We start from the raw sequence: 71,571 nt of genomic DNA, 5'->3' as shown, positions 1-71,571 counted from the left end.
TAGATGTGTTGTTTTGTAATTACTAATTATTATATCTGAAAGTTGTCAGATAAAAATCACATATAACTAGTCTACCATTTGAGCAAAGTAGAGCTCACCTTGAAAATATACCTGCTTTGCAGGTTGGAGATTTTGGGTTGTCAAGAATCAAGCGCAATACTCTTGTATCTGGTGGGGTGCGTGGAACTCTGCCATGGATGGCACCGGAGTTATTGAACGGCAGCAGTAGCCGGGTTTCGGAAAAGGTTAGGATTATATATAGGATAGTGCACCTTACTTGCACTACACATACATGATAGGGGAATGACTTCGTCACAGAAGGAAATAAGACCATTATCTGCTTGTTTCTTTCCCTTTGCAGGTTGATGTTTTCTCATTTGGTATTGCATTATGGGAGATTCTAACTGGGGAAGAGCCATATGCTAGCATGCATTGTGGTGCAATAATTGGTATGCTTTTGAAAACTAGTCCTCAGTATGTCATTATCTTATTTACTGACTCACATTCAATTCTGTTAGAGAAGAAAAACTTTCATGTCTGAAAGTGTTTATTGGCTATTGTCCAACCTTGTTTTACTCATTACATTATATCTTTCTAGCATTGACAAATAATTTTGTCTGAACTCTGCTTGAAGGTGGAATTGTAAATAATACCCTCAGGCCTCCTATACCAGAACGTTGTGATCCTGAATGGAGAAAGTTAATGGAAGAATGTTGGTCATTTGACCCTGCAGCCAGGCCATCATTTACAGAGATAACAAACAGGCTGCGTGTTATGTCAGCGGCATTGCAGCCAAAACGGCGTACTGCAATTAGATGAAACCAAAAATCCCCCCCTGTAAATCACATATACATATATATTGAAAAAGTGTAGATTCATGGTTTAAGTAACTCCCATACAGCCCCACTGATGCAGAGATTTAACCTCTCTGAATTGGATGTACATATAAAAACTGACAAATTCACTCTGACCATTTTATGTCAACCTAGTTTGTGAATTTTTTTTATAACTTAGGGACTGCATTCAGAAACTAAACTCTTACAAGCATATTGTATAATTCTTCTTGTTTCCAATTCTAGCCAACCAAAATCTAAACTGGAATAGGATGGACCTTTAGTTCTATAAACGACTGTTTCCATGGGCTTTTTTTCAGATATACGACAGAAATATGGTTTGAATAAAGTTCTATCCTAGTAGCTTTGGATCTAAGTTTGATTATTTTAAGGTTCGAACAGAAGGAAAAGAAGAATTCATGGCTTGTCAGAAACTACTTTCTTCCAAAATGGCTTTCTTGTACCTTTCTCCTTTTGGTGTTCCATTAGGTTTTCATATCTTTAGCACATTGATCACAATTATTGATAAATTGCAAGATTAACGAAATTTTGATCAAATTTAAGTATATTTAAATTATTTGTTCCAAATGGATCTCCCCTTTTGGTACAAATAGTAACAAATGTATGATCTTTTAAAAGAAGAGATCATTAATTACAACACAGACGAGTGAAAAAAAAATGGTTTCAATAATGAGTCTTGAGTTAATATTATGATGGTTTTTTTGTATATGATTACTTTTATTATAACTCTTTTAATTTAAAATCAAATTGTTATAAAATTATTAGTCCGTTAATTATCGATATTTTAACTAACTTGAAATTTTGTAAAGGAATTTAAATCTTCTAAATTTTTTTTTATATCACTCAGTTTATCTCTTTCTCACATTATTACCCTACTTTCTTTCTTTTTCTTCTTTCATTAATTACTAAATGATATAATATCTAAAAAAGCTTTTTCAGACTATTCAAGAAAATTCAAGTAAGTCATTATATTTTTATGACAATTAATAAATCTCTTATATTTTTATTGTATTCAACTAAACTCTTATACTTTTATTCCTTTCAATCTTTTTTTATATTTTTTTTGAATTAAATAAGTTTTTTTTTACTTTTATTTTGAATCAAATAAATCTTTATGACTAATGATTGACTTATTTAAAATGTCATTTATCATTTTATGTCGTGTGACGCTGACATGTCATGCTAACATATTGTAATTAATAATGATGTGGAATGTTGATATATCATAATTGATGATAATATGACATATAAACGTGATATAATAATATAATCATGTGACATTTTTCATCCTCCATATCAACATGATTTTTGTGTCATGTGGATACAAATGATAAGTGATATTTTGACCAATAGTAATTAAGCACTCATTACTCATGAGAATTTATTTGATTCAAAATAAAAATATAAGAGCTTGATTAAACATAATAAAACAATAAAGACTTATTTAATTTTTTAAAAATAGTTTAGAGGCTTTTTTTGAGTATTATGTCTTCCTAAATTTAACTTTTGCATAAATTTTTTTTAATACACATAAAGAGGTTTGGGAGGAGAAGAGAGCTTGAACCTTAGATGTTAATCTTTTGGAGAAAGGGTAAAAACTACTAAATGATTCTTTCTAATACTTGCTCAGTGAAATCTTGTGAATAATTGAATGCCAACGAATGCCAGCAAATTGCGTTAGGTGAACGAAAGAGATAAAATGTATCGAGGGGCAAAATTTATTTGTGTCTATAATAGGAAACGGTTGAATGCCAACAAAACATTGACATAATAATTAAAATTTATTTAGTATTTATAGGAAAGGATCGGTTTGAATCATTTTAATTCTTCATTTGTATAATTTTGAATACACTCTTATAAATATCACACCTGTTTATATAATTTTGATAAGAGAAAAATGATTCGCATAAAACATGTCTTCCCTTCGCTCAGAGTACTTGCCTAATGATCGTGTCTGTATCACAGTCAAGAATCAGGTTCTGATGACTCTATCTCTTAATCCATCTCTTTCTTTTCTACTTTTGCTTTTGATGTTCCAAAAATATTGTCATGATTAATTTTGCCCTTGTTGCAAAAGCACTGAAATTACTTAATATATTTTCATGGTGGATTTTGATATGCAGGATGGAGAAAAAGCATGTTACAGTATGAAGCGTACTAGCCCACTGGGCAAGCTGATGAAGGCTCATTGCTCCATATTACTGCCTCTTTCTTGTTTGGTAGTCGTTGTCTTCATGAAGATGAAACGCCCGAACAAGTATCATTTCTTTTGTAATTTATATCTTGCTTGTGAAATCTTCATCCTTGGCCAAATAATTAGTTATTAAATAAGTGCTCACATTTTGATTATAATTTTTTTTTTCTATATAGGTGGGGATGGAAGATGTCGAGAAAATTGAATGCATGATCTATCAAATAGAAGGTTAAGGGATTTTGCATAAAGAAGTTTAGATATTACATTGTACCTACTATCTAATGTAATTATATTTCCAGTGTTATGGAAATTAATTGTTAAGTTTAAATCATTATTTGAATTTGGATTGTGTAGACTGTTAAAGTTTCACTATGATTAGTTCATAGTAGAATTTAAACAGTTAATATTTTATAATAAAAAACTAAATAGTTTGGAATTTCAATTCAATATTTGCAGTAATTGAGTCCACATCTTTTGGATTTATACTTTTTTCCTAGAAATTTGCAAATTTTGCTTTTCACTTCTTACAAATTTACTAAAACATTAGATAAAAAAAAAAATTCTTAAGTCATCCATGGTGAAACACTTACTTCCACTCTATGCTATAGCATTGAGAACTGTGTTTTAAGGCATGACCTTTTCATTACCATTTGAGATTCATTATCGTTCAAAAAATATACTACTATTATATGTTTAAAGTAAATACTTTATATAAAGGTAAAATGCACATATCTTCCTAAGTTTTGGCTATAATTCCATGTGGTTCACCAAGGAATTTGTAATTCATTATAAAAAAAAAAACTTTTTTAAAGTTCTAGTATCACCTTTGCAACAATGCCTTTTTAAAGAAGTAAGCACAACCTTTACAATGCATTTTCAAGGAGCGAGCACAACCTCTCTACCTTTTACACAAGTTAAGGTCTAACCTATCAACACTATCTTTTCAAAAGTTAAGGTATAACCACTCTCAACACTCTACCTTTATAGGGAAAATATGATCTTTAAAAAAATTAAAAAGAATGTGAAGTTTAAGCTCAAAAATGCCTCTAAGTAGGCTGAATAAATCAATGAATACAAAAAGAGAATAAAGGCTTATCAAAGGAGTAGTAGAACTTCAAGCTCAAAGAAGCAAGGATGATGAACACTTGATATGAAAAGTGAAGGTGAAGGAATTTTCTCTTGGAAACTTCCCTTTTGCTTAGAATATCTTCTCTAGGTGTTCTCTTTGCTTAAAAACATGCTCTAGCCTTCCTTTTATATGTGAGACCCTGTTCATAGCCGTTTAAGAGTTTGATTTTGAAATTATGGCTGTTAAGTGTATCTTTTTTTGACTTGTCTGATATGAGGTACAATACACGTGATCTGAGTCTCTATAGTTTAATTGCCAATCTCAACTGAAGTCTCAATACTTGTTCTTCCTTGGAAGTTTCTAGACTAAACCATGTCTTGATACTTCTATGGCCTAGTCTTAATATATATTAGCTTGTTCTCTAGAAAAGCATGTCTAGAGATGATGTCTCGATACTTAACAAGTTGGTCTTGATGTTTAAGTACTTGACCTCTAGAATCTTAGGCTCTAAAGATAAGGTCTCGATATTTTCTTGGTGTGTCTCAATACTTTAACACTTCCTCTCTAAAACCTGATATTTGAAGGTGAAGTCTTGATATGATGAAGTTCAAGTCTAGATACTTTTAGACTTCTTATATGAAAACTGAGATTAAAAGCCAAGTCTCGATAACATAAAGCTTGTGTCTCGATACACTGGCACTTGCTATCTGGAATTCTGCTTTTTTGAGGAGATGTCTTGATACATGATGTCTAGATCTCAATACTTTAATACCTGTTCTCTGGAATTTGGTCTTTTAATGAACAGAGTCTTGATACTTACTAGAGATGTCTTGATACACCTTTTTTCTTAGGCTATTTCATGAGGCACTCAAAACTCATAATCTCAATACCCTTATACGAGGTCTCAATACTTTAGGTTAGGTTAAGCCTATTTTCAACACATTTGAGCTTTTAACACTTGGCCTATTTTTCAAATAGATGCTTATGAGATTTGTAAAGTCTTAATGCACTTATAAACTCATGTTTTTATCATTAGCTTTTGTCATGTTAAAACAAGGATCAATTATAAAGCTAACATGTTTAGTTTACACTAAAATTTGGGTGTGGAGGGTTCACTTTATGGGAATCTACTTGACTATATGGTATGGCTGAGAAGATATGAAAATGAGATTGTTTTGTATAAATGTTACATGTTAATGAACCTCTCAAACATGAAATCTAACTTTGCAAGATTAACAAAATTCTAATTAGATTTTTGTATGTTTGAATTATTTGTCCCACATGGAATCTTCCGTTATCTTAAAAAGTAACATACCAATGGTCTTTTAAAATACAAATGATTCATTAACTTTTTTATTAATTGTTTTAATACATATAAAGAGGTACAAAAAGGGAGGGAAGCTTCGAAGCTTAGACCTTAATCTTTCGAATAACGGGAAAAAACCATGAGACCTTTCACTCTAATACTTATTTGGCGGTAGATGAATAAAAGGGACAAAGCTTATTATAAGTGCAAGGTTTATTTGTGTTTGTAAGAGGAAAATGTTGGGTGAGGGTTGGTCAAATACAAACAAAATTGCAGTGGAAGAAAATAAACAAATAAAATGCACCTCTCTCTTCTAGGATCTCATTCATGCCATATTGAACACTAAATCAAAATGTAAAATAAAGCCATATGATCAGATCATATTACTTAAACAACAAAGGTTGATGAATCTTTTGTTAAATCACCAAAATAGCCTTGAAAGACTCAACCACTTCAACCCAATTGTTGCATACCAAAGCTGTCCAAGAAATAATTGCGTAGCCTCTAATAGTGATCCTTACTAATAAATCAGAAAATCCTTCTCTAAGGATTGAAAGTACTATTCCATGTCTATGTGCTAGCAAAGATGAGTTTCATAAACTTCAATCCCATACAAAATAGCCTTAAGGCCAAACACACTCAACACTAAGGGAAAGAAAACAATTTTCTCTTCATAAGGGCGACTAGAGCAAGAGTGTTTTTCAAGTGTGCAGGCTTGTTAGAAGGCTATAGCAAGGTATTTATATCTTGGATTAATTTAATCCTAATTAGGTCGATTACACAACTTTTATGTAATTGCCAATTAATCCAATAACTTAATTAAACTATTTAATTAAGTCCTTAATAAGCTTATAACTTTTAATTTGATTAAGTCTAACTTAATCACTTTCTCCTATTTTATTTTCAATATTCATTTTATATGTGTAACCCATTAGGCTTCTAACATATTGGTAATGAACTTAAGATATAATTCTTAAGTTAAACTTAAAATTAGATAAAATTAAATTACTTTAAATTTATCATTAAACAAATTAACTATCTAAAGTTTATAGACTAAGAGTGAGACCTAGCAATCCATCATGACCACTCAAATATTAGAAGTGTCAAGATGGTTTGACTCAACCTTTTAGTGATCAGCCTTTTGGTGTAATTCATTCTTTCATCATATATTCCAAAGACAATAAAAGTATGGTATAGTGTTTACTCTCATTGATCTCCATATTCATTCATGCAATTTGATCATTAACTTTACAAAGACCTATGAAACTCTCTTTATAATCTCTAAGTCACCTTAGCCAAGGACTTCAATAAGTTAATATCAACCAAGCATAATTAGGATATATCCCTTAAATCATTTGAGGTGATAATTCTTATTTTGACCACCCATTTACCTTTACATACTTCATGCTATACCCAACAATATCCTATTTTGATATCCTTGGTAAGATCCATAGGGATGAAATCAAAGTCTAAGAAGTACTTACACAACTGACACATTAGAAATATTGCATAAACAATAAAGTAAGATACCAAATGCACTTCTTGTGACAGCTCATATTCAGTGAACTTCTTCCCAAACAAGTTCCACATTCTAATTCCAAGTATCTCTATACTTCAATCTATAAGATCAGTTGCTTAATTCTCAAGTAAGGAAGATAAAATGTACTAGACTCTAAGCATGATTAATGTCCAGTCTCAATGATACATCGACTAGAAACATTTAGAGATTATATTTTGATGCATACAAATCTCATAATTGTAACATTTTACAATTCCCTTACAAGGCATATTAATCTCATAGACTTCATCTAATAAACTTGTAATCATTGTCTTATTGATGAAAGAAAATCTTTAATCATTCAGTATGAATGATATGATTTTATGATTGGATCCAAGCCTTAACTAATCCAATTGGCTGAGGGTCATTCCAATAAAAACAATTGAATATCAATGAAGGATTGAGACATTTCACTTTAATACTTATTTAGTGGTAGGTGAATAAAAATGAAAAAGCTTATAGTAAGTGCAAGGTTTATTTGTGTCTATAATTGGAAACAATTGAATGCCAACGAAAAATTGACTCATGTTATGAGAAAGAACAATTGAATGCCATTTAAAGGCGACAGGTGAACAAAAGACATAAAAGGTTATCTCAATACAAGATTTATATGCATTTATAAAAGAAATAATTGAATGCCAGCGAAGATTACCATAATAGTTAAAATTTATATTACACTGACAGCAAATAATCAATTTGAATCATTATGGCTTTTCATTTGTATATTTTGAATAAAAAACCCTTGTAAAATACAAAATATCTTGCTTTGACTTGAGAAATCGAGAAATTTATGTATTAATAAAGAAAATGAGTGCTATAAATATCATACCTTTCTATACAATTTTTCAATCTTAGCTAGCATAGTGATAAGAGAAAAACAAATTTGCCAAAAAGATGTCTTCCTCTTCCACAAAGTATCAGCCTACTGCTCGTGTCCGTATCACGATCAAGAATCAGGTTCTAACTCTCTTTTAATCCCTCTTTTTCGTTTCTACTTTTATTTTTGTTCTAAAAAAATTGTCAAGCTAATGCAAAGTCTTCTGTAAATATCTTATTTTTGGTGTCACACATATTTGACAAATTAAATTTTTAGTTTATAACATTAAATCTTTTTTTTTTACACAAACTATGATTAATTGTAAGTAGATCTAAGTATTTACACCATTTCTATATCATTCAAGTACTCAATTTTTTTTTATTTAAAAAATATTTTTTATTTTTTTTGTTCATATTTTATAACAAAAGCATTGAAATTACTTGATATATATTTTCATGGTTGATTCTGATATGCAGGATGGAGAAGAAGCATATTACCAGATGAAGCGCACCACCCCACTGCGCAAGCTGATGAATGCTCATTGCTCCAAATTTTCATTTGAGCCAAATACCGTCGCTTTCTTATTTGACGGTCGTCGCCTGAATGAAGATGAAACGCCTGAACAGGTCTCATTTTTTTCATAACTTATAACTTGTTTATAGTGATTTATGTCTATTATTGATCCCTAGATGGATGATAATAAGTGCTTTTTCTTTTTGTGAGCTGTTGTGTATATCTTGTTGTGCGACTCTTCTTATGTGTACAAGGTGTTGTGGATATTGGTATAAGTTGATTCATGATTTATGTCTCTTGTTTGTCTTGTATAGGAGACTATTTCAAGCATTTGTGTATGCTTTTGTAAAACAATGAAGTCATGATTTTCCAAAAAAAAATTATAACTTGTTTGTGAAATCTTAATACTTTAATTATATAATTAGTTATTAAATAAGTACTCACACTTTAATTATAATTTGATTTTTTTTTCGTATAGGTCAAGATGGAGGATATGGAGGAAGTTGATTGCATGATCCATCAAGTCGGAGGTTATAGAGTGCATTCGGCTTAAAGAAGTTTAGATATTTAAAGGGCACATGTTTCCTATTGCCTAGTTTTAATCACATTTCCAGTGTTGTGGAAATTAATTACTAGGTTTAAATAAATATATTTGAATTTGGATTGTGTAGACTGTTAAAATCCTTGTTTTAATTACATTTTCAGTGCTATGAAAATTAATTACTAGGTTTAAATAAATATATTTAAATTTAGATTGTGTAGACTGCTAAAATCTCACTATGATTAGTTCATAGTAGATTTCAAATAGTTAATATTATATAATATAAAGCTTAATAGCTTGGAACTGCAATTCAATTTCTCGGTTGATTGAGCACTCATCATTTGAATTTATACTTATCTTGTTCTAGAAATAAGTTACCTTTATATAACATATTACTATTATATATTTAAAAGATAAATAATTTATATACTAGCTATATACACATTCCTATGCACACCCAATATTGTGTATATATATATAATATAGCTGTTATCCACAATTGCAATTTATCTATAAAAAGATCAAAAAAAGATATCAAATTCAAATTCTCACTCATTCTTACACTATTTTATTAAAAAAATACAATTACTGTAGTCCTAATTAAAGATAAAGTTAGCTCTGATACCAAAACATATAAGGGGATCGACATTGAAAAAATAATTTAACCATGGAACCATAGTCCGCAGTACTAAACGTGGTAAAATGAACAATCTATATTAAAGGCGCTAAACATAGCTCAACATATTCTAGCCAACTTTTGACCCTTAAACATCATCTTTGTAAACCGAAATACACGCCACCACTCTTTCAACTTAGTCAATAATTGAGTATAAAACTACTATTCACACTTAGTAAGCAACAATATAAATCATATGCTTTGCAGTTATCACTATGATGGATCTTTTGCATTAAAAAACTCATGGAGTTAATTACTGAGTACCGCATGTCATTATAGTGAATTGACATCGAAAGCGATAATCTGTTGGCCCTGTTACTATAACACGATGGCTTGTATTCTGCTGCCATAGTTGATCCATGTATCTAAAATTTAGCACTATGTCCATTATTTATGTTCACTTCTATTCCCTTTGATAAAACCTCTCTGCTCTTCAGAATGCTTCTCCACATGAGATTTAGTAGTTTTTGCACATGCGGCCATGAATCAATATGTTTTTAGTATTTTTTTTTTCTTCAAAAGACCTACACATAAGGAGTCTTTGTTTTTTAACACATTTCATTCCAATTTCGCAAGCAAAACTAAATTCATTTTTCTAGCTTCTCGAATCTGTAATCCTCCTAGTTTTTTAGTAAGACAAATTTTCTTCCAACTCAAAATATGGCTCTTCCAAATCCCACTCACACGACCCAAATAAAGCCTCTATCTCCTTGACCACATTGTCAAATAGGAAGGAAGTTTGCATCAAGTATGACACCATAGTACTTGTAACAAACTACACAAGTGAGATGCAACCCACCATGGACAAATGCTTATTATGCCATTTCACTAATCTAATTTTTATTTTGTTAATCAATTTAGAATATGTATCCAGAGTAATTCTCCCATGAATCATTAGAGTGCTAAGGTAGTTACTAAAGTCCTTTGTCAATGGGATTTTGGCAACATCACTTTGTAACTTTGCATGTAAAGGACCAATATTGGAAGACATTAACATTCTTGATTTTGTAAAACTGACTTTTTACCCATATGCCAAACAAAAAGTATTAAGATCCCGCATCATAGTCTTCACATGATTTGTTGTTACAACTCCAAATAGCATAAGATTGTCCACAAAACAAATATGAGATAAAATCGAGCCCCTTTTTGTCAAATAAAGTGGTCTCCAATTACCTTATCTCACCTCATGATCAATTAAATGTGAAAGCCTTTTAAGACGAAGTACAAAACGATACAATGAGAGAGAATCACTCAATCTTTTTCCTCTAGAAAGAGCAAAAGCATTTGTGTGTTGATGATTCCAGATGATGGAGAAAGTAAGCGATTAAACAATAAACATTATTAGGCTAACCCAAGAAGTAGGCAAATCAATTTCTTGTGCAATCTCTTGTAAAAAATTTCAATAATTTATATTCTAGATTTTATATATTGTCAATATTAGAAATCATATATGCAAATTTAGTATTTAAAAATATATTAAAAATAAATATTTACTTATAATGCGCATGACCATGCTACAAATACTAGCTAGCATAAGTGATTCAACGCAGAGAGATACTAATATACATTGGGCAAAATTATATTCTCTCAACCTTGATTTTTGACATGAAGCTAAAGTTTTCCTTATATGGCAAGTTGAATCATCGAACTTGGTCAATTTGGGTAGGTTCGGTTTCTGTTTTTATTTTCTAATATAATTGATATGGTCGGATTTAAAACCCAAAATTTTTTCCCTCTCTTTAATGCCCAGTAATTCTTGAGCCTAGTGACCGATTCCTTATTAAACAAGTAAATTCCATACATTGGGGCTAAACGAGCTAGTTTTTATTGGGGAGGATCAAAGTACAAAAAAGAATCGGAGCTAAAATTTTTTAACATTAATATGTTGAACTTAACTAACAATCAAAATATTTATAATAGACAATAACTTTATATAACAAATAAATCAAAAAGAACAATAAAAGAAATACATACAATAATCCCTTAGAAAAGTTGTGCTCAACCATGTTAAGGCTTATTAGCTCAAGGGAAACAGAATCATTTGGATAATTTATATATTTTCTTTTAAAGAATTTATTAATTATTTTCAATTTACATATTCTTTAATCAAACCTAAAAAAAAATTAATACAGTCAACATCTAATATTTTTATTTTATTTCTATTTAAACTTGAAACACTAAATATAAAACTATAATGTAAAAAATATAAATAGTTAAATATGATATACTTAATTAATAATTTCCTCTTATATAATCAAGATTATTCAAAGACTTAATACTCAAGATAATTTCCTCTTATATACTCAAAGATAATTTTCTTTCAACTAAATATAAAATGTAAAGCACTTAAAAAATATATACTTAACATAATTTTTTCTTATATAATCAGGATTAATAAAAAAAAGTGATAAAAAATTTTAAGCAACAATCAACAGTACAACACTACAACTTATATTTGATAATTACATAATAAGTTTTTAATTTTTAAAGACTAAAATGATGGAAAATAAAATTCACATAATAGAAAAAAAAAGGAACATGGCAAGTAGAAGATAGAACACACATAATAAAAAAAAAGAACATGGTTGATTGTTTGTAGAAATTTAGAGAAGAAAACTAGAAACTTATAACATATGAATGAATAGAATAGAAATGAAAAAAAATAAAAAAATAAAATTAATAATAATATAAATAGAAAGAAAAATATAAAAAAAAACATCATACCTTTCAATACAGTTTCTCAACCTTAGCTAACATAGTAATGAACAAAGAGATAGATTTAAACAAAAGATATTTTCCTCTTTTTTAAAGAACTTGGCTAATGGTCGTGTCCATATCAAGGTCCAGAATCTGGTTCTCAATCTTGAGTTTATAAATAAGCATCTTCTTCTACCTAACAAGCATGTATTTTGGGTTAAAATGTAAGCCCCTAACAAGTGGCATCAGAGTAAAACCAAATCTTCACTAATGTACGATGTTAATGTGAGATACCAAGTCGAGGTCAACTTCCATAAGAGATACCAAGTTCAACCAAGTTGTATTAAAAACTTTCACCATATTTTTCACATAGAAATAAAACCTATTCACTTTAGTACTTATTTATTAAAATTTTTTAAAGGCGACAGGTGAATAAAACTAAAAATTTATCTTATTAAAAAATTTATTTGTGACTATTAAAGGAAACAATTGAATGCCAATTATGAAATGACACAATAGTTAAATTTTATATAATATTGGTAGAATGTAATAAATTATAATTTTAATTACACGAATCTTGTAAAATACAATATATATTGATTTTATTTGAAAAATTCAACAACTTATTTACCAAATTTATGTATAATAATGAATGAGTACTATAAATATCATACCTATCTATATAATTTTTCAGTCTAAATTAACATAATGATAAACAACGAGATTGATTTGAACGAAAGATGTCTTCCTCTTCCTTAATGAACCTACCTAATAGTCATGCCCATATCAAGGTTAAGAATCAATTTTTGAATCTTGTAAATATAAATAATCATCTTCTTCCACCTAATAGGAATGTATTTTTGATTGAAAATGTGAGCCCCTAACAATGATATCAAAACAAACTCAAATCTTTATTAATGTGAGACCCTCATGAGAGATACCAAGTCAGGATCCAACCTCATAAGAGACACCAAGGTCGATCAAGTACTATTAAAAACTTTTACTATATTTTTCACTCAAAAATAAAACCTATTCAGTTTAATAATTATTTATTAATATCTTTAAAGGTTGTAGGTGAATAAAAGCAATAAAATTTATCTTAGGATACAATTTATTTGTGATTATTGAAGGAAATGATTGAATAATTTATTAATTTTAATACTTATTTCTTAAAATCTTTAAAGACAATAGGTGAATAAAAGTAATAAAATTTATCTTACTGTAAATATTATTTATCACTATTAGATAAAACAATTGAATGCCAATGAAGAATTAACACAATAGTTAAATTTTATACAGTATTCATAGAAGGTGAATAATTATAATTTTAATTACACGAATCTTGTAAAACGCAATAAATATTGCTTTTATTTGAGAAAGTTAATAACTTATTTACCAAAGCTATGTATAGACAAGAATGAGTAATATAAATATCATACCTTTTTTATACAATTTTTCAATCTTAGTTAGCGTAATGATAAACAACAAGATAGATTTGTAGAACCTGACTAATGGTTATATCTATATCAAGGTTAAGAATTAAGTTCTAAATCTTAGGTTTACAAATAAGCACATTCTTCCACCTAACAAGTATGTAATTTAGATTGAAAATGTGGACCATAACATGTAATATCAGAGAAAACCTAAATCTTCACTGATGTGAGGTCCTTGTGAGAGATACGAAGTCAAGGTCAACCCCATGAGAGATACTAGGGCCAACTAAGTACTATAAAGAATTTTCACCATATTTTTCACTCAAAAATAAAACCTATTCATTTTAATACTTATTTATTAAAATCTTTAAAGGTTGTAGGGGAATAAAAGCGATAAAATTTATCTTACTATAAAATTTTTTTGTAACTATTTGAGGAAACTTATTCATTTTAATAGTAATTTTTTAAAATCTTTAAAGGTGGTAGGTGAATTAAAGCAATAAAATTTATCTTAGTATAAAATTTATTTATCACAATTAGATGAAACAATTGAGCACCAATGAAAAATTAACACAATAGTTAAATTTTATATAATATTGATAGAAGGTGATTAGTTATAATTTTAACGACATGAATCTTGTAAAATACAATATATATTGCTTTAATTTAAGAAACTTAATAACTTATTTACCAAAGTTATGTATAAAAAAAGAATGAGAACTATAAATAGCATACCTTTCTATACTATTTTTCAATCTTAACTAAAATAATGATAAACACAAGATAGATTCGTACAAAAGATATCTTCCTCTTACTTAAAGAACCTAACTAATGGTCATGTCGATATCAAGGTTAAAAATCAGGTTCTGACTCTTAGGTTTATAAATAAGCACTTTCTTCTACCTACCGGACATATATTTTAAGTTGAAACGTGAGCCCATAACATGTGGTATTAGAGCAAACCTAAATCTTCACTAATATAAGGCCCTAATGAGAGATACCAAGTCGAGTTAAACCCCCATGGGAGACACTTGGGTCGACCAAGTAGTGTAAAGAACTTTTACCATATTTTTCACTTAGAAATAAAGCCTATTTACTTTAATACTTATTTATTAAAATCTTTGAAGCTGATAAGTAAATAAAAACAATAAAATTTATCTTAGTATAAAATTTATTTATGATTACAAGAGAAAACAATTGAATAATCTATTCATTTGAATAATTATATATTAAAATCTTTAAAGATGGTTGGTGAATAAAAACGATAAAGTTTAGATTAGTATAAAATTTATTTGTCACTATTAGAGGAAAAAATTGAATGCCAAACGAAGAATTGACACAATAATTAAACTTTATATAGTATTGATAAAAGGTGATCAATTATAATTTTAATTACACGATACTTGTAAAGTAAAATATATAGAGCTTTGATCTGAAAAACTTAATAACTAATTTACTAAAGTTATATGTAAAAAACAATAAATACTATAAATATCATACCATTCTATACAATTTTCAAATCTTAGCTAGCATAATGATGAACAAAGAGATAGACTTGCATAAAAAATTTCTTCCTCTTTCTTAAAGAACCTGCCTAAGGGTTGTGTCCATATCAAGATAAAAAATTAGGTTCTGAATCTTCGGTTTATAAATAAGCACATTTTGCCACCTAGCAAACATATATTTTAGGTTGAAAATGTAAGCCCTTGACTAGTATCATTATAGCAGACCTAAATTTTCACTGCTGTGAGGCCCTCATAAGGGATACCAGGTTGAAGTCAATAACCCATGAGAAACACCAAGGTCGATCAAATAGTGTAAAGAACTTTCACCATATTTTTCACTTAGAAATAAAATCTATTCACTTTAATACTTACTTATTAAAATCTTGAAAGGCAGTAGGTGAACAAAAGTGATAAAATTTATCTTAATATAAAATTTATTTATGACTATTAGAGGAAACAATTGAATAACTTATTCATTTTAATACTTATTTCTTAAAATCTTTAAATTCAATAGGTAAATAAAAGCGATAAAGTTTATATTAGTATAAAATTTATTTGTCATTATTAGAGAAAACAATTGAATGCCAACAAAGAATTGACACAATAGTTAAATTTTATATAGTATTGATAGAAGGAGATCAATTATAATTTTAATTACATGAATCTTGCAAAATATAATATCTATTGCTTTGATTAGAAAAACTGAAAACTTTATTTACCAAATTTATGTATAAAAAAGAATGAGTATTATAAATATCATACCTTTCGATACAATTTTTCAATTTTAGCTAGTATAATGTTAAACAAAAAAATAAATTTGTACAAAATATGTCTTTCTCTTCTTTAAAGAATCTATCTAATTGTCGTGTCTATATCAAGATGAAGAATCAAGTTCTTAAATCTTGAGTTTATAAATAATTACCTTCTTCAATCTAACAAGCATTTATTTTGAGTTAAAAATGTAAACCTTGATAAGTGGTATTAAAGTATACTCAAATTTTTAATAATGTATGACTTTAATGAGAGATATCAAGTCGAGGTCAACCCTTTATGAGTGATAACAGCGTCCACTAAGTTGTATAAATAACTTTCACCAAATTTTTCACTCAGAAATACAACATATTTACTTTAATAATTATTTATCAAAATCTTTAAAGGCAGTAGGTGAGTAAAAGCAATAAAGTTTATCCTAATATAAAATTTATTTGTGACTACTAGAGGAAATAATTAAATAACCTATTCACTCTAATACATATTTATTATAATCTTTAAATGTAGTAGGTGAATAAAAGCAATAAACTTTATCAAAATATAAAATTTTTTTGTGACTATTAGAGGAAACAATTAAATACCAATCAAGAATTGACAAATAGTTAAATGTTATATATTATTGACAAGATGTGATCAGTTATAATTTTAATTACACAAATCTTGTAAAATACAATATATATTGCTTTGATTTGAGAAACTCAACAACTTATTTACCAAATTTACATATAAAAACATAAGTACTATAAATATTATACCTTTCTTTACAATTTTTCACTTAGTTAGCATGATTAAAAACAACAAGATAGATTTGCACAAAAGATGTCTTCCTATTCTTTAAAGAACCTGCTTAACGGTTGTGTTCATTTTGAGGCCAAGAATCAAATTCTAAATCTTGAGTTTATAAATAAACATCTTCTTCCACTTAATAAGAATATATTTTGGATTGAAAATATGAACTCATAACAAGTGATATTAGAACAAATCTAAATTTATATTGATGTAAGGCTCCAATGAGAGATACAACATTAAGGTCGACCCGCCATGAGGGATACCAAGGTCAACCCAGACCAAGGTACAATCCGTCTCCTCTATGGATACAAAGAGCCAATACAACAAGGGCTTTGTATAAAAAACTAGCACCATTTTTTCACCGAGAAAGAAAACTTATTCACCTTAATACTTTGAAAAGTTTTGTGAGTAAAAGTGATAAAATAAATTTTAGTATAAATTTATTTGTGAGTATTATTTATTAAAATCTTCTAACCAAAATAAGATTGATTAACTGAATTTAAGAGGTGGAATAAGTCTTTTATGTTTGCTTGCACTGAGATAAAGCAGATTTTATTTTATTTAATTCTTTTAGTTTCCTAGTTCTGCCAATCAGCAGCTTATCTTAAAAGAAGGTAATGGTTAAATATTTGAGCTCCCAATTGTTGTTTCTTTCTGTTTCTCCTCTTATGTTTCCTTCACTTTGAAAATTCTCTTGAAAAGTTTGGTCTTTATTTTGTCATTTAAATAATGTTGTTCCCAATTCTTTATTAGGAAATACTCCCCCAATCCACTTGTAATTGTTACATTAGTGTAATAAGGATAAACTATTGTGTAACTTTCCGCTAGTTAACTTAATTTACTATTCTTATTATCTAATAATCTATTCAAGCACATCTTGCATGACAATCTTCTAGCTGTTCTAATATCTGGAATATTTGAATGACAGAAATTGCCATTTATGTAGTAAACTATTGAAGTTTTTATGATGTTATTTTATTCAACTTCAAACGTAAGTATCAATTCTGAACACTTGGTATAGAAAACTATGAATTATGCATAATACACTACACTCACATAAAAGTTTTAACAGTGTCACAAACCCATGATAGAGGAGACTACTCCTTACTCAAAAAGCAAGCTATGGAAATTACTTAGATCATTGTAACGGTTTTGAGCCTTTCGAACTAGATAGAGAAGCCTAATTCTAGGCCAAATTCCCAAAAAAAAACTAGGGAATTAAGAGTTCATGAAGCAAGAGAAGGAGAAAGCATGAGAGATAGAAATTCAACCCAAAAAAAATTTTGAAAAGGGGCTTGTTTCCTTTGGTGATGGCAACCCCATAGTTCAAGAGAAAGAAGAAAGCTAGGGGTAATTTTGGCATCACGTGAGTTGCACATGATAACACCAATCCTGACAGAATGCTGTAAGGGTAGGATATTTTTGCAATAGTATTTCCCAAATTTTGGGACCTGTTGAATTATGGTTAAATGGCAAAGATGTGGAGGTGATTTACTCAAAAAACAAACTAGAGAATTGTCCATGGCATTGATTGATCAACTAATTTTAGTCCTTGCACTTATCATTTCAAAATGCTACATCCAATCCAGTATCAACGCACCGAAAGAGAAGTGCCTCCCACCTCATCTGGGTGACCAAAATGGTTACTTGTTTAATTAATCTTTCCCCATTTTTCCCCTTAAGAAATCGATTTCAGGACAAGTGAGAATGCAAAAATGCCTTCACAACTTGAAAATAACAACAAACATTGATAAACATCGATAAAAAGGAATCATTAACATTTTTTTGGTTCGTTTAGAATAAATTTGGAATAAACAAGTGGCCTAAGGAATTAGCTGGATGAGCTTGATTTGATTGATATACATTATATAAAGTAACAATTGGGTATCTAATCAAATTCACCAAACATAGTTTCCATGTCAAAACACAGCAAAACTTTTCAAGGTGGAATCATGTGCGGAAATAGGGATATTTGGACCTCTTTGCTAGGAATTAGTGGAAATTCGTTGACTTAGCCAAAAAAAAAAAAACAAGCAATGCTGGCAAATCTTATTGATTTGTCACAGCATCCGCCGCCATTTCCCATCAATCCACCCACTTGTCTGTTCTTTTGAAATCATCAACTTGTACTCTCTAGCGAATGAGAAAACCCAAAAACGAAATTGCTTGAAACAAAGTAGGCAAATGTTAATCCCATCCTCGGTGTCCAACTATTTTGTGTCTACCCATTACAATAACATAGGCTACATAAAAACTCAATTTCTATCTGTGCTTATCATGCTTTTATCCTATCTTGTCTCCCAAAATTCAATGATGATACTTTTACATTTGAGTGTGTGGATGTATCCATGATATTAATTTGTCATTATACAAGAATGGGATTGACCTCCTTTTACCAAAATAATTGATCAATGAGCAAACCACTAATATTCAAACTTAAAATCTTTATTCAAACCCCATACAGTATCTTACCGTGCACTTAGAGCTTGTTCAAATTGATGAGCAAACCAATCACTTTACTTTCATTTGAAATCCGCAAGGTTTCGATGCATAGAATCAATTGGAACGCACATGTCAAGTTGATGTGGATCAGCAACAAGCCAGCCATGTGACTCGCAACTTGATCGATATCGAACGTAGCTATCAATAATAATAATAATAATTAAGCAATTAAGCACATATTTTTGGTGCACCTTTGCGTTAAGGAAGCATTCCTCCCCAATAACTCAGGACAGTCAGGACCAAAATTTTCCAGGGTCTAGAGTCTGATACTTGTCAATTTGGTGGTCGTCATTGGTTGTCACAGTTGCAAGTGCAAAGCAAAGGTCTAATGCTTATAAAAATAAAAGAAATAAAAAAAATAATGCACCAATGCCATTAGTCAACCCTCTAAAATTTGTCCAATCTATTTGTCAACCATTAAGCCGTAGCCAAAATGGTGACAGAAGTGTCACCACCATTCTCAAATTGTCCCCTTACCCTTCCCCTTTTTGTCCTATAATATGATTAAACTTTTTTATTAGATAATTAAACTAAAGTTATAATTACATAAAAGAACCATCTAGTTGTGAGCTTTTGGTAAGAAAGAAATTTTCATTATGATTTACCCAAGGTTTAGAGAGTAGGAAATTGTACGTCCCAGATTGAAATCCCCCGTGAATCCAAACTGAAAAGGAAATGAACCATGTATAATTGTGTCACAATATTACTAGCTACGATATTAGTATATGTGCAAAAGCAAGATTCTAATGTACCGATCACTCACGAATTATAGTAATGGATGTAATAATTATTTACAAATTCAAAAGTATTTTGTTGTTAAAAGAAGTCGACCCAGTCGGACTTAAAAGTTATTTCTATTTCTGCATATGTCGTAGGTGGGAAACCATTCATCCAATGCGCCACTTTATCAGGTTGAGGTTTGCAGTGACGTAGTGTTTGCGTTAAGCATCATATACATACTCAGCTGACTCGGAACCTGCATTAACCAATTAAAGGGTTTAGAGATTTCTTCTCATCGTGACCCAATATTTGTGTCACAATCAGTTTTTGGTAGAATTAGCTTTGCTATGTTGCTAACCCACCAAAGCAAATATTGGAGGATTTTAGATTTTAGAGGCAATTCAGATGTAGGATACCAGGACCGAGGACGTACTCTTTCCAGTTTAGAATAGACAAGTTGTATGCCACCGGAAATGGAATATTCAATCCAACAAAGTCTACGAAGGCTGAAGGGACATGACTCAGGATACATCGGGCTTACCTTGCCATGATCATTCCTCAGAATTTTATTATCAAAATAAATCTTTTAATCATTAGAATTTTTTGAATACATATCTAAGATAATAATTGTATGTCATGGCGGTCCATTAACTCTATAATTTTTCTAAATCTAATTAATATATAGAGGTGAATGCTGAGATATCGAACATAATATAGATTATCCGGATTAATATGTCAGAAAAAAAAAAAGAGAAATATTAAGTGTTGGGATGGTTACAAGAACCGGATGGTAAAGAAAATGAAAAAGCAAAAGAAATACTAGCAACATTTGTCACAAAGGTCGACACACTTGTTAACATTGCCTCTGGAAACTTCAATACGTGGCATTAATATTTAACAACAAATTAACCGTCACACCGTCAACCACTCACCTTTCAAACAATAAACACCGAGTCCTAACGTTTGCCAATGTCATAGAACTGCACTATGTTTGCTAAGAAGAAAAGAAAATAAATAGAAGGGAAAAGGCTAGGAAAGAAGAACATGGAAAACGAAGGAAAATTGTTTTTCCTTCGTCATATTCGTTATGAAAGATGAAATACTGTATGGAGAAATAAAAGATATTACTAATAAAATTATCAATAATATAAGTAAAAATAATGATTCTTTTGCAATCTTGGAATATTAGATTTAAAAGAAAATGAAAAATATAAATTTCTCCATTTTCTTTCCATTCTATTAAATGAAGAACTTTTCTTCCTTCATCTTTTCTTATTATCGTTATATATCAGTAAGTCTCAATCTTTACGTGTATATCTGGCACTGAAAATAGAACTTATAAAACTTAATTAATGCACGGTTATTGGTACTTATTTAAACACATGAACTCGATCTATACGTCCATTTCCTAAACGGTAAAATGGAAATTAGAAAGACAAAAAATAAAGAAGAGTCTGTACGAACTTCTATTTCTATATATATTCTATAAATTTATATACACCCAAGCCAAACTATTTTCACATGACTTGTCGGTTGAGCTCTTCCTCACTGACAAACGTGCCATGAAACCCGTATGGAACCCTTGTGGGCAGCCTTATAGCAGCCACTTGCTCCATGCTCAAAGCTTTCACTATCACCAGCTCAGAAATCTCCTTCTTCTCATCTCTCACAAACCCCATTATATATCCTTCATCTTCAGCCTCATTAGTAATATTGCCTCCATGTTTCTGCTTCTTTTCAGGCACAAAAAATGGCTCACCCCCAAAACGGCATGCACCGTACATGAACTTGGTAACTTCTCCTGTCTCCAAATCGACTTTAGTAATACCAGAACACTTTGGCCATGGCTCTGCTATTGCCAGGTACACGAACCGGGTCTTCCGACCCTGATATTGCCGGTTCACTTGCCCTGCTTCCAAGTTCATGCCTGATATAATAACCCTTTGCGTGGACTCTCCTGTTCTTAAGTTCAACCGGATTTCGGATAGTTCACTTCGGAACGGGTCTTTGGACTCGTTGAAAACGGAGTCGGGCGGGCTCATGCAGGATCCGATAACGACGATGATTTTATCACCATTATCAGAATGTTCTTCCCATGCATTCCATAAATGGAAACAGAAGCAATTCGGTACGTCAATCCATTGGATATTTGATCCATCAACGTCATTTTGTTGCAAAATTCCAAATCGAGATGTCTTCTTTTTGTCATATAGAACAGGTGACCCGCCCCGAATCATTTCGGATAACTTGAATACCACTTGATGATCCGGGATCACTACAAAATTCTCTGTTATAGCAAAGTCATGTATCATTGTTGCCTGATCTATGATCACGTGCAAGTCACGTGACTTTTTCCCGAATTTATCGAACTTGAAATATTTCAAGTAAGGTTTCTTTAAAACGTTGTAATTGAGAGTGTGTAACTCACCTGTAACAGGATCTACTTTGGGGTGTGCAATCAATGGACAATCAATTTGATAATCAAAATTGAACCGTCCCATAGTTTCAAGATCAGCATCAGCATTGATTTTAACATGATAAGGAAGATCATCTTCGGACATGGCTAACAATCGACCATTGAAGTAAACAAGCCCGGCATTTGCCACTCCCGTGCCATGTGAACCATCAACCAGTCCAACACCAGCTCGAGCCATGAACAAAGCTAACCGAGCCAAACCCAAGTGCCCATGCAGCTCACCAATTGGTTTAGGAAATATAGACCGACCCAACCTGGCTTCTTGCATGAGCCGGCTGGTACGAGTATATCTACAGCTATAACTAGCTTTATTCCCAAGCCCCAAGCCAACGGCATGGATCATTCCATCACCATCAAACAAATGGTGTCCACCTGAGGGTGCAAACATAGGATTGGCACCGTTTCGGACATAGACGCCACGTAGGCAAGCTGGAATCTTGCCCACCACTTCCAACCCGTGCTGAACTGAACACTCTTGAACCGGTGCAAAGTTGCCTGATATTTGAACCGCTGGGTCAACCGTCTTAGGCAAGTTATGGTTTTTTTCTAGTGGCTTGACCACTGAGGTCTCAATTTGGTCCAACGCTAACGCTGCTAACTTTTGCAATGGGTTCAAGTGAACCGGGTAGTTTGGTTCTTGTGGAACCAAGACACGTTCAGGCTTGAGAATAGGTTCAACCTCAGGATACAAAGGTGACCGTGATGGTGGTGGTGGTGGTGGAAACAACGGTGATGGATTTCGAGGAGTTATTTTCTTGGAAGGATTAATAAGAATTTTGCATGTAAATAATGGATATTGAGCTTGAAAGAGATTTTGAAGCTTTGGGGTTGGTGGAGTGGTGGCGAACAAGTGAAGGGAGGCTTGCATGGTTAGAAAGAGTGGGTGGGAAGAAGGAAGTGGCGAAGAAGGTTGTGGAAAGAAAAATATGTGCGAGGCTATATTTTGGTAGGTTATATTGGTGGGAAGACTTTATATAAAGAGAAAAAAGTGTAAGTGGGTGACTATTAAGCTAACTCCAGTCAGTAATGGAGGAGTAGACACGTAAGAGATGAGTTTGAACTTGGGAAAGGAGGAGTTCTTTTTACATACATGCATGTAGGCATACAATCCTCCATTTTCTATTTGCTCTTTATTGGTTTATATTTTATAATGAAGATAAGCTAAAATGGGAAAATACTCACCTACTCGAATATTCTTTTAATCCCTTCAAACATAAAACACGATATTAAGATAGAATCTTCATTATTCTAATTTACAAAGAATACCCATTCTTTCTACCAAGGAAGGTTATATATCTCTTCTCTACTCCAAATATGCTTTTCTATGCTCAAACATCAAATATTGGCTTTGGGATTACGCTTACCAAATTAAATTATTAAATGGCCCGATATTTATTTATATGAAAATCAAAACCATTTCACTCCACAATAAAATAATATTTTTACGCAAAAAGAATTGAATTTTTGAACATGGGATTACATAGACCAAGTGAGCCAGCCGCCATAATTGGTACACCTCCTCCTTTAAACATGGCTACTCACGTGGCAGTCCCCATTTTCCATATTTTGGCCTTGATCTCTTTGAAAGCCTTTTTTTATTAGTTTTTTTTCTTCAATTAATTTTAGATGTCGAAAGTCGTTTTACTCAATTTCTTATGACCTGTATTCGGTATTTGTAGGGCTGGTGCAGTTACACGTACCACTTAAAACACGTGTCTAATTTGAGCTTTGGGTACCCACGTGGATCAAAGACCAATGCCCGAGAAAGATTCAATTTCCCTCCTTGGCTTTCTTGCTCTGTCTGCTAGTTTTAGGGACACCACATCCCTATTTGGAATGAAATTTAGAACAATGTACTTGGCCTGTTGTTCTTTGTTCTTACCAGTAGTCTTTTTTAAAGGAAAAAAAAAACACTATGTATACATTTTGCTAGTCAAATTAATGAATAGATAAACATAAATACTTTATTTTGTTAAGATTTGTGGCCCCAAGTTACTAACCATTTCAAATGCATTAACCCACAAGTAATTTGTAAATTTCAATAAATTACACTCGTACATACCCTGTATGGTCTGAGGTCACAATTAATTGCAAAACTTATCGTAGATATTGAAATTAAAATTTCTAAATTTCACAAGTGAATTTTAAGGGTTATCATGTATTCATTAAATTATGCTTAATTAGTCTTATATTAGATGGGCACAAAATAATTTTATTAAGTTATTTATAGAGTTTATATTAACTCTATGGTTGGTATATAAAATTATAAGCTTAATTAAAATGCTCTTGTCCTTTTTATGATTGATGATATGACTGGTTCATGTCATTAAATTTACACTAAGATGGTGTTCGTAGCTACGTTACGGAAAAAATTACAAGAAATATAGATTATATTAGAGTAGACTTTAATTTGATACTTTCAAAAGAATTTGTAAGAAGAGTTATATTGTATTAATCGACTGAATGAACTCATGGTTTCTGGTGCTAAAAGAAAAAATAAATTGATATTAGTTGAAGATAGTTATTTGTTTTGGTTTCAATCACTAAAAGTTGTTTTTAAATATATGGTTATGAAACAGTACTGAACCAAAAAAGATAATAATCTTATTAAACATTCAGTAATTTTTTTTCATTAAAAAAATATTTTTCAAACAAAATGAATAACATTTGTGATGTGGAGGTTTTTATTTTTATTAGATCATAGATATCAACTTTTTAGATACAGGACTTGTACTTAATTAAATGTTATTACACAACCGTTTAATATATCTAGCTATAATAACAATTTGCTCTCTTTTTTGCCATAGACATTTGTTTCAATTTCTTTGGTTTCTATTATTGTGCTATATTGTATTACTAAACTTCATGAATGTATGGTTTTTATTGATAAAAGAAAAAATATTGGTATTAATTAAAAATAATTATTTACTCTGGTTTCAATTATTAAGAACCTGCACCTACATATATAGTTATAAAACAATACTTATCTAAACAAACACAATAATCTTATAAAAAATTGTTAGATGTATAATAAAATATTAATAAATGAGAGAGTATATATAATTTATGCTATTGACAGATTAAGATAAACAATATTAATAAATGAGAGAGTATATATAATTTATGCTATTGACAGATTAAGATAAACAGATGTAGAATATAAGGTAACAATATAATGTAAAGATGCTATCAATATAAAATAATTACTAATTTTTAATAGTATTTGTTTTCTATGTATAAAAAGAATAGTTAAAGGTTGTCAAATTCAATTGATTTTTTTATTCAATTATGATTGTGTGTTATATATATTGAGAAATCAATGTAAAATATTTTTAGTAATATATGTCTTTTATATATAAAATGAATGGTTAAAGGTTGTTAAATTTAATTGATTTGTTTATTCAATGATGATTGTACTTAATTAAATGTTAATGGAATATAACCTGTTACACAACCGTTAAATATATTTAACTATAATAACATTTTGCTCTTTCTTTTGCCATAGACATTTGTTTCAATTTCTTTGGTTTCAATTATTGTGTTATATTGTATTACTAAACTTTATGAATGTATGATTTTTATTGGTAAAAGAAAAAATATTGGGATTAATTAAAAATAATTATTTACTCTGGTTTCAATTATTAAGAACCTGCACCTACATATATAGTTATAAAACAGTACTTATCTAAAAAAACACAATAATCTTATAAAAAATTGTTAAATGTATAATAAAATATTAATAAATGAGAGAGTATATATAATCAATACTATTGACAGATTAAGATAAACAGATGTAGAATATAAGGTACCAATATAATGTAAAGATGCTATCAATATAAAATAATTACTAATTTTTAATAGTATTTGTTTTCTATGTATAAAAAGAATAGTTAAAGGTTGTCAAATTCAATTGATTTTTTTATTCAATTATGATTGTGTGCTATGTATATTGAGAAATCAATGTAAAATATTTTTAGTAATATCTGTCTTTTATATATAAAATGAATGGTTAAAAGTCGTTAAATTTAGTTGATTTGTTTATTCAATGATGATTGTATGCTATGAGTAGACCTTCTTGACTTTTTTATTTTTGTTTAATGAATTGGATGGATATTTATTGAAATTTAAATATTTATGTATAAAAAAGATATCTAAATACTATGAATTCAGGTTTATGAAGAATAAAAAGATATAGTTAAAAAATAATATTAATTATAATTGATAAATATTAAATGAATCTATTCTCTGAATATTAAAAATTAAAAATTATTATTGTTAAGTATTTTTTATTAAAATAAATAAAAGTAAAAAATTAATTTAATTAAAAATAACAAATGTCGATCAATTGATTCAATCAATTATTTTATTTTTATATATATTATAGATGTACTTCTACCTATTCTTGACTATTGTCGGTATCAATTTTTGATAACGTCAAGAATCTTTTGTAGGTGTCTATCTTTCTTCATATGGTTCTTCATTTAAAAGCTAACCGGATTTTGAGAAGTTTGAGGCCATTTCACAATGGTCAGAGCCTTGCCACAACTTGGTCACAAATCAAAATTCAAAATGGCGAGCTCATGGGCCAACGTGGGCTAAACCTCAGGCCTTTGCTTTAACATGGCTCGAGCCTTAAGGACCATTTTCCACGTTGACTCGAGTCAGAACTGGAGCTCGGCTGGCAATGGCCCACGGCGAACGTGGTATCCCCTTCACAACCCAGCCAGGCTCCTTGTCTTCTCTTCTCTGGTGACTGGTGTGTCTACCTCATCTTCTGCAATGTCGCCATTGGTTTACTCTTTTGCCTTCCTCATGTTTATGTCATTCTTGACATACTCAAAACCTCAAGCACATGCACAAGACAGGGAGTTTCTGATCATGCCTTATTTCTAGTTTACGATTGTGATTGGGTATCTCTAATTGTTACTACTTATACTTATCCGACTGTCAATTGTCTAATTACTTACAAATAACCTGGCATAATAAATAAATAATAATACTTTAATAGTATTTATTTGAACACTTTGACATTTTTCAATAAGTACTATTGAATAAGTAATTTATTTATTTAAAATAAGTAAGAAAATCTGTTGTAAAGAAAATCTAGACATACAAGAAAAGAGCACCAAGTTAAAACCATAAAAACTAAAACGAGTCTCTCTCTCTCTCTCCAATGAAAAGGAAGGAGCCTAGATCTGTCGCTTCTTTTGCACTAAGCCCAATTCTAGCGGGCCAACATGTTATGGCCACATCCCATATTGTATCTGCTATATGTTAGAAGCTGAAACCCAACCAGGTTCAAATAATGGCAAGAGTTTTACTTACTCATCTCGAGATTCGAATTAAGTTCTCAAACATATAGAGTTTTAAAGCTCTAACGGCTCAGTTATCCGAATCAAATTCTTACCATATTAAAGTGGGGTAGCTAGGTCTGACTTAGCAATTTGTCAATTTTGCTTCCGTTTTAGCTAGTGGTCCTCAAAATATAGGGTATGCATTCAGGCCTTAACTCGTAAAAAATGCTATTAGCCTGTGAATGTGTTCCACACATCACACATCCAAACATTAATGGCAAACAACCTTTTGGTGTATCATGTATGTTAATACAATGATACAAGTTTTGAAAGGTAACTTATCCCGAAAATCAAAAGATATAGTTACCCAATAGTTGCAGTCTGGTTGAGAAAAGCTTTTCAGTCTTGGACTATTTATATGGCTACTTGTTTATCTCTCTGAAATGTTATTAATAAAGTAAAAAAATACACCACATTCGAAGAGATTTAGTCAACAGTCTTGACAAGTTAACATAAAATGAGTTGAAAAATTCACAAGGTGGATCAAATTGAGTTGACATATTAAAATGTGGAGGACAGAGGCAATTTAGATTTATTTTATGTAACACAAATAAAAATCTTAGGGTTTGACCAAAGGAATTTGTAGGATAATAAAGCTAATATTATGATTACATTATTAAAAGGGCCACTCTAGTTGCCACCTTGACCTACTATTGCAAAAGTTTCAATAATTAATATATATATAACATTTTTTTTTGGACACAATAATGTATATAAACATTAGAAAAACCCTTCCTAGAAAAAAGAAAAAAAAATGCAACTCCTAATAATTTTTAAGTTGGTTGAAGCAGTCTCCAACACCAATTCATTAAGGCTTGGCTTGCTCTAGAATGGCTGCAATTTTCCTTCAGCCAAATTGGACATATTAAAGCATGCAATGTCAATTAATTTAGTCAGATTAGATTAAATAATTATCCACCTTTCTTTTGGCAAGCATATTATTTTATTAATCAAAGGTGTAAGAGTAGTCAAATATATATATATATATATGGTAGTAAAAAATAAGAAATATAAATCTTTAAAAAAGTAAGCTTTGAGAAGAGTTGCAAAGATTTTATTCACTTAAATCACATAAATAAGCAAATAAATTTTTTTTCTATTTTAATAAAAGAACCCCTAGATAAGATAGAGTGACACCTCCAATCTTTAAGGCTTGTCTCCATTAATTGTACGTTGTAGCCAAACAAAAAGAAGCATAATAATATCTACTTGGCTGAGCTGGTCACTTATTGTATGACATAAAATGTTCGTACAATAAAGTGTTTAATTTGGACACAAGTTTACAATTTCGACTTAATTATAGAAATTCGATCAAAAATTTTATATATAGTTTTTTGTTTTTTTGACTTTTTGTCTTTTTAACATGTATTTAATCTAAAACGTTATCCCTATCTGCATCGTAGTTGCCGGTCTATTGTCTAATCGGCACCTGTTCTGATTAGCCTCAAACTCTTTGACTGTCAACCTTGGTTGGTTGACCGTCACATCCAACGGTTGTTATTTACTTCAAATCATGATGAAAAACCTACTACGAAAGTACCTTATTTTGTTTCCTTGAATTCATAGGAGCATAGTTGATTTATTGACCTCCCTTTTCCCCATGGCGGCACGCATCCCCAAGTCCCCAATCTATCTTGTCTGGACCACACTTTCCACTCGCGTTCGAGCGCGTGGACATCGCTTCTTGTCATTCCCCTTTTTTTTTGTCTCAATACAAATCCAAAAAATAATTGAATTTTTTTTGTAACTTTTTGTAACAATAAGGACGAGTAAATCCGGTGAAAATTTTCAAATCCAACGATCTAAACTCTAACTCGACTCAAATTAAATTAAATTTAAAACACTCAAAATAAAAATTGGTAATACTTAAACCTAATTGAATTAAAATCTAATAAAAGTTTCATTAGTTAATATTTTTATTGTTTAAATTTTACTAAATAAATAAAATAAAAAACTAAATTATTAATCAAATGAAACTTAATGCTCAATTTAGAAATCAAAACAATTTAAAATTTAAAATAATTTTACTTAACCCGTATAATTCTATCATAAATTTTATATTAATAAGAAATATAATGGGTCTTAAATATATAAATATAAATCTTTTACCGCTTATTAATATTATTTTTTGAATCAAAAAAATAAATCTGTGATTTATAAGTTTATTTAAATTTTATTTTTAGAATTTAAGGTCTTACTAAATTCAGTTTAAATTTTGATTCATGATAATTACTTATAATTAAAAAATAATTTAAATTATTAAAATAATAAGAAAAAATATTAAGAATTTTAAATTTTACTTACAGTAAAATGAATAAAGAAAATGTTAAAATTTATAATATTCCTAATTGAAACAAATTATCCCACAAAATGAAAGAGGAAGGAGGTAGACGCGCTTAAATAGAGAGGAAGATTTGCAAAGCAAAGGCTAAAAAGGCTTGCGTGTATATGACTTCATGTCGTCACCGAAAATCAGAATCGTCCAATTTTCTTAACGGAAAAATATCTTTATCTTCTCCGCCGAAAAAAAGGGAAAAAAAATCTTTATCTTAATTCGTCTTTCTCTCCCTCTCATATAAATATCTAGCATAAACGTGGATCTTTCTTCTCTCCTCTTCATCGTGAAGAAAACTAAACCTTCCTAAAAAGAAAAGAAAATCGCCAAAAGGAGGCCTCGGTCCACTCTTTCTGGATTTGATCTTTGGTTTTCATTTTCTCGAGAGCGGAAGAATGGAGAAAGCGATCAATCGACAGCAAATTTTACTGCAACACCTCAATCCTTCAGCTCCTTCTTCGGCCGACCAAAATTACAACTCTGCCCTCTCTGTAAGCTGTCATTTTTACTATTCGCATCTAAATCTTTTAACTTTGATTCATCGGATCGAAGTTTTCTTCTTTTCTTTGAAGGTTGATTTTGGGTTTTAATAATTTCATTGGCTGTATAGAATAAAAAAACGAATAATTTTTTATCCAGTTTAAGAAATGCATTAGGACTTGAATTTTGATTACTTAAAACATTTTCCGGTCAAAAGATCTCTTCTTTTTTGTAATGAATTAAAAATTTGACAAAATTTTCTACAGGCATCGGCTTGTTTAGCTGGAGATAGCGCTGCTTATCAAAGAACTAATGCATTTGGAGACGATGTGGTTATAGTAGCGTAAGTAACTCTCTTAAATCGATTAATTAAATAATCATTTTAAGTTTTTATTGTATAATAATTACTAAGACTATTTGGAATTGTTTTTTTAATTATGGAATTCTTAATTTTACAGAGCATATAGGACTGCCCTTTGCAAATCCAAGCGAGGCAGTTTCAAGGATACTTATCCTGATGATTTGCTTGCCCCTGTTTTAAGGGTTTGTCTTAATCTATATTTTGGGTTTCTCTTTTTTTTTTTTTTTTTTCTTGTGATTCTCTGAGTAATTGATTTACATTTTTTTTTGTTTGATGTGGTAATGTTGAGTTTAGGCATTGATAGAGAAAACGAATTTGAATCCGAGTGAAGTTGGGGATATTGTTGTGGGAACGGTTTTGGCACCAGGATCTCAACGAGCGAGTGAATGTAGGATGGCTGCGTTCTACGCTGGCTTCCCTGGTATACATATATCTTTGATTTTGTGTTTTTATGGATTTGTATTTTGTCATTGGTTTGTTGTTTGATTGTAGCGAACCTTGTGGTGATACAGAAACTGTGCCCGTTAGAACTGTGAACAGGCAATGTTCGTCTGGGCTTCAGGCAGTTGCTGATGTAGCTGCAGCTATAAAAGCTGGGTTTTATGACATTGGTAAGAAGAAACCTGTGTTTCTAATGGTATCTCATCCTCTTTTTATAAAATGCCACATTGTATTTTTATTAATAACTACTTGTAATGTAGGCATTGGGGCTGGGTTGGAATCCATGACCACTAATCCAATGGCTTGGGAAGGATCTGTTAACCCAAGGGTACTCTGTGTCTCTTTCTTTTTGTGTGTGTTCACTTGTTTATCATTCTGCCATTAGTCAAATAATACCAGAATTTCAAGGTTCTGACATGATCTTTTGCTGCTTTTGGCAGGTGAAGCAGATGGAGCAAGCTCAGAATTGTCTTCTCCCAATGGGTGTTACATCGGAGAATGTTGCTCATCGCTTTGGTGTGACTAGGCAGGAGCAGGATCAGGCTGCCGTAAGTTGAATGATTGTCATGCAGTTTGGTGTTGCAAATGATTTATATAATTGATTTTCTTAAATTTGGGTTGTTAGGTTGAATCTCACAGGAAAGCAGCTGCTGCTACAGCTTCTGGGAAATCTAAAGATGAAATAATCCCTGTTGCCACTAAGGTAGCTACTATTTTTTGCATCTGATAGATACAATATATGTTTGATATACTTACAGAATGCTATATTCATGTTTGGATTGTAACATTTCATGTATGAAGATTGTTGATCCAAAGACTGGTGATGAGAAACCTGTCACAATCTCTGTTGATGATGGGATTCGACCTAACACTTCATTGTCAGATCTGGCAAAATTGAGGCCTGTGTTCAAGAAAGATGGGAGCACTACTGCTGGTATTGAATAATGGATCATATTCTTTCTGGAAGATATGCTGCTCTGTTGATTTTTAGCTTATTTCTTTGTATACTACTTATATTGTAGGAAATTCTAGTCAAGTGAGTGATGGCGCTGGGGCTGTTCTGCTCATGAAAAGAAGTGTTGCCATGCACAAAGGGCTACCAATTCTCGGTGTATTCAGGTCTGTAATACCTGGTTTCATATCCTTCTGATATATAAAATGAAATTTGAGCAGTAACCTCGAGATGTGCTTGTAGCCTATATAATCCCATTACTTTCTGCTCTGTTACATCTGTTGTCTTATGAGTTCTCTAAGTGTCTACTAGAATTTCTTGTCATTTTGAGTATTCTGTTGTGAGGTCTGTATTCTAAGCTTTAATTTTCATGCTTTCTGTGGTTTTTGAGGAGCATTGACTGTCTATTCTGACTTTAATCAGGTCTTTTTAAAGCATTACCCATATGAGACTGTTCAATTTTTATTTCTTTATAACTAATCACATTGTATTAAACTGCCTCTTTAGTCAGGCATGCATGACTGGGATATCAAATGCAGTGACAGTGTGTGCAGCCGTTACACTCTTCTAAGTTTTGGTAGTGACCTTTTTGCATGTGTAGGAGAGTTTACATTTTTCCTGCTTGTATTTTATTTCATTATAGGATCCACTCACTTTTATAGGAAACAAGGTCATATAGAGTTATTTGTTTTATTGATTTGCCCTGAACCTTTTCTTCATTAAACTAATGAGAAACATCAATCTCTCTGTTAATTTGAGAAAGTACTTGTTGATCTTGCAGGACTTTTGCTGCAGTTGGTGTGGATCCTGCCATCATGGGTGTTGGCCCAGCTGTGGCAATTCCTGCAGCAGTTAAAGGTGCTGGTCTGGAACTTGACGATATTGATCTATTTGAGATAAATGAGGTACAATTTAGTATACCATTTTGCTTTGTGACCCTGTTAATTAAAGGGATTTTCAATATAGGAAAGTGTCCCTAATTTCTTCCTCTATCGCAGGCATTTGCTTCCCAGTTTGTATATTGCCGTAAGAAGCTGGACCTTGATCCAAAAAAGATTAATGTAAATGGAGGAGCAATGGCAATTGGACATCCATTGGGTGCAACAGGTATCTATAAACCCAAACAGAGTTTGTGTTGTTTCTGTTTTTAATTATTGGCATTATCTATTGGAGTAACTGAGGGCAATCTATGCTCAAGGGATCATTATTGGAGGTTTAGAAGCTGCTCTACTTGCATGATGACATCCATCTGAACCTATGTTTAGCATAAGATGTCCGTTGGAACTATAATTCAAGAAATTGAAGGGTGTCCTTTATACTGCATGTGTCTTGTGTAATCATTAGCATTAGAAGTAAAGCATGATAAGAATGTAATGCACACTTCTATGCTTTTGTTGAAGGTGCTCGCTGTGTTGCTACACTTTTGCATGAAATGAAGAGGCGTGGCAAAGACTGCCGCTTTGGAGTGATCTCAATGTGCATAGGTAGAGAACTCTCTCTCTCTCTCTCTCTCTCTCTCCCTCCCTCTCCCCTTCTTTGTTGTACACTGCCCAGTGTTGCTGACCATATCTCTCCACTGAAATGCAGGCACAGGGATGGGGGCAGCAGCTGTTTTTGAAAGGGGTGACCATGCTGATGAGCTCTGCAATGCCAGGAAGGTTGAAACTAACAGCCTATTATCCAAGGATGCCCTATAGAATACCAGATTTTTTGTTTAGCTGCTATGATTTCTTGTCAAAGTATTCAAAAATGGGCTGGAAATTTAAATAAAGCAGTGTAATAAATCGGATTTATTTTTGGCCAGAAATCTGAAACAGAGTTCAGACATCTGGCTGGATCGTGGACACTTTTCATAAAATTATAATCTTTCAAGCTATATATCATATATAGTACATGTTTAAGCGTCAACTTTCTCTCTCTTCTGTCATCCCCACATGGGAAGTAATTTTTCCTACGTTATCAGCTCCTATATAAAAACAAGTTATGATCAAAGACCTAGTAGAATTTGACATATAAATTGTGACTGTAGGTTTCCTACGGCCTTTCACATGGACCCAAATTGTAAGTCTATCATGCGTGGCGAATTACCATTCTACATTCGATAAAAGCGAAATTGTTCCCTTTCTTGAACTCTACCCAAATTAAAGACATAATTCCCTTTCAAAATATATGATTGCCACTCCCAGGTCCTTGCAAAAGCCTAATTTGTTCCGATTGCATGATTGCAGTCCGCTTCCACAATGGGTTCGGCCATGGTCATGCTCCCTAGCAAATAACTCCGTAATTTTTTGACTTTTTTTTTTGTTTGTTCCTTCCGAATTCAATTTGTTTTTAAAGAGAGTGAAAAGAAGAGAACAAGGAAGCAACAGAATGATTCAATTGTGAATGGCTGTTAGTACAGCTTTAGGAACCAATGGCATTAATGGGGGACGAATGGTGTAAGTTATAGGTTCGATGCACCATTTTCCAACAAAATTCAAAACAATAGCTGCTTTCAACAAGATAGCAGCCCATTCGTATGCTTAGATTCATGCCCTTACTTTCTAGAATGCAACTTCTTTTCTTGTTCAGAAGATCATGATCCTCCATTTAACATTTCAAAGCTATGTCTGCTCATCACGAGGAACTACTTCATTCTGTCATCAAGCTTTGAGATGCCTTCCCCTCATTGTTTGCTCATTAAGTAATCCCCAAAATATTTGGTTCAGAAAAGGTCAAATCTGCAGGCCAGGCAAAAGGTAACATCCAAAGACAAATTTCGGTGACAACATTTTATGAATTATGCCAATTAATGAATCCTTTTTGCAGGATCACGGATACAAAGGCAATTCCTTCAGAATTCAAACGAAATTGAGGAAACAGGTGAACACCAGAAGCCAACATGACCTTTCAGTAACAAAAATTTGCAGGAGTCAAATAAAAAGAAATATACCTATCTCTGATAAAAACTATATTTGCTTGCACTTTTTACGGTCATGCATGATGTTTGAAGCGCAAAAACACTCCCATTCAAGTTATAGGTGACTTGCAAACTGGGCATGACGTTTTCCTGCTCAGCCATGGATCAATACACTGCCGCATCAAGGGAATGAAGGAAAAAAATTATCTACTTGTTAACTTAAAAGAACCAACTTGAAATGCATCCCAGAAAAGGAAAAACTGGCATTGCCAAGATAGAAGACATTACCTCCTTGTGAAATTTATGTAGACAAGGAAGATGGCGTATGGTTTCACCAATACTAGGGGTTTCAAGACATATTGCACAAGCTTCGTCAAAATTATCAGTCTGCATCAATAAATTAATTGAAAACGATAATTAGCAATTAGATCTGGACAGCCCAACATAAGGGACAGTGCACATGCAGACAAGGAAAGCAAAAAACCAAGACACCTATCTATACAGTTTTCTCCACATGATCCAGACATATACCTGTACTTTAGACAGTGGTAAACTGTTAATCTGATTAATAGATGCACCACCATGCTGATGAATGTTCTCATCAAGGGCCAACAGCATTTCATAATCATTTCTGCAAGAAAATGAAAAGGGGACAGATATAACAGATTCAAGTATTCAGTAATTAATCCAGAGAGGATAGAAAGTTGTAACTAGAACATTAAGCAACATAGATATACGATAAAACAGAAGTAAAGGGATGAATTATTGAAGTTAAAAGCTACAGAAGGATCATTAGTTGTTGTCTACCTACCCTTGGTATTCCGACCAACACAAAATGCATGCTATTCTACAAAATTTCAATATCTTAATTTTTCTTCAATCAAACTGCAATAGGGTAACTGCTAGTGGACCTGAAATTGGGTGATCTATTCATGATCAAATGAAGCTTGGATTACAAGCTCGGATTACAAACTGTCAATGATACTGATTGAAAATGAGGTGAAATTATGCACACTAACATTACCTACTAGAGAGGTTTGTGAACCAATTTCAAATGCTGTTACTTCGTCAGTTTGTACAAGTATTCTTGGTTTGCTCATTACCACAATTTTAGATACATCAACACAGAGTCAAAGAATAGTTATTCCTACCAGTGTAACTGACTTCCAACCTGTATATAGTTGCAAGAAACTTTTAAAAATGGTTGTGGTATCAATGGCTCCTTTCAAACCCAAAATCTTTCCCTTTTTGGCCAATTTGAACCCTCTAATCTACAACCACTCTAAATGAGCAATTATTCCCATCTTGCAATAGATTTATTCAATCTAAACAGGATGGTGTCCAACTACTTCATATTCATATATGAAACATGTGGTTTCTAATCAATCTATTTCACACCATTATATTTATCGTGTACGAAACCATAACTTTTTCAAATGCATGAAACGATTATCCACTATGGTCAACACAAATCCAGTTTTAATAGTAACAATATTAGAACAAATCTTACTCATTAAAATCACGTTCTTGGAAGATGTGACTAGCCATTCCCATGCTGTCATCATCTCCAATTGCAGCCTCCATGGCTTCCAATATATCAAGTCTCTGCATCAGAAAGCCATAAATCAGTTTTTGTTAAAAGTAAAGATATACAGGATAGTACAACAAGAGGGGCAAAATTACCATATCCAAATCCATGTCCAAAGGAAACCGAAAATTCCTAGTCCTAGTTGGTGCTGCTCGAGATTCATTCAAAACTCGACTCCTCAACCGTGACATTCTAGCAGAAGTGGGGAAACGAGCCTGTCCTCCTCTCCTATTCGAAGAATTCAGAAAAATCCGTGATGAAGGCTGAACACGGGAATGCCTTATTGAGCCTCTCTGTGTAAGAGACAAAGAATAACATTATGGGGAGGACCTTATACAAATCCATAAAAAGAAAAAATCATCAACTTCATATAGTTGAAGATAGAATGAACAGCATCAAAAGTAAATAAAAAAAAATGATCCAAAAAAGATAAAGCAATACATCTCTCTTATCCTAGAAAAAGAATAAAAAAAAAAAGAAAAGAAAAACCTTTACCAAACACTAGCATATATGATGATACTAGAGTCTGACAATTACAAATATACAATCCCACAAAAAATGTCTTTCAACTCAATGTAAATAGCAAAAATGAAATATGTTATCCCTTCTCTTCAGCGAGCATAAGATCAGCCCCAATAAAGTTAAGGTCATTTAACCTGGCAACAACATAAAGAGAGTATTCATAATGTTGGACCTCTGTCTTCTCTAATAACAACCATAGCTGTTAAAGCATCTAAGTACTGACTCCGCAAGGATGGGTTCCTAATATTTTATGCAATCTCTCTCATATTCTTGCAAATAAAATTTATTTATTTAACATAAATAAGGTTGCCAAAAAGGGATATTGTTATCAAAAAAGGTTTCAAACTTCTTGAAATTACGTCAACAATATATAAAGCATCAATATCACTGATGGGCTTAGAAACATATGACTTTCCATATCAAATCAGAAAACAGAGAGAGGAGGGAGAATAAGAGCATCCTGTAAACAGCAATCAAGAAAACAGAAACCTTCAACATTAATTTATTGAACATGAAACCGAGGGATAAACAGCCACATAGGAACCAATCAAGATGATCGGCATACAAGATAGAATGTGTTGTTACTAGAATAGATAAGATAACAAGGTTAATTATCAATGTGAAAAAAGCATCTTAATGATGCCAGCAGAGACTTGAGTCTAAACGTCCAAACAATGATTTATGTCACTCATCAAGATCTACTTATTTATTTATTTTAAGAATGACGGATAAAGTTCAGGCAGTAAACAGAACAATGCGCACACCAAATAAAAGCAGGTATGCACCAGGGCATATGTACACACCTGAAAAAATTTTGGTCACTACCAATAGGTTTATAATATTGGTATAGAGAGGCATATTTCATCTAATGATTGCTTCATTAATTCCTTCGAAGTAGCAGTGTCTCATCAAAGAGTCTTGATAAGGCTCATGGCTTGTTTCCAATTTTTGGGATTTGGGATCTCATAGGCCTTTTACTGAGTCATTTTGGTATTTTTCTGTGAGCTGGTAAGACTAAAAGGAAACATATAACGCTGCGCTTCAAAACATTTTTAGGTCCAACAACCAGGCTAAACTATGGGGGTAGTGCTCCCCACTTCCCTCTGTCCCTCATAAAGGCAGGATTTGATTCCAAGTCCTTGGTACAACCAACTTTGCCAATTAAACTAGTTGGCAATAGAGTTTCAAGATAATTAAAACACGTGTTCACACACTCAAACAAACAAGTTTAAAATCACTCTCAGGTCATTACAAATCAAATTCTGAATTTACTGTTAAGCTTGTTAATAATTATCACAATCAAACATGCAAAAACTTAATAATAAACTACAAAACCCTTTAGTAACATCAAGATTTGTGCATAACCATGATCATTTATTATGCTGGGATCTAGGGACAACATTACCAAATTCAAGTCTCTTCTAATTTTGACAACAGAGGACTTGTATGGCATGTTTCAACTTGTTTAAATACAAAATCTAGCAGCTATCTTAAATCTCCATAACCATAAAAGATTTGAGGATCCACAGTCAATTTCATGCACTTAATATAGGCTGTCAGATTATCATCAACTCAGAAACAAATAAGAAAGATATTCAGGCTTACTCACTTGGTCGGGCTCACGGTGACTCTGAGTAGTAGTAGGACGGAGTGCATCTTCCTCCTGCTGAAGTGCCCATGCAATGTTTTCATCAATCTGTTAAAAGGTTCACAAACATTTTAAAGCTAAAGCATCTAAATAAACAAGTCACCATTGATAAAGGGAGAAAAGCATCAAATGATAGAAGAATCAACCTCGCCATCGCCATATATTGGGACCTCATGATAAAATTGTTCTTGGAGTTCACGGGCCAACATTTCATCCGCTTCAACTTGTCTTGCCCTAGCCTCTGAGTCCTCATCCTTCACACAGTCCATATTATTGGCATTTGTCCCTCTCATTTCAGATGCCTTGTCAAGATCCAAAACATCCAGATGCTGACCAATATGAATATTAGATGACCTTGAACTAGATGATCCCCTAGATGAACCAAGAAACACAATGTCTGAGTCATTAGGAATGACCCTAGAGCTTTCACCACTATTTCTCAAGGTTAATTCATGTTTCTTTTGCCTTTTAGGTAGCAAGTTTGTTGCAAGAGAAGGTTCACTAATTTGATTGAGCTTTGAGACGATCGCAGGAGCCTTTTCAGTTGCATCCTGATTTTCTGGAAAATCACATCCAATCCTGTTCTTTTCTCCTCTTTTCACAGCTCTATTTTCACTTTGTTCTTGGCATCCAATATTATTAAATCTGCTGAACTGACATACAGCTGCATGATCTACATTCTTTGAATGGTTGTGCACGCTTCTCCAACCACCTTTTTCTTCAAAGCATGCATCTCTACGGGAATCACTAATTCCACTAACTTCTCCATTATTACTCATAGGACTGCAGCAGGAAAACCACATATTTTAGTCATAAGGAACCTTGTACCTAGAATTAAGGATAGACAAAAATTAATCCACCAAGGTTCTGTTGACATCCATAGAACATGTTCTGAATTTTCAAAGATGCTATATTGTCTGCTTATCAAATGCTATTCCAAAGTTTCAGACAAAGATTGTACGCCATCTCTTTGGCAATCATTTTAACACAAGAAATAAAACCAATAAACAATAGAAAGAAAGCATCCAGTAGACAGTAGGCAAAGAAATCTACTTAGAGAAGAACATTACTTAAAATTTACCTGCTGGATAGATTAATAAAATTCATATCATGCTCCTTGGATGTGTGAGGATGGACAACTCCTTTTCCTTTAACGTAATTATTATCTTCAGCAATTATTTTCCTAATGTCTGTCATCCGAGGACTGCTGCTAATCACATTCCCAAAATCTTGTTCAGCTTTGGAGCTGTTTTCATATTGTTCATTTAATTGTTTAGCCCTGATAGCTATATTCTGGGGGGAGATGCAGCCATTTCGAACCAACCTTTTTTGCCCAATGGCTCTTGGTGAGAAAATAGAATGGTGAGATGCAGGCAATTGTTTTTCTGTTCTAAGTGGGGTACCATGAGAACGACCCATCCCTTTTCCGTCATCCACAACTGAGCCTACTCTTTTAAATCCAATGTCATCTACTTTTTCCTTTCCCTTGCAGTTATCTCTGGATGTTGCTGCATTATTTGAAGCGTTACGTATATAAGAACCACTATTTCTTGGTCCCTGGCCTTCTCTTCTTCCTTCAGCTAAGCGATTTTTTGATCCACCAGGTGGAAAAGCCATTTCAAGCATTCGGTTGTGTCTGCTCTGCTCAGTTAAATCTAGAATAGCATGATCTTCTCGGGATACAGATGATTTAGAAGGCAACTTAGGGAAAGGATCTTTTCCTTTATCCATGAATTGCTCTCTAGAGGAACTCCTGCTTCTCTCCATTGTTCTCCTAAATAAAGGAGCATTTTCTCGAGCATTTTTTAGTGGAGATAAGACAATGGCATTTCTTTGACGCTCAATTTCATCAACATTGCCCGAATGTTTCCGAGGGTGTATATAATGCTTTCTGTTGTGCCCATTCTCAGCAACCCGCCTACCCCTGCCCCCTAGCCTATCCAAAGATTCTTCACCTGCAGTATCAGAACCTCCAAAATAACCAGCTACTGATAAATGACGTTCTTTTTCAACACAATCTGCTCTATTCATTCTCCGTGCAGATAACCTATCAGGGGTGTCAGGTACGTCCACAACTAAATCAATGTCCATGTCCTCCATTTTCTCTATCAAGCAAAACATACAAGTCACACTCTGACTTCATATGAAGCTTCAATTACAAAAATATGAATTTGTATATAAAAATTCTCTCGTCCAAGAGCAGTTTAGCAATGTCCGTTACTGGAAAAATCACCTTCTCATGATAATAATTACAGAGCAATTTAAACCCCCAAACAAACAAATTAACACTTTTCTTTCCTACACTACTCTTTTGACTTTTTTAAAATGCTATTTATCCACAAGCAATGTAAGAGGGGACAGCGAAAGTACTATATGAAAATAGCTCCTGTTGATAACTAATGCAACAACAGTGACCAACAAGCAAAAGTAAATGTTGACAAAAGATTTTTACTTATAGTAGCAGAAGCTCTTCCATTTTTATCCATTTAATAAAACTAAAAAAACACTAAACATCCACCTACCATGCAAAGATAAAATGAAATAGTTATGCTAGTACACAACGAATATGAAAGAGAGTTTTTCTTCAAAAATAAAGGGAGAAAATCAAACTTGCTAGCAAAAGTTTGAAATGAATAATTGAACAATGAAAACAGAGAATTTTCTTATTTGTACCTAGAAAAATTATTATTACTATGATGAACAAAATCATGGCAAACAAAAATGGCTCAATCACAGTATCCAGACAATAATAATTCAAAACAGTGGCTTCATGATACAAAAGAAACCCCTAAATTTTTTTTTTTTTAAAGTTCAATCTTTCAGCAAATTCGAATAATATTAGCTATTAATTCCTTTGAATTACCTGATATATAATAAAACAAACAAGAATCTATATCGATATAGATGAAATAATCACATCAAAAAATTAGAAAAAAAAAACTTTTCCTCTATTGAGCTTGCAAATTTAAAATTTACATATTTGGGAAAGTAAAATAAAATAATAGCCGATTAGAAAAAGAAAAAAAAATACTAATCAAGAACTTATAAATTTAAAATTATTTCAAAATAAAGATAAAAAGAATTGGATACCAGATTACTTTTCGCTTCTGGTAACGATTGGAATCGATAAAAGCGACGAAAATCCCAAAAGAAGTTGAATCATCCAAAGCCCTAAGGAAGCAATGCCATCAACTCTTCTCAGAGTCCCTCGTATTTGCAAATTGCAATCTGTTTTTGTTTCTCTTCAACTTTCAGGGTCGGCATTTGGATAGCCCGGTTCGGGTCGGATCAAGGTTTTCGGAGCCCTGTGAAGGGTTGCTGGACTAGTTAGAATAAAGTAGGCCTGGTTTATTTATTAACCCAACCTCAAATGACCATTCGATTAAGTAAGGGCTGCGTAGCAATTGGGTTTGCTGGCCCAAGTTCTTCTGTTAATAATTCTCCATCTAAAAAAGGTTAATATGATTCTCGGGAGGGGAGTATGGTACAAATATAAATAAAAATAAAAAATTAGTTAAAATGTGTATTACCCGAATCCATTATAAACTTAATACAAGATTATGGAATATTTCATTGGAAACAATAAAAATATAAAGTTGTACAAAGTAATCTATATTTACTTCTTCTCAATAATTAAAAATGTCAAGATATTTGTTAATTTTTAACTGTCAAGATATTTGTTATTTTTTAACTACCGTACTTCAAATTTTATTATTTGATAAGATACTCAAACTATATAAATATCTGAGTAAATTTTAAAATTGTTATTCAAACTTTTATTCAGATATCTTAAACAATATCCGCTAAATATCCAATCCCATTAAATACTTGATTAAAATAAATTTAAAATCAATTTGTATTATATTATTAATGATAACTAAATTAATAAATTAACACTAAACCCACAAAAACAACATATACAGTATTAGAAATCAGTAGATCATTATCTAAATAACCTTACACTAAAGCCACAAAATATAAATTTACCGTAAAAATGCTCAATATATCAAGTACTTACCATTGAGCTAATTAATTACTCTTGTGCATAAATTCAGTAAATCAAGCAGGCCACTTATCCCATGGAACCTCTAAAAGAGGGGGAAATGGAGAAAGAAATTATGAGAAGAAGAAAAGAATGGAGATGAGAGTAAATAGGTCGCCAAATTAAGGTTAAAGGGTTATAATCATTTTCAATACATGAGTTCATTAATTATTGCTCAATGATACAAAATTGTACCTTCAAATCCAAAGTTTGTCCAAGGAGGGGCAGCAAATCCCTGAATTAATGAGAACAAATTACAAAAGGGAATTCAAAATTATTGCCTGCTACAAGCTAGTCCTAGTTGAAAAGCCGGTGGATACAGAGACTGAGCTGCAAAAGATCTTATGCATCGACTGGGGCCTGTTTTCACTCTATATAATCTTTAACATTATATCCTTTCGGCCATTGCCTATTCATCTGTTACACACCCCTTTGAAGCTGGTTGCACGTTCTTGATGTACTGAAAATGTACAAGAGATGTTCATTAAGAGATCTACTACTAATATAATGAAAAGCATACTTCCAATGCAAGATTGCCACCACACCTTATGCAAAACTCCTCTGTTAGCCTTGTAAGGAGCTGGAGTCCACTCCTTTCCCCGCTCGCTTAGTTCAGCATCTGTTAAATGAACGTTTATGGCCCTCTTCTGAACATCGATGCTGATGAGGTCCCCGTTTTGAATTAGACCAATGGGGCCACCCTCCTATAAAAAAGAATTCAACATTGACCATCTATTTATGTACGAGGCGGTGAGCAATTTTACACGATATAAACTCTTTGCTCACAAAATATTTTGTACAAACAAATCAAGTGTTACCCATCACTGGTTACAAGGATGTCAAAATATTGTAGTAAGTATAAATAAAGACAAATAACCAGTATATAATTAGAAGCTTAAGAGTCTTGTTAATAATTACTATATAAGTATCTATGTGAACTTTCTCTTTTATGGGTATTGAGATCTATTTTGAAAATTTACAACTCAAAAACTCTTCAATCCTCCATCATGTTGGAAACTATATCCTGTCAAATGTTGCACACGCTTTTCCCCCATTTCCTTAGTTTGTTACCAGAAACAAAGAAAGTAAACTTGATACTCCGTACTATAGAATTCTTTCATCATTATTTAATAATTCCCAACAACTACTAGTTTTATTATATTATTCTATGAAAGTGAAAAGTAAATTTGTTGACCATCATTTGTTTATTCTAAAACTTTCAGAGCTTCAATTTTGTCCAAGTTGCAGGCAAAAGCACCTCTTTACATCTAAGAGGAAAAGCACCATGAAAAAGATCACAAGTATGACTGCTAAAAATGCACAATATCAGTCTTCAGTTGGATGCAAAATATCTTGAAATCTATGAATGAGAAATTACTGCACCTGTGCTTCAGGGCATATGTGGCCTACAACAAATCCATGTGAACCTCCAGAAAACCTACCGTCAGTGAGCAATGCAACATCCTGCCAGTGTTCACTTGCAACATTCAAATCAAATACCTCTAGGGAAATATAGAATAACATTTTTATAGATCAATAGAAATAAAAAAAGAGGCCAGCGGTGGAAAGCCATTTGGACTGGATATTACAATACCTTCCCAAGACCTGCTCCCATTATTGCACTAGTTGGTGTCAACATTTCAGGCATGCCTGGCCCCCCTTTGGGTCCCTCTCCTCTAATGACTACCACTTTTCCCTGTAAATTTACAACCATAAACAAAATTCAGAGTTTAGCAAATGCAAATGGATATATAACGAATGCACATTCAAAATCATATTTCTGAAATGCCAAAAGGTTTGAATCTTCAATGAAAAAGTTCAAAAAGAACATCACAAGAAACAATTTGGCAAATATTATATATATCAAATAAAGCAGATAATGAATAATCACAAACAGATATGTGCAGCAAAAAACACATGAACTTGCCACTTCAAGCCTATTAAACACACAAATGAAATCAGAGTCTCATAATTAATTGTTTCTGTTTTTGGATACGCAAAATTTTATATAACCAAAAAAGAAGGGGAATTCCAACTACACAGTACAAACTCGCAGCATTCAGCAAGTAAAATGAAACAGCTTACATGTACCTGGAACAAAAAGTAAGTAAAACAACTTCTCATAGTCAAATGTTAAAACGAAACTCAGCATACAGGGCCTCAACTTTGCTAACTAATTATAGATACATAGTATGCTGCTTGACACACATACCTTAAAACTCATAGGATTTTCAGAGATAGCAGCTAACATAGCTTCCTCTCCTTCAAAGACAAGTGCAGGACCTAAAGAACAAATTTTGCAATAATTCTCTATGAGGCAGACTTGATTTGTAACAATTAAAAACAATCTAGCAGCTCAAAGAACATGTAGCACAAGCTTAAATTTAGTAAGGAAGGTGAGCAAAAAAGGCACCAGAGAAATATAGGCCTTCTTTTCCAGTAATTTTTGCTACGGAACCGTCTGGTGCAAGATTTCCTCTTAATATTTGAATGTGCCCTGTTTCCTTGATAGGATTCGACACCGGTCTTAAAATATCCTGGAAAGTAAATTTGAGACTTATAAGACTAGTTATATCTTCCATTTGTGGCATCTCAAATTTTCAACATTTAGAACAAGCAAAGTCTCTTTCAAAGGGGAAAGAAAAACAAGCACCAACCTGTCCCTCAGGTAAAGGAGGGTAACTCTGTGCATTTTCGGCCAATGTCTTCCCAGTAACTAGAAAGGAAGTATCATAGTATCAAATATTAAGAATATTGAAGAATTAAGATCAAAATTGCAATAGATGAAGAAATGTTAATAGAGTAAAAATTCACACACCAGTCATGCAATCCCCATCCAGAAATCCAAGTTCCAAAAGGTAACGAATAACAGCCGGTGTTCCTCCAATCTATCAAAACAGCATATGTTTACCGACAAGTTGAAAAGATAAGATAGACAATTTTGTCATGTCTAGAGAAAGGTGTTAATGTCATGCTTCATAAGCTATAGAGGCAAAGTGTAACTTGAAAGAAAAAGAATGATATTGATAGCATAAGATATTTAGTAAAATCATACCTTATGCACATCCTCCATGACATATTTGCCACTGGGCTTCAGATCAGCCAGAAATGGAACCTCATCACTAACCTTCTGGAAATCATCAAGAGTCAACTCCAGACCAACAGACCTGCCATGAACTTTCCATGAGTCATCTCTACAATATTTCTACAAATTTGATATACATGAGATATTCTGCCCAAATTCTCACCTTGCTATAGCAATCAAATGTAACACAGCATTGGTTGACCCACCTAGTGCCATGACAATAACCATTGCATTACGTAAAGATTTACGGGTGATTATGTCTCTTGGTTTTAAATCCATTTTCAACAATTCCACCATATATTTTCCAGCCAAACGGCATTCATCCAACTTCAGTGGGTCTTCAGCGGGTATTGAAGAGCTTGTTAGGAACAAACAAAAAGTCATAAAATAAGACAAGATATGAAAATTTCAAATTCCCCGTCCAAGTGATCCTGGGAGAGCATAATTCTACCTGTAAGGAAGAGACATTCCCATAGCTTCAATTGCAGAAGCCATGGTATTTGCTGTGTACATGCCTCCACAAGCCCCTGCTCCAGGGCAAGAATTCCGAACAACATTCTCTCTCTGCTCATCAGTTATTGATCCACTTACATATTCTCCATAACACTGCAGGTTCAATCAAACGGAAAACAAAAAAGAGTTACAAAGTTACAAAATTTGACAAAATGTTATGGTTTTTTCAGATACATTCATGTCATAGAAGTTAATCTTCACATAAGTTAAGTGGTAGCCATTTTAATGAAATTGCTTGATCTTGACAAAGTTTGAACAGTCAGTTGGTCCTTGTTTTTATCCTCGAAGGGTGTAAAGAGGGGAAAAAACCAGTGAAAAACAAACCAAACAGTGCCCCTCAAGGGTGAGTGCTACTTCAGTTCAGGGAGAGAGGAAAACCAAAAACAAATGTAACAAGAAAGCACACTGAAATTTATGTGGGCCAACACCAGAGGCAAGCTAACTGAACTCACAATGCTAGTCCACCCAAAATATTCTGCCCACAGGTCACTGCTCAAGTAGCATTTAAGAGAGAGAGCAAATTGGAAGATATCACATTGCTCATGACCAGAAAATGCAAAACTTCTGCATCTTTGGAGAATGAGTATATGTTCAAAAAATTTTGCATTTGAAGAGGTTTACGCAAAAGACAAACTCCATAGAGGGCCACCCATTATAACCCAAAATAGGGAAAAAGGTAGGCAGTTAAATTTGTCTGTTTATACACACCACCATGAAGTTCTTGATCTTACACAGACAGAGAGTATCTAGCACAGCACCTCTTCCACTTCTTGGAATAGAGATTTAGCTTTGTATACTTTTTTTTTTAATCTTTTGATTGTAAACCTTTATATTTTAATTACAATTCATTGCTCATATATTTATCAAAAAAACCATAGATTATGAAAAAATCCCATGTATTTATCAATATGTAATTTTCTTTACCAAAAATCTCAGTATCCTCATAATTTGACAAGTTCCCTACACTAATTCAGGAAAACCTTGTAATTGTCCATACACATGAATTTTCAATTAAATGTTGTCAAATCAAAGAATTAACAGACAGCAAAGGTCTGAAAGAAGCTAAGTTGTGGGAGCATAGAAATATCTAAACAAAGAAAAACATCCAGCTAATATGAAGATACAATGAGAAGTAATAACAGGCATAACAGCACTCAAATAGCATATCACCATGCTTACCTGGAATGCAGATATTATATCATATGTATTGCCTTGAAAATGACCAGGCTGCAAAAGCACAAGTATAAAAATAAATGAATGCATGACCAGAATTGACAAATTATAACCATTTAAATTTGCAGTAGGGCAACAATACCAGAATCACAATCAAATTCACTAGAGTGTATTGACTGAATATAAAATGTACAAGAAACAATGAAAAGGAGAAGCAGATGCAACAAATTGCAATAAATCTCATTGATGACATACTAGTTTATGATGACATAATTTACTTGAGGTTAGAATTTAGGATGCTTGATGCCTCAAATTCTTTTACATAGGTTTAGACCTAACTTTTGGCATAAAATATTACCAAATTGCCAGCATACTAACATGTTATATTAAACCCAGAAGGTGTATTCATTTGATTTTGGTCGGGAAAAGGGGGTGTTTAATAAGAGAGATGAAATTGATATAAAAAGTCATGGATGTCTAATGTATACGGCAATTTAGAAAAGAATTCACGAAAATGAATGCTTTCCTCTTTGAAACTGATCCTTATGGCCTTATCTAATATGATAGAAGTGAAATGTGTTTTATTTAAAAATTTTAAGAATTAGCAGTGATTTACTGAGGAAAACTTACCATAGAATGTTATAAGAGCAAAACTAATAAGATATCAAGCCAAGATGTACCATTTGCAACTCAACAACAAGAGTAGTCAACTCGTAGCACTTATACTAGACAAAGCAAAGCAGCAAACCTTGATAGTTCCACCATAAACCATAAGACTTGGCCGATTAAGCCTCCCCATTGCAATAATTGTACCTGGCATCTAGAGAACAATCTAGCGTTAGATTGAGATAATTGCACAATTGTGAAAGACAACCTGTTTCACACTATAATATATAATTATTGAATTTTCTTGACCCACAACAATATTAATACAAAAACTACTTCAACAGTTCTATCGAGGTCCAAAATTGAATCGCGGCTCATGATAAAATGACTAGGAAGCAATACATTTAAACTGAAAGAGAAAGAGTTTGCCCAAAAGATTAAACTTGCATCAAAATTTACAATCCTCAAATTTTTCAACAGCCAGAAGATAAGTAGAAGAAAATTTGCTTTAAGTTCAATTTAGAGGACATTTTGAGACCAAATAAAAAAGTTAAAACCAAACAAAACATTGCAGTTCAGTTTGAGCTTCCTATCCCCTTGAGCTTTCTTAAAAAAGGCTCAACTAAATATTCATATAAGCTCAATACAATCTTAAGCTCAACTCAAAAAATTATGCGATTTCAATGAATTAATTAATCAAAGAAGTGCAATTAACTTATTGAGAAATCCTCAACCAGTAAAGTAATATTAATTGCACAAATACATGTATAACAATATTTCAATTCTCAATTTGATATGGTCTGAAAAAGAAGGGAAATACAAAGGTACCAATCTTAGTATGATTTAATTTTATGTATAAAAATCAAACCAAATTGATCATTTTGATTGGTTTTTTCCATTTGATTCCAATGGAGAATACTCTTGAGAGAAACGCAACTTAAATTCTTTTATTTTCTTCTCTTCTCACAATTAAAAGCAATAAGCATATCTCCAAAACATCCTCTTTTCCTTTTTACACTAAAAAGCAAGAACATTTATACTCAAAAAAAAATCTCAATTCAAAATCAAGACAAACAATCACAATCAATTAAAAAAAATCACCAAAATAGAAGAAAAAGATGTTTCTATTAAAAAGCTTATATATTTATCACAACCCATCAAAAACAGAGAACCCAAAACAATAAAAAGGCAAATTTGAATTAAAAGGCTTACATTTTTATCACAGCCAGGAATAGAGATATTCCCATCATACCACTGAGCACTCATAACCGTTTCGATACTATCAGCAATCAAATCCCTTGACTGCAAACTATAGCACATCCCTCTCGTCCCCATTGAAATCCCATCGCTAACCCCGACCGTATTGAATCTAAATCCAACCATCCCTGCCTCTTCAACGCCCCGTTTCACTTCCTCCGACAACTTCAACAGATGCATGTTGCACGTGTTCCCCTCGTACCAAACCGACGATATTCCCACTTGGGGTTTCGACATGTCGCCTTCGGATAATCCGACGCCGAACAGCATCGCCTGAGACCCGCCCTGTGACTTGGGTTCCGTTATTCTCGAGCTGTATTTGTTGAGCTTCGTCGTGGGTGGAGAGGGAGGGTCCGCCGTTACGGTAGCTTGGGATTGTGCGGTTATGCGAAAACATCGGCGATGGTTTGGAGGAGGGGTGAGTGGTTTGTTGGTGGGGAGTACAGTGGCGCGTGAAGTTAGAAATGTGGCTTGCATGGCGGCGGCGGCGTGTGGGTTTAAGGTGCGGGATTGGGTTTTGGGTACTATTCGTCTTAAACCTGTTAGATAAAACGTAGTTCAGCATCAAACAAACATGTTTAAATTTGGTTTGATTAAGTTTGTTGAGATACCATTCCTAGCCAAACTCAAATCTTATCAAACTCTGCTGCTTAAACTTATCGTGGATGTTAAAACTTTGTCTGAGATTTAGACGCTCCCCCAAAAAAGAACATTTTTACCAAAATAACCTTATTTCCCTGTTCTTGGTTCGTTCAAGATTATCCCTCTTGGATTTTTTATTGTACACACGATCACATTGAGATACTATCCACTTTATCCAATATATAAAAGCCACGTCAGTTTGAATGTGCTGTAAATCATTAAATGCCTAATCTCATTTCATTATAATCAATGTAGGATTTATGATCTCTCTTTAACACCATAATATCTTTCTTAACTCTTTTTAAGAGTTTCTATTTAATGTGAGATTTAAAACTCCACTCACAATATAAGATTCACATTATTTTTATTAGAACGGTCACATTTTCTCCCTTTTTAATAAAGATCTATTGTCCTTAATACTAATCATCACAAAAATGAATAACAAAAGTCAAAAAAAAAAAAAAACAAGGACAAAGAGAAAGAAGAATTTTTCACAAATACTTATTATCAAATTCTGTGAGGTATTGTTTGTTTTAGTTCGTTAGCTTTTATCTTGAAAGCGGACAGTAAAGACAAAGTAAAAAAAAACAAGAACAAAGGAAAAAACGAATTTTTCACAAATATTTATTATTGAACCCTTGTGAGGTTTTGTATAAATATCCACTATTAAACACCTGTGTCGTATTGTTTATTTTGATTTGTTATTTACTATTGAACCCTTATAAGTATTGTCTATTTTGACTTACTATTTATTGTAAAATCCCCATAAAGTGTTATCCGCTTTGATCCACTATCTTATGATTTTATTGTACAAAAAGAACTTCATAGTTTGAGTGTAATATGAACCATTAAATGCTCATACCAACTAGAGACATCTATCTTGAGTGGCATATCACTAGTACTTAAAACTTGCTTCAATACCATCATGGTCTACCCTCACTTAAACAAGAAAGTCTATTTTAATAACAACTATCACGATCAACACCAATCTTTATGAAGCATTGTTTGTTTTGATTAGTTGAAATCACGATTTATCTTATAAAAAGTACCTTATAAGTTAAAAATTATATAAACCATTAAATGCACAATCTCATTCCAGTACTCAACTGATGTTAAATTCATGATTCCTCTTTAAGATCATAATATCCTCCTTTGGCTCCCTTCTAAAAACTTTTCTTCATCGTGAAATTTATATTCCACTCACTGGAAGCATATGACCTGAGATTCACATGGTTTCCATTGGGACCGTGGCACGTCCACCTTCCTCAGGCTCAGCTTAGCAATGTGGCCGAAGGATGTATTGGGCTAGATGATGTATGGTTGTTCAGATTTTAAGACATGTGTGTGTCATCTCAGTTCCTGTTTTGTGTTCCAAATGTTCTGTGGATTTGACCATTTCCCTCGGGCCTCCACCATCTACCCCAACCCGACAATTTATTTTTGTTAGAATTTTATGCCTTTGTTAACTACAAAACCAAGCAATCAAATGACAAAATCAGCATTTTGCAATGTTAAGAAACAGAGTGAAGACAGGTTAGCCCCATAAGCGTCATTTCTCTGAAATAGTTAACCTGCTGCAGAGCTATAACCCAAGAGGAACCAAAGCAGGTCGGAATGTGTGCTCTAACCTATCCTGCAAGGGCATTCAAAGGGACAGTTACAATGTGCTCTGACTCCTAGCCCTAGCCCTTATTGATTGACCTTATTAAATGTTATATCTGATATTCATTTTCTATGCATGGAGATCTAGATTGATGTTTGACCATCTTTTTGCTTGAAAAAGAGGGAAAACAAAAAACAACAAAACCTGACTCATTCTTTTTTGCTGAAAAAACTGACTTGTTTCTGGAAAGAGTACAGGCAGCCATGTGCTACCTGCACCTTAAATCACAAAGAAGAGAGAAGGAACATTGCCATCCGAGACATACATCATTAACCTTTTAGTTTCTCTTTTGTTGAATTAACAAGATCTTTGCTCAATACAGAACAGGCCAGACAGCTTGGTGTTATATCTGTGGAATTAAGTTTAATTCTATTGCTATGCTGCCCTTCCCTATTGTCTCCATAACAATTTGATAAAAAAAAAAACCCTCTTTGGGTGCTAATTACTCTTTTCTTCCCTATAGGGACCAAACCCCCATATCAGAACAATTGAATTCAGGTCTCTTTCTACATGGTCCTATATTCTCAAGGCTTTCTCCAACCGCTGTTCACTACTAGGATTTAGCTCTCTCTATCTCAATATTATTAAACAAAGAAAATAAACACTCTATAACTTGGTCTAAAACAATTGATTCTGACTGTTTACAGCAACTGTACCAACAAAAATCAACATTCATGGATGACAAGCTACCTCAGTTTTAGATGGACTTCTTGCAGCAAAAAAGAAAAGCATGGATCCAGCTCCCTCCCTACTTTCTCAATCATATCAAAAAGGGTTCTTCCTTTTAAAACAACAGCATACAGGTGGTGGCAAAAATCAGACACAGATTTGCTCACCGTTGACTTTTTGCCTTTCCACTTTAATTTGGCGTGCAAAGTGCAGTGTGGGCAATGATCTGAATCCCATAATTTGATAATTGATCATGGAATGCAATGTGGTTCAACTTTTCAAGTTCTTTGGAAGGACTGTTGCCACAGATCCTGAGAAGATTGCCTAAGAATGTAGCCATAAATGCTAATGCCAATGTTTGTAAGTAACCGAGTAACCACACCTTACTCAAAAAGGAATGGTTCAAATCCCTTCTGAACCAAAGCAAAATGAATGTACAAATGCAAGATGTAAGAGATAAAGATTGGAAATATCTTTCTACAGTGATGTTTTAACCATGAGAACAAGCCATAAAAAGTAATTAATAAATATCAAAGCAATATTCAATGCACAGAAATGAAAAATCAAAGCCACATTGATAACAAAAACGGGTAAAACAATAAAAGTAGATAACAATCTGTAGGCTTTCCATACAAAATATCTTGAACATTTCTGGTCGAATTGCGTATATTCCACATAGAAATAAATCAACGGTGATTTGTTTCCGATTCAGTGTTGCAAGTCATTGTAATATAACTTTTGTTCACACAACTCGCATTGTAGAGGAAACCTCAAAGTTCTCTGCATATTACTTCCCAATGCCTTCCTCATAAATCAAAACCAAGTTTGATGCAAAATTTGTTTACCCCAACCCAGGAATTGTTACCCTTTCGACTGTTCAATCTCGATTTAATATTTGAGAGAAGTTTTAGATATATTGGTATACCGAGGTCTTGCTGAGTTGAACCAATCAAGTTTTCAAGGGGTCTCCAGAGTTGTCACCTTTCGGAGTGAGCCAGAGTCCTGACAACAGGTGAAGTAAGTTCCCCTTTTCATTTTTTATGTTTAATTTTGGTTATTGCCCACGAAATTTAATATTTTTGGTACATGTGATATTGCCCAAGAAATTTATATCTGGGTGATTAGTATATACTTTGCTTGATTATAGGAAACGAGAGTTCTTTATTTTTCTTTGATTGTTTTCTCTTATGTTCTCTTTAACGTTGAAAGTTTAAAAGTATGAATTCTCTTTTAATTATTTGTTTGTTGTAAGGTTTGAAGTATGAATTTTATATGAATTCTTTTTTAATTATTACCAATTCTGTAGTATACCATTGGGCCAATATTCTTAATTAAAAGTTGTAATTCATTACATGAAGATTAATATTACAACAGATGCAAATATATTTTCTTGGCACATTCTTCTCTAATTATTTTACCATGAAAATTTACAACTTCTTTACCTCCAAACATGAGTCTAAAAAACTTCCAGCTTACTGTTATATCATGATAAATAAGACTCTTCTTGTTTATTGGCTTCCCAACTTGTTCAAAATTGAAAATCTATCTAAACAATTTGGTCGGAAGTGGGTTTCAGACTTTTGAGTAATTGTGAAGTCCTATCAGTTTCAATCGTTTCAATATGGGATCCAATGATGATCTTGTTGTAGCTAGTGCTAGGTAGTGTCCCCAAGCAAGGACCATGACCCCTCAATTCACCTCTAGTTTCACTAGTGCTGTCCTAGACAGCACTCACAACTAATTAATGACTAAACAGCCCCACGATCTCCTCTCTTGTAACTTTAATTATAACGTTCAATGGCTTTCTTACTTGCCACAAATCAATATCTCATGATTTTATATATATATGCTTGCTACTTATCTTAACAAGTTGTATGACTAGGTGTGTGAAAAAAATTTTTGAACAAAATCTTGATTGATTTTACCATGAACCATAACACTATATATTCTCTCGTCAATTGTGGTAGCCAAGTCATAAAAAAAAGGAGGCAAATATATAAATAAATATATATATGCATGTATAGTATTTTTCAAAATTTTTGCAATATAGTATGTCATATATAAATCTATTGAAATCATTAAACACTGTATTGTGTGAAAGCAAAAGTAATACATTTATGTGAGACAAGATCCAACAAATAATTTATTCAACATAACGACAATGATAATTGTTATCTATACCTGCTATACATAAATAGGTGGAGCATTAGATGTACAAATAACAAAAGTAATATATGAATGAAATGATAAAGACAAGGTATCCCCCAGCACGAATTACTGGACTCAGTTTTACTTATACTGGCACTACAGGACAATCAATACAATCAAGAAATGTGTATTGAGTTTTTTTAAAAGAGATAATTGGGTGATTAATTAATATTTATTTTATAAAAAGCTTGAGATAATTAAAAATTATCCAATTATTTGTATTTAAATTTTAAGTTTCGCTTGTATAGATTGAGTGTATGAAAAAGATGGAAGGAAAAACAAATTAAAAAGTATTGCACTTAAGAGTCAAGACTTAAGAATTAACATACTCAATGAATAATTAATTTATAAACTAAAAATATAATATTTAGGATTTGGATTCTAATCCCGTTCTAATATAATATTGGGAAGAGATGCATCCAAATACAATATGAATGAGCATTAAATACATAGAAGAAATTAATGGTTCCCAAAGCATAGGAAGAAAGATGGATTTAGCTCCTTATGTAGGAAAATATTTCTTTCTATATATATATATATATATATATATATATTTTTAACCCTCTGCAAGTTTGTCTCTGTGTGTGTGTGTGTGTGTTTCTTGTTGCTCATATTTGGCAAGTGTTGTTCTATGCAATAAGGCACAATTAAATTTAATTATATTCTCATTAACATGAATTTGACCCATTTTTCAACTAATATAATTATATTTAACTTAAATATCATTTCACCTTTTTAATTTGTTCTTTAAAATAACGAAAGGTAAACAACAATAACAGTGACCAATAATGAGAGACTTAGTCTTGGAATGTATACTAGATTAATTGTTACTCAGTTGCGTTATCGAATAAGTACATTGATAAGGATCTTAGCTGAAAATTGTAGTGTTATATTAGAGCAAATGGACTTTATATTATGACAGACCAAATTTAAATACTGTTTTGAGTTATAATGTATTTTAATCTTAAGTTTGCTTTTTTCTCATTTTTCATAAAGATTTATTTAATTTGATTTACATAATCTTGTAGCTTATTATGAACATGCCTCGAATCTTTAGGCTATATATCTTCCACATTTTTGGTCATAAGTATTGTCTCGTTCCATGAACCTCCCAAATTATGCTCACACTCTTTAATGAAACAAATCCCAACCGTCTAAATCATCCCTGTCAATGATCCGAAACTCTTGGGGCCACGATAAAGCCTCGTGCACCTCTACAATGACGACCCTGTTATAGCTTTGTTAAGTGATGGCGTTGTTGTGGTAAGTGAGAACAAACTCTAAACTTTGAAAAATCATGTGGGATGAAGGGTTTGATAGGCGAAGTCAAGAGAGAAGGAGAGATAGATAGATGCACCAAACTCGCGTGTCACGTGCCAGCCAGCTTAAGAAGTTGTTGGGGGAGGGGGGTCTTGAGGCTAATAGCATTGGTCAAGCACGTGATGCTCAGCTACCCGCCCCTTACTCTTATTTATAGGACCAAACTCTTTGCAAACTTAATCGTAGCATTTCCCTTCTACCACTCATAGCATTAGCAGCTAGTCCAATACCAATCACCACCTCCGCCCCCCTCGCACCGCCGGCTGCTAATCCTTTGTGTTTATCGTAGAAGAGCAAAGATGGTGACAGTCGAGGAAGTTCGCAAGGCCCAACGTGCTGAAGGGCCCGCCACCATCTTGGCCATCGGCACGTCAACTCCACCAAATTGTGTTGATCAGAGCACGTACCCGGACTACTATTTCCGTATCACAAATAGTGAGCACAAGACTGAGCTCAAAGAGAAATTCAAGCGCATGTGTAAGCTTCTTTTCCCTTGTTTCCTTTTCCTTGGTTTTTGTTCTTTCCCGTTTTAAAGCTCCTTTTGTCTGTCACCCTGTTATAGAATTTAGCTACTATTTATGGAAATTTAAAGTGATTAGGTGTTTCATACGTAATTCGCATGAAAATGGAAAGGATATGTGTATTGTTCATAACATTTTCATGCAAAGGGTAAGTATAATTAATTTTGTTTATAAATTCATCTCGTGTAAAGATAATAAGTAAGACTAGATTAATTTCTCTCCGAGGTTCAATTTGGTAACGCTAAGATTTCGACGAATTTAGATTTAAAGCCTCTAGTCCTTTTGACTACGATTTACTATTAACATCAAAAGAGTATATCCCACTTGAGTAGTTGGAATACTAGTATGTAAAATGCAGGAAGGGTTAACTATGTTTGGTTGATTACGATGCGATCATAGAAAGTAGTTCTAGAAAGGCTGTTGGGTTCCCTTGCTGTAGCAAACCTTATTTAGTGACTCTCACCATCAAAAAATGTGACTCACATAACTTTTATTTTATACTTAAAAAGAAATATCTTTTTTAATTATTTGCTATCTAAATTTTTTCAAAAAATCTAAAACATTTAAAAGAAGAAATAAAAGAAAAGCAAGCATGTTTTAATCCTCCTGATATCATATATTTTCTCCATGCTTCTACTTTTATTCTTTATTTTTTTTCTTTCAACAATATTTATTCGATTTATTATTTTATTGTGTAGTTTAGTTAAGGCTAATGAAAGAAAAAAGTTTCACATAAAATAGATAATAAAATACTCAAACATAAAGAATTTAAAAAACCTTGAAAAAACAATAGGTGGTACTTGATCGCTGCCATGTCACTTGGTTGGACCAAAATGATTTGTTGTACATAGCTTTCGCCTTTTCGGTCCAATAATAAAAAGACACACACTAATAACAATACATTATTTCCGCTGTAACCCACTGAAGAGAGGTGGAAATATTGCATTGCGTCCCATCAAAAATAGAAAATTACAATGAAGTTCTTACAGCTTTCTAAAGAGTAAAGATTGCTCTCTCACCCAACAAATAGTACCAGTAAGGAAATTCCTTTGATCATTGTATCGAAAATGGGAACCGTATTCTGCCATGTACATCATGGTTTGTTTTTGTCTTGTCAGAAGAGAAACCAAGTAGAACGGACCTGCTGGGTTCAACGTTTAAAATATGATTATGTAATAAGTAATCATGTTATTTCATTCTCCAGGTGAAAAATCCATGATCAAGAAGCGGTACATGTACCTGACAGAAGAGATTCTGAAAGAAAACCCCAATGTATGTGCATACATGGCACCTTCATTAGATGCTAGGCAAGATATGGTGGTGGTTGAGGTACCAAAGCTGGGCAAGGAAGCAGCCACGAGGGCTATCAAGGAATGGGGCCAGCCCAAGTCAAAGATCACCCACCTTGTCTTTTGCACCACTAGTGGTGTGGACATGCCTGGGGCTGACTACCAGCTCACCAAGCTTTTGGGCCTCCGCCCATCCGTTAAGCGCCTGATGATGTACCAACAAGGTTGCTTCGCCGGTGGCACCGTGCTCCGGGTGGCCAAGGACTTGGCAGAGAACAACAAAGGCGCCCGTGTCCTCGTCGTGTGCTCGGAGATCACTGCCGTTACCTTCCGCGGACCTAGCGACACTCACCTAGACAGTCTCGTGGGCCAAGCATTGTTTGGTGATGGTGCTGCAGCTGTTATAATTGGTGCGGACCCAGTGCCCGAGATCGAGAAGCCCATGTTTGAGCTAGTCTCAGCAGCCCAAACAATCTTGCCAGACAGTGATGGGGCTATCGATGGTCACCTGCGTGAGGTTGGGCTTACATTTCACCTCCTCAAAGATGTTCCCGGGCTTATCTCCAAGAACATTGAAAAGAGCCTGGTTGAGGCATTCCAACCCCTGGGAATCTCAGACTGGAACTCCCTTTTCTGGATCGCTCACCCTGGTGGCCCAGCTATATTGGACCAGGTAGAAATCAAGTTGGCCCTCAAGCCTGAGAAGCTACGAGCCACGAGGCACGTTCTTTCAGAATATGGCAACATGTCAAGTGCTTGTGTGCTATTCATTTTGGATGAGATGAGGAAGAAGTCCAGAGAAGATGGGCTCAAGACCACAGGAGAAGGGCTCGAGTGGGGAGTCCTGTTCGGATTCGGACCTGGACTCACCGTTGAGACAGTGGTGCTCCACACTATCTCTGCTTAAAGAGGCTTCAACGCGTATTGCCCCCTTGCATCGTCATCATCATGTAATCTGGCTCCACTTTCCCTGGCATTTTTATCTTTTAAGTTTATTTGGGTTTCATTTTCTTTCTCTTTTAATCTCCTTTGAATTTGTATGGTTATAGTGAGAGTCAAACTCTCTGATGCTATGGGTGTGTTGTAGACTGGAAGCTTGAATGCCTATAGAATTCATGTACCAACTTATATTAATGGCAATAATAAGTTCCCATTTCATCATTGCCTTTGCCATAGGAAAGCAGTTGCCATAGGAAAGCAGCTTTCTTTTTTACTTTTCCTTTTATACAACCACGTGGGCAAGAAACAGAGGGAAAAAAATCTTTATTGAATGCATAACACAAACAAAAATTTGGGTTATAAAAATCACTCCAAAAACATATCAGTTTTTTTTTTTTTTGCTGATTTTTCTCCATTCAATTTAATCTTTTATCTCTCTTTAAACAAACCTTTTGACTAGAAAGGGCTTTTAGAAGATATAAAATAATAATAAAGGACCCACTCACCTAATAGTGGGAATGTGGGATCCCCACGTATGATTAATACATATTATATAGATACTAATATAACTATTTAAGCAAGAAAATCAGTACGAGAGGCACAAATATGTATAATTACCAATTACCAACTACTAATTAAGAAAAAAATAACAAAAAAGAAGTGATATTAGAAATAGTAATTAAATTTGAAGTCTCCTAACAGTTTTTAAGAATATGGTTGCAACCAATTCATCAGTTACTAAATACATCATTGGTGCGTGCCTAGATTGGAAAGAAAAGAAAACTTGTATGTCTGATAGAGACTTGGCACGGGAAAATAAATGAATGATAAAGGCATGGGTATATGATACTATACATTTCTTACCAGTTATCAGCCAAGACAAAATATCCAAGTTGGCTTCAAGATTCTAGAAACGTGTCTTCATGGATACGAGGCCAGCTAGTTTAGTCATGGAGGGATATCTCCGCTTGTGTTTTGAGTTCTTTTCTTCTTTATATATATATATATATATATGGGGATTTGAGTATTGATAGTAAGAATAGCAAAATGATTCAATAAGTTTTGATCTCTAATTTTGATACTACATATTACCGATTTTGAGGTCTGTACCCGGAACGATTATTCCTTATTTTTTAGGAATTGTTTCATGAAATGATTAAACTTTACTAAAAATGAACTAAATAATGAAATAATCAGTTCACTTAAAATATATTGAGATGAAATTAAATAGTTATTTTATCAAACCGAACATGTTGTAAAAAGAACATTACAAGGATGTCTTACACTGCATTATGGAAGGTGTTTTTTTTTTTAATTTATAAAACGATAAATATTTATATTAGATTTAAAAAGCAATTCTTCAAAATTAAAAAATTTGTAAAAAATAATATATAAAAATGAAGCAATTAAAAATAAAAAATAGAAAAAAAATTTTGTTTCCTGTTTCTTTTCTCTCATTTTCCTTACACCAAAAGACTTAAAATCTTGTTTACTATTTTTTAAAAATTATAAATTGATAGAATAGACACGTAATACTTAATAAAATTTTGATTAGAAAATACTCAAAAATGAAGGAAAAAAAAACAACACATAAAAAATGTAAAACCATTTTTTTTTAATTCATAGAAACCAATCCAAAACCAATTGAACCAAACAAACTCCATCAACCCAACACTAATCCACCATTGAAAGACACAAATCAAGCTCCAAGGCATAACATATAAAACCCACTATAACTAAAAGGTCAAGAAAAGATTAAAAATCCCATTCTAACACTAGCTATCTATCAGCTCCAAAATAACCAATTGGCAAGTTAAAACATGCTTGAGTTAGCTTTAATTGTAGGTATAGATGTTTATATTCTATTCCTTAGGAATTTATTAATATTTTACTGTTACAATTAAAAGAGTCACAGTTAACATTGCATGGTACAAAAATTTTCCTTACTCATCTCCTTTGTATAAATTTATTGCTATAATATGGTGATAAATTCTCAGATGGTTTCATTAAAGAAAACTGCAATGCCAAGAAGCATTGATTCTTGCACATGGTTTCATTTTTTTGTCATTATTTCAGGCCACAACTAAGGCTGATATATCTGTTTGATACTATCCATCATGTTCATGCCAACCTAAACCCACACTTCTCAAGTTACAGTTATGATAGTTAGGATCCTAGAGTTGAAAAGGACAAAGTTATGTACAGCATATTGTTGGGAGGGAGCCAACCAAAGAATAGTTTGGTCACTAATTTAACAAAAAGGGTAAAAAGGAAAAAAAAAAAAAAAGGCAAGCTATTTAGGGGGAACAAAATCAGATACTGTGAGCTGATTGTCTCAAGCAAGAATTGGATAAAAGATGATGGCATTGATTGCCTTCAACAGTGGCCACCATTCTTTGGTATTTGACTAATCTGACCTACACATGATTTTTTTTCATGCTATAAAAGTGTCTACATTATTAGCATTTGGCCATCATGACCCTAACATTTGGCAATTGAGTACAAATTCAAAATGGTTGCAAGATGAATTATGCCATGGCTTGCTAAACTTTTTCAAATGCTTTTGCTCCATACAAAGGAGAAAGGAAGGTTAATTTTTTCATTTCAATGGTCAAGTCAAATTAAGCACAAAGGTTGGGTAATTTAATTGAGTTGGATTTGGGTGAAAGGGCATTACCAAATTAGTACTTTTTGTTGTTAATTCTATTGATTTTTTTTTTTGAGCTGAATACTATTGAATTTTGGTACTAAGTGGTTTGAATTTAATTCAAATAGTTAAGGGGAAAGAGCTGGACCAAATTATAATTCCCTTCCCTTGGACCTCCCAAATGACAAAATGTTAAATGGACAATAAGATAGTAGTTTTCTCTTATGTGCTAAACTATGGATAATTTAATACATAAAATTGATAAAAGTTGTTGAATTATTCAAAAATTTTTTAATAAGGTTTTTTAATTATATTTAATTAAATTTTTATATTTTTATTTTAAATAAAATAAATTTTAATAACTAATTATTGATTAATTATCATTAATTAAAAATATCACTTATTATTTTATGTCTTATGATATTAATGTGATAAATTGATATATCATATTAAATGATGACATAATATATTGATGTGATATAAAGATACGTGATACTTTTCATTCTTCATCTTACTATTATATAAATATAAAAATAATAAATAATATTTTAATTAATAACATTAAAACTTAATTAAATGTAATAGAAAACATACAAATTTATTTGAATGTTTTAAAATAATTTTAAGAATTTTTTTTAAAAATATCATACCATAATTTAATTAAGAAATTGAGATTAAATTACAAGTATATTAAGGATTTGTTTTACCAAATAGGAGAAACTAGAAAAGAAATCAGTAAAACACATTATTCTACTTATTATTTAGTTTAATTTATTTTTCTTCCTTATAAGTTTATTATAAGATTAATTGAAGTAATATTTTACCTTTTGTTTCTTAAACCTCATTTCTCTTCCTATTTTTGGCTCTTGATTTTCCTTTTTCCTTTCTCCTATAGGGCTAACTGTATAAGGACTTGTTTGTCAAGAAAAGAAAGAAAAAATATTTAATCATTATAGATTCAAGGTGGTAATTACCAATTTACCATATTTATATGAGAAAAAACAATTTTTAGACAAAAATATATAAGATAGTACCCTAAATCTTAAAAAAGAACAAAAAATTTCCAGGAAACTGGGTGAAGTTGATGGGTCGGGTCAAAACTCAAAAGCTCTGACAGTGAGCCAACATGCTCTACAGAAGTACAGGGGGCTGCCAACTATTCTGATTTTGAAACCACTAGCAGCTAGTGGGCTACTCAATTAAATAAGATTAATTAAGTTCTCCTAATTTGGCAGTTTCTGAATTAATTAGTCCTATTTTCAAATGAGAAAATTAAGCAAATTAAATATTTTGCTCTAACCAATCATTTAATAGTAAAAATTTTACATTTTTATTAGAAAAGGAAAATAAAATACTAAAAAAGGAAATAAGAAAGCAGGTTCCCTCCTTTCCACGCTCACATGCAGCCTTCCCATATTGGACCCTCTGTCTTTCTCTGACTCTTCTTATTCTTATCTCTTCAAAAAAGGGAAAAGCCAAATTAAAAAAATTAAAACAAAACCCAAAAATTCATAAAAAAACCAAAATTACTTTTTTTATGTTTGAAAAAAAAACAAAAATAAAGTTTTTTTTCTTTTCTCTTCCCTCTTCTTCTCCCTCCTACCCCAAACTCCCAATCACATTTACAAAAATCTTAATTTCAAAATTTCGCCTTTTTCAAATCCATTTTCAACTCTATACAAAAAGAAGTAGCTTGGGTACTTTATCCTTTCAGTTGTTGAGTCCTATTTTTCTGATTAACGCTTCTGTTACTTTTTTTTGGTTGGGTTTTCTTGAAAGGTGGGGTTTTGTTTACTTTCGTGTATAGTATAGCTATTCTTTTCTTTGATTCTTTGCCCATCAATTTTATTTCTTAACTTCTTTACCAGATTCCCCACCTGAGTTTTTTTTTTAGTTACTAGTATTATTTTTATTTTGTTTCACACACCCACATGCATGTTCTTCAGTTTGTCTGATCTGGATTGGATCACAAGGTTCTATCTTTTTGCTTTCTTTTTTCTAATTTGAAGAGGAGTAAGAGAGAAGAGAAACGGAGAGGTCTTTGGTGGGGTTAAGTGCTTGAACAATCTCTTCTTTCTTTTCCGGGAGCAATCTTTGGTTGCTTAGAAGAAGAGGAGAAAAAAGGAACAAGGTGAGAGATTTTCTTTTCCTTCTTCCTTTTTGTTGGATCTCTATTTTGGGTCCACAAAGAAGATTCTTTTTTTTTTTTTTTCCTTCTTGTTTCTGTTATGAAAGTTACAATAGCTGTCTTATTGCATTTCCATCCGAGTGAAATTTGAATTGGGTTTGATTCGTTTTTGGCCAAAATTGCAATGTGCTGCTCATTCTAGTGAAAAATTATGAATTTTGTTTATTCTTTTTCATTTGTTTAACTTTGTTGGTTTGTAGAGAGGGATAGTCTACTGCTGCTGTGCTTGCATTGTTGGGGGTTTTGAATTGAAGATTGAGTTTTCTAGTGTTGAATGATTGAAATTGGGTTTTAACGGGAAGAGCTTTTCTTGGGGTTGGTAGCATATTTGGACTCCTGAGGCACGGCGGGTATGGATGTTTCGAAGTATGCACATAGCCCTGTGCACAAGGCTGTTTACATGAGGGATTATGCCAGTCTCAGGAGGATACTCGCGGCTCTCCCACGACTTGGTAACCCGGCTGAGATTCGAACAGAAGCAGCGTCATTGACTGAGGAAGAGAAGGCTGATGCGATCTGCGCTTTGATTGATAGGCGTGATGTTCCTAACCGGGATACCCCTCTCCACTTGGCTGTTAAACTTGGTGATGAAACTGCAACGGAAATGCTTATGGTTGCCGGTGCTGATTGGAGCTTGCAAAATGAACAAGGATGGAGTGCACTCCAAGAAGCAATTTGTAGTAGGGAGGAGGCTATTGCTATGATTATTGTTCGACATTACCAGCCTTTGGCATGGGCAAAATGGTGTAGAAGGTTGCCTCGCTTGGTGGGAACTATGCGAAGGATGAGAGACTTTTATATGGAAATCACATTCCATTTTGAGAGTTCTGTGATACCTTTCATTTCCAGGATTGCACCTTCAGATACATATAAAATTTGGAAGAGGGGGGCAAATTTAAGAGCTGATATGACTTTGGCTGGATTTGATGGATTCAGAATTCAGCGTTCAGATCAGAGTCTTCTTTTCCTTGGTGATGGTTCTGAGGATGGGAAGGTTCCTCCTGGATCGCTTTGCATGATCTCACATAAGGATAAAGAGGTGATAAATGCTTTGGATGGTGCTGGTTCCCAAGCAACTGAGGAAGAGGTTCGACAGGAAGTGGTTGCAATGTCGCAGACTAATATATTCAGGCCTGGGATAGATGTGACACAGGCAGTTCTTTTGCCACAAATGACATGGAGGCGACAAGAGAAAACAGAAATGGTGGGTGCCTGGAAGGCTAAGGTGTATGATATGCATAATGTCGTTGTTAGCATCAAATCTAGGAGGGTGCCTGGAGCCATGACAGATGATGAGTTCTTTGCAACTTCCAACGAAAACGAAATGGAGAGTGAAGAGCTTGATGAGTTATTGACAGAAGATGAAAGGAGACAACTTGAAGTTGCTCTTAAGTTGGATTCTTCAGAACTATCCAATGAAAATGGTGATGGCATTATTGGGCATCGTCATAGTTGTTATGAGTCTAGGGAAATTCCTATTGAAGAGTCCAATGGTTATAAAAATGGAGAGACTAAACAGGAGAAGAAAGGATGGTTTAGTGGATGGAGGAAACGGGAGACGAAGCATGAAGTACAGAGGAAGATTGTGCCACCTAGAAGTTCTCTCTGTGTAGATGAAAAGGTGAGTGACCTACTCGGAGATTCTCCATCTGGGAGTCAGATCAAACCTGGTAGACATTCTGTGGAGATTGTGGCAAGGGATGATCATCGGAGGATAAGAGATTCGAGAACATCTACTTCGATAAGTTTGGAGGGTGGAAATCGGCGTAAGGACAGTGGCCGTGAGAATGAGTATAAGAAAGGATTAAGGCCTATTCTTTGGCTTTCGCCAAACTTCCCACTACAAACTGAAGAACTCCTGCCATTGCTAGACATTCTTGCAAACAAGGTTAAGGCAATTCGTCGATTAAGAGAACTGCTCACTACCAAGCTTCCAGCAGGAACTTTCCCTGTCAAGGTATGTTGTTCTCTTTCGCTGTCAGATTGGATTGTTTATCATTGTTATTCCTTTTGCAATTCTTTTAGTTATACTTTATGTGCCTTTTGTTTTTACTATTATTTCTTGTTGTTGTTCAGATTTGTGTTGATTCCCGCAACGCACATGTTTTAACGACCATGGTTTTGTCTTCTGCCTTTTTTATATTTGTTTGATCTTGCCACTCGACAATTGCAGGGAAGACATTTCCCTCTAGAGGGATGTTTGGTGTGACAGATATCTAAGGTTTTTTTTTTTTTTAAATCTTAAGAGTGATCACGTGTAAAATTGTAAATTATATTTTGCATGGTATGTTGGGGCTTGCTTATTACCCAAAATTTGCAATAGATTAGATTAGAGCTTTTATTGAAGTATCAGGAAGATAGATGCTTTTCCACATTAAGATTTTAGAATCCATTTAATCTTATAGAAGCCACATTGGGCTTATACATGACTCCTGTAAGATATAAGACCATGATTTTGGTATCTGTGTGCCTGGTATAAGATGTAGTGGTTCCCTTCTATCTTTTGCGGTATAGACTTGTCAGATAGTAAGGAGGTTATACTTACATTCTTAATTTTGATGGTGCGAGTGTGCTGTACTTATTCATCAGTTTTTGGGTTCTCTGTGCAAAAAAAAAAAAGAAAAAGAAAAAGAGGGTTGGTGGTGGTTATGTGCACTGAATGCTAGTCATTACTGTAGTTATCCAGTAATGATTGGGAAATTCAACAAAATAACATGTATGAGAATGCTCTGGAGATTTTATTTTCAGCTTGGACATTTGAGCCTTTATTTTTATTCCTTGTAGTAGGTATCATGATAGTTTACTTTGTTCCTTTGGTTCTTTGTTTTTTATTGATACAACAAGGACTCCTGGCTGGTGCTGTTTTCGAAAAACTTCTCCCTTGAGATTTTGATAGAGTCCTTATTGCCCAGGGTTATCCAACTAAGAAGTGCATGAACTGTGAAACCTTTGACTTTTTGCTAGCTGCTTCAAGTTTGGCACCTTGTGATTTTGTAATGGAGGGACTTATCCTTATAGGTTTCTGACTACAGGCAATTAAAATGGAAATCATATGTACATATGCATGGCAGGATTGCCTTCTGGTTTTCCCTTTTCATGCTGTGTCTACTTTGTTTGATCTTTGGTTGGTTGAATTGCTCTTTGCTGGAGGCTCAAGACTTGCACTCTTTCTGACTTTGCTGTTACTTGTTCCTTCTTGCATTAGAAGATCTTGATTTAAGTTTTTATTTTCTCTTATTATTCATTCACTTTTCTAGGCATTTAAAGGCTGCAGTTGTTTGTATGGTGTTGATTCTTATCCTCAATATACTGATGATGTGGTCCAGAAAACTTTATTGTGTCCAGGCATATGTTTCTTGGGCCCAAAATATGCCCTCCCTCTCTCTCTCTCTCTTTTACTTAGTCAATTCTGCTCTGTAGCTATATGAAGACTTCCAATAAACTACACCTATTCTCAGACATACATGTTTGTCTTTTAGTTGTTAATTTGTCCATTTGGAGTTGAATTGTGTACCAGATTAAACTTGGTTTTTAACATGATTGTGGCTTTGTGGAGTTCCTTTGACCATTGTGCTTGTTCTCTTTCTCAATGTCTCACAAGCAATGCAGTAAACAATCTTGTACATCGAATTGAGTACAGGTCAGGAAGCACATATTGGCAAAAAGACATTGGACTTGGTTTTGTTTTTCACATGGCATCCCTGTTTTACAATTAAAAAATGTGGCATTTATTTGTTTGTAAACAAATTTCTAATATTTGGCCCAAAAAAAAAAATTCTGAAAGTTAATTTACTTTTATATATATATATTTTAATTAGGATTCCAAAAAATACTGTTAAGAGTAGATGTTACCTAATTTTATGGAGAAGTATTTGATGTTTAAATGATTTATTAATTATATTTGTGTAAGGAGTGTTGACTGATATAAATGTTAATATATGGGCTCTTGTGGTAGAAAAGATTTACTTTAGAAATTGAAAATTATTGATTGGTATTTGGAAAACAGCATTTAAAGTGCTGTTCGTAGAGTAATTTAATTGTCAAGCAATGCTGCGTTGAAAATTTGAATTAGAAAGAAGAATAGAGTATCCTTAACGCACATATTGAATCATTATCAATGAATTACTGTTATGATTAGTGGTCATTTTAAAGTTTATTCTGGTCCATTGATCAACATGTTGCTGGATTTCTTCAAGTTATTATTTCTTGTTTTGGTAGAACTATATTATCCTTCATGTTTGCCTCAACTCTCAATGCGGTCAAATTTTTGGCGTCAATGTTATTTCCCAGTTGGTGAGAATGCATCTCCAGACCTTTTAATAGGGGCAAAATCTTTGAAGATTTTAGCTCAGCTCCTGTATGAAATATACGCACATGGTTAAGCTCAGTAACGAATAATACGTATCCCTTGTCAATAATATTGTTTTAACCTTTTACTAACAAGTCTTCATGGTTGCTCTTAGGTTGCTATCCCTGTGGTTCCAACAATCAGAGTGTTGGTTACTTTTACGAAGTTTGAAGAACTACAGCCTGTGGATGAGTTCTCGACACCCCCTTCAAGTCCCACTGCTGGCCGAGAAAGCCCTGCGGTGACACATTACTCAAGTTCGTCTTGGTTTCAGTGGATAAAGGCACCATATCACCGCCCTAGCTCATCCACTTATAATTGCAATAAGATAGAAAATCTTCAAGATCCATTTGCAATTCCTCCAGATTATACTTGGATTACAGCTGAAGCAAAGAAAAAGAAGATGCAGGAGAAGAGCAAATCAAAGAAAGGTAAGAGTCAGAATCATTGAAGGCAGGCTAAGAACCAGATGTAAGCAAGTTCTTAGCTTTCGAAAGGAACTCCGGCCGATACCAAACAGGAAATAGTGTTTCATTAATCCATAAAAATTGTGTTTCTGTTAATGAAAAAGGAATTAGAAAAATAGATAATTGGGGCTGTGTTCTATGAAGTGGATGATCCCTTCTGTCTTGGGAAAATTTGGTATATCATTGTGGGGGTAGAAAAAAAGGTGAAAATAGAATGTGATTCTTACAGCATTTGCATGGCATTTGGTGGGATGTTACACTCTTTGGATTACTGATTTACATCATTACGTGTGACTAACTTTTGACAACAGTTACTGACAGAATTGGCAAAGTTTTATTTCTGGCAGCCGAGTCAAGTTTTTACTACTCCCTTTTTCAGTATTTTTGTAACCATTTTTAGATCATTTGTTTTAATAGGTTATGGCTTCTCCTTGTGTAATGTGTCCTTTTGTGTTTGTTCTCCTACTCTTCCGGATTCCAATTAAAAAGCCCCTGCCTGTTTTACTTCACTTTTATCTGTATTTCTTTTGTTTTTTGTGCACAATAGAGCACAAAATCGTCCAAAAAGAACCCTGCAACTGTGCTGTTGTAAAGAAACTTTGTGCTAAGTTTCTCTGGTGAAGGGATGACTTATGATTGACCGAGCATACATGAATCTAAGGTGAGGTCTGGTAAACTGTAAGTGAGGGGCATTCTTTGCAATTAAATTGCAAGGAAGTGCATTGCAGAGTTTGGTTGATGTTTTGGAAACGGGAAAGTAATCTTGGAACAATGTAATTGCAAGGAGGAAAAGTTACTTTCTCTTTGTAAATGGAAAATAAAAAAATCTTTATTTCCCAATTCAACATCTTGACTTTTTTTCTTTTTCTTTCTTCGGTCATGCCTTTTTCTCCTTTTCACCGTCCGTCCGTAGGAAAGGTAGTTCATCACTAGTACATTTAGATCAAATTTCACCATCAAATTCAAAAATTAGTAAGGATGAGATTTTAGATTTTATGAAATTTTAATTTAAATTTTTAAAAAATTTGAAAGTATGTTGAGAAAAATTTATGTTTTTGATATCGATAATTGAGAAAGAAATATTTATACGGTTTAGAATCGAAGAAATTTATTAAGGAATTGAGAGACTTTGAAAGAAAAAGGTATTTTAGTGTCACAAATACGGGAGAAAGAAACCCTTAGTTAGACTTAAAATAATACATCTATCCATGGATGTTCAAACTTTTTGGCATTGGGTATCTATCTATAAATAGATTTTTCTTTGAATAATTTTTTTGATTTTTAATTTTTATAAATTTTAGGTGAAAATAAATATTTAATAATTTTATATATTTTAAAATTTAAATAATTAATATAAAAAACTATATTATTTTTAATGTTATTATTTATTATTTTAATTATTTAAAGTTAAAAAGTCAAATTTTATATTAAAAATTATGAATTTATTCAACTTATATATTTTTTAAACATAAAGATAATTTTGTAAATTCATATTACATTACTAGTAAAGTGTTTTCAAATTAAATATTACAATATAATACTTTCAGTTTGCAATCATCACTTTCTCTTATTATATTAAACGTTACAAAATTATATTTTCAACAATTATATTTTCAATAATTACATTCCAAACAATATATCAAAATGTAATCTAATTTATGGAAATAGTCGAAGTTAGAAGACAAAAGGGGATTTAATGACAAGTCTTATTCTCAATTAACATTTTCCTTACCACAATCATAGAGTCAATTTCTGTTTTGATCTGAATCATTGCTTATTCTTAATGCTGAGAATGTTGGAAATACAATTGGAAGGATCCGGTTAAATGTAGAGCAAAAACTTATTAGTATAACAGTGAGTTGGCTTTGATGCACTGAGTCTTTGGTCTGGCCGTCTTCTCTTTCATTGAATTACCAAGTAATTATAAGGTTTTTGACCTTGTACCCTCTTAGTGCTGAGGATACACCCTGCTCTTTGATGGGTGTTGCTATTTCATTCGAAGAAAGAACTGATTAAAAAAAAAAATTGTTCTTTACTATGCCTCCCAGTGTGGCATTGGTTGCTAAAACAACACATCAAGCAAAGCAAAGGCTTCATCATTCTCTTTTTTCTTTATTTTTATGGAATGATGGAGTGGTTTTTATGTGCTATGCACTTTTGTTTTGGATCATGAATTTTGGTTGCAGAGTTGGTTTACATAAAGAAAATTGTTTCCGAAGTTTGATTACTACCATAACTGTGATTGCAGACATTGTGGTAACCACATATTTGCTCGATCTGTCACGTTTTGCTAGCCTTCTTACACAAGTCGCATTGCAATTTTATTCTTTACCCCGGGTTCTAGCCAAAGCAAGGGTGTTCATCATTACAGATTCATTTATCATTCCTGTTTAGCAGACTATTAAACTTTTCAATACTATTTTGTAACTCTTCCAACTTCTATTTGTATGATGAATCCTTTAAGTTTTTGAAAACCAAGGAATTTGATTATGCTGCCGTGTGGTAATGTGGCCACCCAAGCATATGAAGACAGGTCAATTAGTTTAATGTTTCTTTTTAAAAAGTAAAGTGACAACAATTCAATCAAATATAAAGCATCTTAGCAATCATGTTTATGTTAGTGCCTGCTGAGGCGTGTGCATTTATGCTATGATTGTGGTAATGAGCAAAGATTTCGATAACTTGTCTTTTTGGGGACCTACAAGGATCTGCAACCCCCGTAGAAATGTCAAGTTAGCCAAGACAAAGCTTGTTCAAATAGGTAAAGAGAAACTTGGGATTTGCAGGGAAATTTTCAGTTGCAAGCCTGCTCCATTGGCACTTGTCAAGATCATGAATAAACAAGAACATTCTAGCTTTCAAAAATTTCAAGGTTAATTGAAGATTTTGATGCAAAGTCAAGACAAATTTTTATCAGCTTCTGGGATGCTGCAGTAATTCCCATATGATTTTGAACTCATTTGATCACTAGATTCACTTACCAAGGGGCCACT

At 32.8% G+C, this 71,571-nt stretch overlaps 7 protein-coding genes across 10 annotated transcripts in view; 4 read left to right on the top strand and 3 right to left on the bottom strand.

Moving 5' to 3' along the window:
- The window catches only part of LOC110422310 (PB1 domain-containing protein tyrosine kinase), a 7,038-nt gene extending 5,965 nt beyond the window's left edge, over positions 1 to 1,073 (top strand). For all 3 annotated transcript variants that reach the window (XM_021436174.1, XM_021436173.1, XM_021436175.1), the window contains exons 8-10: positions 123 to 245; positions 362 to 449; positions 635 to 1,073. In XM_021436174.1, coding sequence (XP_021291849.1) covers positions 123 to 245; positions 362 to 449; positions 635 to 819 — 396 coding nt within the window. In that variant the 3' untranslated portion in view covers positions 820 to 1,073. The remainder of the gene's footprint in view (positions 1 to 122; positions 246 to 361; positions 450 to 634) is intronic.
- Positions 1,074 to 21,456: 20,383 nt separating this feature from the next.
- Positions 21,457 to 23,289, bottom strand: NCED6 (nine-cis-epoxycarotenoid dioxygenase 6). The gene has a single exon (XM_021435707.1). It carries the CDS (start codon positions 23,287 to 23,289, stop codon positions 21,463 to 21,465), a length of 1,827 nt encoding a protein of 608 aa, XP_021291382.1. The 3' UTR covers positions 21,457 to 21,462.
- Positions 23,290 to 30,367: 7,078 nt separating this feature from the next.
- Positions 30,368 to 34,252, top strand: PKT4 (peroxisomal 3-ketoacyl-CoA thiolase 4). The gene is made up of 14 exons (XM_021434558.2): positions 30,368 to 30,601; positions 30,857 to 30,933; positions 31,049 to 31,133; positions 31,246 to 31,372; positions 31,464 to 31,562; positions 31,653 to 31,720; positions 31,833 to 31,940; positions 32,018 to 32,095; positions 32,194 to 32,326; positions 32,415 to 32,511; positions 33,126 to 33,249; positions 33,343 to 33,451; positions 33,745 to 33,828; positions 33,932 to 34,252. The coding sequence occupies exons 1-14, from the start codon at positions 30,506 to 30,508 to the stop codon at positions 34,039 to 34,041; spliced, it is 1,395 nt and encodes a 464-aa protein (XP_021290233.1). The 5' UTR covers positions 30,368 to 30,505; the 3' UTR covers positions 34,042 to 34,252.
- LOC110421087 (RING/U-box superfamily protein) lies at positions 33,947 to 42,248 on the bottom strand. 2 transcript variants are annotated; one of them, XR_002445608.2, is made up of 10 exons: positions 42,092 to 42,248; positions 40,083 to 41,106; positions 39,148 to 39,784; positions 38,963 to 39,049; positions 36,927 to 37,124; positions 36,754 to 36,848; positions 35,775 to 35,874; positions 35,532 to 35,630; positions 35,277 to 35,416; positions 33,947 to 35,064 (listed from the first exon to the last, which is right to left on the bottom strand). XR_002445608.2 is itself a non-coding variant. In XM_021434557.2 (9 exons), exons 2-9 carry the CDS (start codon positions 41,099 to 41,101, stop codon positions 35,354 to 35,356), a joined length of 2,298 nt encoding a protein of 765 aa, XP_021290232.1. In that variant the 5' UTR covers positions 41,102 to 41,106; positions 42,092 to 42,248; the 3' UTR covers positions 33,947 to 35,353. The 2 variants fall into 2 exon arrangements, 1 of the variants encoding a protein (XP_021290232.1); XM_021434557.2 differs by having other exon boundaries at positions 33,947 to 35,416.
- An 895-nt stretch (positions 42,249 to 43,143) lies between these two features.
- Positions 43,144 to 50,357, bottom strand: LOC110422206 (dehydratase family). Its single transcript, XM_021436023.2, has 14 exons — positions 49,633 to 50,357; positions 48,563 to 48,634; positions 47,821 to 47,868; positions 46,580 to 46,734; positions 46,292 to 46,486; positions 46,099 to 46,210; positions 45,862 to 45,931; positions 45,701 to 45,759; positions 45,457 to 45,580; positions 45,256 to 45,326; positions 44,638 to 44,739; positions 44,427 to 44,507; positions 43,589 to 43,747; positions 43,144 to 43,503 (listed from the first exon to the last, which is right to left on the bottom strand). Exons 1-14 carry the CDS (start codon positions 50,152 to 50,154, stop codon positions 43,453 to 43,455), a joined length of 1,821 nt encoding a protein of 606 aa, XP_021291698.1. The 5' UTR covers positions 50,155 to 50,357; the 3' UTR covers positions 43,144 to 43,452.
- Positions 50,358 to 56,347: 5,990 nt separating this feature from the next.
- Positions 56,348 to 59,150, top strand: LOC110421031 (chalcone synthase 1). Its single transcript, XM_021434474.2, has 2 exons — positions 56,348 to 56,656; positions 57,905 to 59,150. The coding sequence occupies exons 1-2, from the start codon at positions 56,479 to 56,481 to the stop codon at positions 58,894 to 58,896; spliced, it is 1,170 nt and encodes a 389-aa protein (XP_021290149.1). The 5' UTR covers positions 56,348 to 56,478; the 3' UTR covers positions 58,897 to 59,150.
- Positions 59,151 to 63,065: 3,915 nt separating this feature from the next.
- On the top strand, positions 63,066 to 68,956 carry LOC110421189 (Ankyrin repeat family protein). The gene is made up of 3 exons (XM_021434702.2): positions 63,066 to 63,706; positions 63,964 to 65,720; positions 68,227 to 68,956. Exons 2-3 carry the CDS (start codon positions 64,116 to 64,118, stop codon positions 68,560 to 68,562), a joined length of 1,941 nt encoding a protein of 646 aa, XP_021290377.1. The 5' UTR covers positions 63,066 to 63,706; positions 63,964 to 64,115; the 3' UTR covers positions 68,563 to 68,956.
- Positions 68,957 to 71,571: the final 2,615 nt, after the last annotated feature.

The sequence above is a fragment of the Theobroma umbraticum genome, unplaced genomic scaffold (genome assembly GCF_002168275.2).
Source record: "Theobroma umbraticum cultivar Fairchild unplaced genomic scaffold, ASM216827v3 scaffold_130.0, whole genome shotgun sequence".
Classification (NCBI taxonomy): domain Eukaryota; kingdom Viridiplantae; phylum Streptophyta; class Magnoliopsida; order Malvales; family Malvaceae; genus Theobroma; species Theobroma umbraticum.
Note: the sequence above shows the minus strand (reverse complement) of the source record. Positions and strands in the feature narration are given on the sequence as shown.

What these genes read in the sequence shown, in the direction of transcription:
- NCED6 (XM_021435707.1), bottom strand. Translation starts at nt 23,289, where the DNA reads ATGCAAGCCTCCCTTCACTTGTTCGCCACCACTCCACCAACCCCAAAG.
- LOC110421031 (XM_021434474.2), top strand. Translation starts at nt 56,479, where the DNA reads ATGGTGACAGTCGAGGAAGTTCGCAAGGCCCAACGTGCTGAAGGGCCC. An exon ending in AGAGAAATTCAAGCGCATGT is followed by an intron (nt 56,657 to 57,904) that starts GTAAGCTTCTTT and finishes TTCATTCTCCAG; the next exon opens with GTGAAAAATCCATGATCAAG.
- PKT4 (XM_021434558.2), top strand. Translation starts at nt 30,506, where the DNA reads ATGGAGAAAGCGATCAATCGACAGCAAATTTTACTGCAACACCTCAAT. An exon ending in AGCTGGGTTTTATGACATTG is followed by an intron (nt 31,563 to 31,652) that starts GTAAGAAGAAAC and finishes CTTGTAATGTAG; the next exon opens with GCATTGGGGCTGGGTTGGAA. An exon ending in AGTGATCTCAATGTGCATAG is followed by an intron (nt 33,829 to 33,931) that starts GTAGAGAACTCT and finishes ACTGAAATGCAG; the next exon opens with GCACAGGGATGGGGGCAGCA.
- LOC110422206 (XM_021436023.2), bottom strand. Translation starts at nt 50,154, where the DNA reads ATGCAAGCCACATTTCTAACTTCACGCGCCACTGTACTCCCCACCAAC. An exon ending in ACATATGCCCTGAAGCACAG is followed by an intron (nt 43,748 to 44,426) that starts GTGCAGTAATTT and finishes TCTTTTTTATAG; the next exon opens with GAGGGTGGCCCCATTGGTCT. An exon ending in ACAGAGGAGTTTTGCATAAG is followed by an intron (nt 43,504 to 43,588) that starts GTGTGGTGGCAA and finishes GTACATTTTCAG; the next exon opens with TACATCAAGAACGTGCAACC.
- LOC110421087 (XM_021434557.2), bottom strand. Translation starts at nt 41,101, where the DNA reads ATGGAGGACATGGACATTGATTTAGTTGTGGACGTACCTGACACCCCT. An exon ending in GTCACCGTGAGCCCGACCAA is followed by an intron (nt 37,125 to 38,962) that starts GTGAGTAAGCCT and finishes TCTCTTACACAG; the next exon opens with AGAGGCTCAATAAGGCATTC. An exon ending in TACCACTGTCTAAAGTACAG is followed by an intron (nt 35,631 to 35,774) that starts GTATATGTCTGG and finishes TTATTGATGCAG; the next exon opens with ACTGATAATTTTGACGAAGC.
- LOC110421189 (XM_021434702.2), top strand. Translation starts at nt 64,116, where the DNA reads ATGGATGTTTCGAAGTATGCACATAGCCCTGTGCACAAGGCTGTTTAC. An exon ending in CAGGAACTTTCCCTGTCAAG is followed by an intron (nt 65,721 to 68,226) that starts GTATGTTGTTCT and finishes GGTTGCTCTTAG; the next exon opens with GTTGCTATCCCTGTGGTTCC.